The sequence below is a fragment of the Homarus americanus genome, unplaced genomic scaffold, assembly GCF_018991925.1.
Source record: "Homarus americanus isolate GMGI-L3 unplaced genomic scaffold, GMGI_Hamer_2.0 scaffold16430, whole genome shotgun sequence".
Lineage (NCBI taxonomy): Eukaryota > Metazoa > Arthropoda > Malacostraca > Decapoda > Nephropidae > Homarus > Homarus americanus.
Window position 1 is genome coordinate 1,957,211 of NW_024729259.1, and position 58,034 is coordinate 2,015,244.

At 38.2% G+C, this 58,034-nt stretch overlaps 2 protein-coding genes across 5 annotated transcripts; both read right to left on the reverse strand.

Annotated features, from left to right (window-relative positions):
• Nucleotides 1-5,027: 5,027 nt before the first annotated feature.
• Nucleotides 5,028-30,648, reverse strand: LOC121866381 (heat shock protein beta-1-like). Of its 3 annotated transcripts, XM_042366018.1 has the most exons (5): nucleotides 30,493-30,648; nucleotides 27,670-27,940; nucleotides 24,178-24,334; nucleotides 22,490-22,707; nucleotides 5,028-6,098 (listed from the first exon to the last, which is right to left on the reverse strand). In XM_042366018.1, the coding sequence occupies exons 2-4, from the start codon at nucleotides 27,910-27,912 to the stop codon at nucleotides 22,493-22,495; spliced, it is 615 nt and encodes a 204-aa protein (XP_042221952.1). In that variant the 5' UTR covers nucleotides 27,913-27,940; nucleotides 30,493-30,648; the 3' UTR covers nucleotides 5,028-6,098; nucleotides 22,490-22,492. The 3 variants fall into 3 exon arrangements, with proteins under 3 accessions (XP_042221952.1, XP_042221951.1, XP_042221954.1); XM_042366017.1 differs by lacking the exon at nucleotides 5,028-6,098 and having other exon boundaries at nucleotides 21,864-22,707; XM_042366020.1 differs by lacking the exons at nucleotides 5,028-6,098; nucleotides 30,493-30,648 and adding an exon at nucleotides 30,329-30,417 and having other exon boundaries at nucleotides 21,864-22,707.
• Nucleotides 30,649-42,326: 11,678 nt separating this feature from the next.
• Nucleotides 42,327-52,286, reverse strand: LOC121866382 (uncharacterized protein C3orf38 homolog). Of its 2 annotated transcripts, none has more exons than XM_042366022.1 (4): nucleotides 52,173-52,286; nucleotides 46,932-47,070; nucleotides 45,506-45,669; nucleotides 42,327-44,632 (listed from the first exon to the last, which is right to left on the reverse strand). In XM_042366022.1, exons 2-4 carry the CDS (start codon nucleotides 47,056-47,058, stop codon nucleotides 43,901-43,903), a joined length of 1,023 nt encoding a protein of 340 aa, XP_042221956.1. In that variant the 5' UTR covers nucleotides 47,059-47,070; nucleotides 52,173-52,286; the 3' UTR covers nucleotides 42,327-43,900. The 2 variants fall into 2 exon arrangements, with proteins under 2 accessions (XP_042221956.1, XP_042221955.1); XM_042366021.1 differs by having other exon boundaries at nucleotides 46,932-47,076; nucleotides 52,173-52,275.
• Between the last annotated feature and the right edge of the window lie 5,748 nt (nucleotides 52,287-58,034).

Here is a 58,034-nt window from a genome sequence, read left to right on the forward strand (position 1 = left end):
CCACCAGAAAGCAAGCTACATCACCACCACCAGATGACAGGAGGCACCACCATCACCACCACTACCACCAGATGACTGAGGCACCACCACCACCACCGGATGACTGAGGCTACATTGCCACCACCAGATGACTGAGGCACCACCACCACCACCAGATGACTGACCACCACCTCCAGATGACTGAGCACCACCACCACCACCAGATGACTGAAGCAACACCCCACCACCAGATGACTGAAGCATCCCGCCACCACCAGATGACTGAAGCACCACCACCACCACCACCTCAGATGACTGAGGCAACACCACCACCACCAGATGACTGAAGCAACACCACCACCTGCCAGATGACTGAAGCACCACCTACCACCACCTCCAGATGACTTGAGGCACCACCACCACACCAGATGACAGGAGGTACCATCACCACCACCACCAAATGACTGAGGCACCACCACCCAGATGACAGGAGGCACCACCACCACCAGATGACAGGAGGTACCACCACCACCAGATGACAGGAAGTACCATCACCACCACCACCAAATGACTGAGGCACCACCACCAGATGATAGGAGGCACCACCACCGCCACCCCCAACACCACCAGATGGCAGGAGGCTACATTACTACCACCAACACCAGATGTCTGAGGCTGCATCACCACTACCATTAGATGACAAGAGGCTACATTACCACGAACAGCACCAGATGTCTGAGGCTACTTTACCACCAACACCTGACTGAGGCTGCATTACTACCACCAACACCAGATGACTGAGGCCACATCACCACCACCACCAGATGACAAGAGGCTACATCACCATGAATGAAAAAATTACAAATAGATGCTTATGTTGTTATTTGGGAGCTACTATAGTATGTAGTCTACAGAGTTGGAGCTACTGTAGTATGAAGTCTACAGAGCTGGAGTTACTGTAGTATGTGGTCTACAAAACTGGAGTTGTGTCTACCAGGATATTTACACTGTAGCATCCATGAACCTAACATAACCTAGGTTATCTTATGTGTTAGGTTCATGGATGCTACAGTGTAAATATCCTGGTAGACACAACTCCAGCTCTGTAGACCACATACGACGCAGCACCAGTTCCATAGACCACATACTACAGTAGCTCCAGCTCTGTAAATCACGCCTGCCTGCCTGCCTCGGGGCCTACCTGTTTGCCTGACAGCCTGCCTGCCTACCGAACGCTCGGCCTGCCTACCTACTGGCCTACCTCCATGCCGAGAGCCCGGCCTACCTACCTGCCTAATGGTTGCCCCTCGTGTAAAGAGGATGGCCGGCCCAAGGTGGCCCTTGTTTAAGGTGTAGTAGCTGTCTCCAACACAACTACCACATCCTAAGTTAAACGAGCTGCATGACCCAGGGTCAAGGAATAGTCCGAGAAGACCGGACAAATCGCCAACTGCACTGACTATCCATTACCCAGGAACACGATCCGCATATCGATTAACATCCAGGTCCCCAATTACTGCTGGGTAGACAGAGGCAACTGTGGTAACATTATGAGATGTTCTTATTACTTCCATGCTAGTGTACTATTCCAGATGTTACTAAATGTTACATAATACTTCCTTGAGATATATGTATAGTATATATCAGATGCCTCAAAGAGAGCTCAGGTTCTCAACTGGCTCAGCCATGTTAATATTGTTATTATTATCCACTCTGTATCTGTGTTTTTCGGGCTAAATAAACTGTTTCATTTCAATTCAATTCAATTCACTACCTACCTATATACCTACCTAGCTATTAACCCACCCACCTACCTACCTAGCTATCTACCTACACACCCACCCACCCTAACTACCTACCTACCCATAAGTACATTATCTATTTTTCGATAAAGTAGATTATCGACTTTTCAGGGTAGATTTTCGACTTTTGGGGAAATATTACCTAATTTTCCGAAGTAGATTATCATAGAAAACGGGAAATTTGTATCACAAAAAATGGAAAATATCTACTTTCTGGGAAAGTTGGTTATCTACTCATCATAGAAAACGGGAAATTTGTGTCATAGAAAATGGGAAATATCTACTTTCCGGGAAAGTTGGTTATCTACTTTCCCGAAAAGTAGATTATCTACTTTTCGAGAAAGTAGATTATCGACTTTTTGGGGAGGTAGATTTTCGACTTTTGGGGAAATATTACCTAATTTTCCGAAGTAGATTATCATAGAAAACGGGAAATTTGTATCACAGAAAATGGGAAATATCTACTTTCCGGGAAAGTTGGTTATCTACTTTCCCGAAAAGTAGATTATCTACTTTTCGAGAAAGTAGATTATCGACTTTTTGGGGAGGTAGATTTTCGGCTTTTGGGGAAATATTACCTAATTTTCCGAAGTAGATTATCATAGAAAACGGGAAATTTGTGTCATAGAAAATGGGAAATATCTACTTTCCGGGAAAGTTGGTTATCTACTTTCCCGAAAAGTAGATTATCTACTTTTCGAGAAAGTAGATTATCGACTTTTTGGGGAGGTAGATTTTCGACTTTTGGGAAAATATTACCAAATTTTCTGAAGTAGATTATCATAGAAAACGGGAAATTTGTATCACAAAAAATGGAAAATATCTACTTTCTGGGAAAGTTGGTTATCTACTCATCATAGAAAACGGGAAATTTGTGTCATAGAAAATGGGAAATATCTACTTTCCGGGAAAGTTGGTTATCTACTTTCCCGAAAAGTAGATTATCTACTTTTCGAGAAAGTAGATTATCGACTTTTTGGGGAAGTAGATTATCGACTTTTTGGGGAAATATTACCTAATTTTCCGAAGTAGATTATCATAGAAAACGGGAAATTTGTATCATAGAAAATGGGAAATATCTACTTTCCGGGAAAGTTGGTTATCTACTTTCCCGAAAAGTAGATTATCTACTTTTCGAGAAAGTAGATTATCGACTTTTCGGGGAAGTAGATTATCGACTTTTGGGGGAAATATTACCTAATTTTCCGAAGTAGATTATCATAGAAAACGGGAAATTTGTATCACAGAAAATGGGAAATATCTACTTTCCGGGAAAGTTGGTTATCTACTTTCCCGAAAAGTAGATTATCTACTTTTCGAGAAAGTAGATTATCGACTTTTCGGGGAAGTAGATTTTCGACTTTTGGGGAAATATTACCAAATTTTCCGAAGTAGATTATCGCGAAAGCAGGAAATTTTATCACAGAAAATGAAATATCTACTTTCTGGGAAAGTTGGTTATCTACTTATCGCAAAGAAAACGGGAAATTTGTATCATAGAAAATGGGAAATATCTACTTTCCGGGAAAGTTGGTTATCTACTTTCCCGAAAAGTAGATTTTTCTACTTTTCGGTAAAATAGATTATCGACTTTTCGGGGAAGTAGAATATCGATTTTTTGTGAAATATTACCTAATTTTGAGAAGTAGATTATCATAGAAAACGGGAAATTTGTATCATAGAAAATGGGAAATATCTACTTTCCGGGAAAGTTGGTTATCTACTTTCCCGAAAAGTAGATTATCTACTTTTCGAGAAAGTAGATTATCGACTTTTTGGGGAAGTAGATTACCGAATTTTGGGTGAAATATTACCGAATTTTCCAAAGTAGATTATCATAGAAAACGGGAAATTTGCATCACAGAAAATGGGAAATATCTACTTTCTGGGAAAGTTGGTTATCTACTGATCATAGAAAACGGGAAATTTGTATCATAGAAAATGGGAAATATCTACTTTCCGGGAAAGTTGGTTATCTACTTTCCCGAAAAGTAGATTATCTACTTTTCGAGAAAGTAGATTATCGACTTTTCGGGGAAGTAGATTATCGACTTTTTGGTAAATATTACCTAATTTTCCAAAGTAGATTATCATAGAAAACGGGAAATTTGCATTACAGAAAATGGGAAATATCTACTTTCCGGGAAAGTTGGTTATCTACTTTCCCGAAAAGTAGATTATCTACTTTTCGAGAAAGTAGATTATCGACTTTTTGGGGAGGTAGATTTTCGACTTTTGGGGAAATATTACCAAATTTTCTGAAGTAGATTATCATAGAAAACGGGAAATTTGTATCACAAAAAATGGAAAATATCTACTTTCTGGGAAAGTTGGTTATCTACTCATCATAGAAAACGGGAAATTTGTGTCATAGAAAATGGGAAATATCTACTTTCCGGGAAAGTTGGTTATCTACTTTCCCGAAAAGTAGATTATCTACTTTTCGAGAAAGTAGATTATCGACTTTTTGGGGAGGTAGATTTTCGGCTTTTGGGGAAATATTACCAAATTTTCCGAAGTAGATTATCATAGAAAACGGGAAATTTGTGTCATAGAAAATGGGAAATATCTACTTTCCGGGAAAGTTGGTTATCTACTTTCCCGAAAAGTAGATTATCTACTTTTCGAGAAAGTAGATTATCGACTTTTTGGGGAGGTAGATTTTCGACTTTTGGGGGAAATATTACCTAATTTTCCGAAGTAGATTATCATAGAAAACGGGAAATTTGTGTCATAGAAAATGGGAAATATCTACTTTCCGGGAAAGTTGGTTATCTACTTTCCCGAAAAGTAGATTATCTACTTTTCGAGAAAGTAGATTATCGACTTTTTGGGGAGGTAGATTTTCGACTTTTGGGGAAATATTACCTAATTTTCCGAAGTAGATTATCATAGAAAACGGGAAATTTGTATCACAGAAAATAGGAAATGTCTACTTTCTGGGTAAGTTGGCTATCTACTTATCATATTTCCCCAAAAGTCGATAATCTACTTCCCCAAAAAGTCGATAATCTACTTTCCCGAAAAGTAGATAATCTACTTTCTCGAAAAATCGATAATCTACTTTCCCGAAAAGTAGATCATAGAAAAGTATATATATATATATATATATATATATATATATATATATATATATATATATATATATATATATATATATATATATATATATATATATATATATATATATATATATATATATATATATATTATGTAATGAAAGTGGTTAAGAAATGAAACACTGGGTTCATCTTATTGTACCAAGGTTATATTCACACAAATAAAATAGCCTATGGTGTTAGTAATTCCCTGATGTACTGTACAGAAAGTCATCACACTAACTTGGGACTCAATAACAAAGATTATTTACCATTGTTCAAGCTATGGTTACATATTTTTACTTATGTTTAAAAGAGTTTTCTTTGCTGAAGGCATCAAAGCAAATTACATTGGTAAGTGACTACAGATGACTGAAGAAAAACAATACAATACCATTATGTTCACAAACCATTAAAATACATATACAGAAAAATCGTCCATCTTTTTCTCCAATTTTCTTTCCATTTGTTCACGTTGGATTTCACAAAGTCGATTCCAGTTGATAGAGGAGGAGGGCAAAGATAAGAAAAAAATGGGGAGTCCCTGAACCTGGCTGATGCCAGGTCCGAGGGCCAGGGTTCTCCCCCAAGAGAATCCTGACTCATTTAACCACTGGACAATCAAGCATGCTGGTCCAAAAGCCATTTTCCTCTTGGAAGACGCCTCCTGACCCCAGCTCAAAAGGATAAAAAAAGGCTAACCAAGTTCAGGACCGGCTCTCCTTGTCCTAGGTTCGGCACATCCTGGATGAGGAATTCCAAACCCTTAAAAAAAAGGGGATCCTAAGCAGCCTAAGTTAACTCCAGGAAGCTCCTTATCCCAGATACAGAAATGTCCGAATCATGTAGAACAGAGATATAATGTTCCGAGAGTAAGGTACTTCCCAGAACAAACTTCTGACCCCCGTTCTAAGGGGGTAGGGGAAAGGGGGCAAATGCAGTGTTTGATTCTTCAAATTACATTGGTAAGTGACTATTGTATATATGACTAGTGAAGAGTGACAACAGAAACGTTACACCAATACAGTACAGTATTCTTAAAATAAGCCATTCAAATACATGTACGGAAAAGTCTTCCATCTTTTTCTACAATTTCATTTCCATTTGTTTACACTTGATATCACTAGGTTGATTCTAGTTGATAGATGAAGTTCCTTGGGTCGGATGGTGTCAAAAGATGACTCTTCTTGGTTGGGTCCAGACAAAGTGAAACCTGACCCTAGGATATGGAAGAAATGAAGGAAATAAATCCAATGCAGATTAAGTAGCACAAATCCTTCCCTCACTCATATAAAACTTCAGTCTAATCAAAGGTCCTCCCTCACTCTTCTGCTTCGGTACAATAAAGTTTCTCCCACTTATACATTACTTCAGTAGTTTTAATTCATATCACCAGTCTTCCCTCCTTCACTCCAATACTCATCAATCATATCTCCAGCAGTCTTCCCTATCCATTAACTTTAGTAGGATTAGCACATACTGTACAACTAGCCTTTCCTCTCAATAATCTCTGACCATAACATACAGCTCACAGGCAAGGAAAGTTGATAATCTCAGGGAGGTGATTGGGTCTTGATAAATACGAACTTTTTTTGAGCTGGGAGATTCAGGGACACACCTGGGAAGTTTGCACCATATTTAACTTAATTTCTCGCATTGTTACTCATATTGTGAGCGCCTAATAGTTAAAATACACAGTACCCCAAATCAAACATGTTTATTGCAGCAATATTTTTCATGCATATAGTATTAATTCCTTTACAAATTTTAGTTGTTACTAAACTTGAATTTTGTATAATATACAAACAAAATATTTAGTGTTCTCTCCCATGTAATATTCATTCATTTGGTTTTGTTTTATTCTTAGTTTTAACTTCGTCATTTAGTTTTATCAGGGAGAGTAAAGGCTTCTGCTTTTGTTGATGAAAGGCCTCTCTGCTCTTCCTTGATTTTTGAGCCATTTCCTTGCACAGTTTTCTTTGATTCTAACTGTTTCTTTAACAAAAATGTCCTCTTATTTTCTTCCTGCTACAACCTCTTCTGCTTTAACCTTCTTCTATACCTACTGCTGGAGAGTTTTATGGGGGACACACACACATGCCCTACAGTCCTGACCTCCTGGGGGACACACACATGCCCTACAGTCCTGACCTCCTGGAGGACACACACACATGCCCTACAACAATGACCTCCTGGGGGACACACACACATGCCCTACAACAATGACCTCCTGGGGACACACACACACACACATCCTGACCTCCTCACACATGCCCTACAGTCCCTCCTGGGGACACACACACACACACACACACACACACACATTCCCTACAGTCCTGACCTCCTGGGGACACACATGCCCTGGTCCTGGTCTCCTGGGGACACACACACATGCCCTACAACAATGACCTCCTGGAGGACACACACACATGCCCTACAGCCTGACCTGGGGACACACACACACATGCCCTCCCTGACCTCCTGGAGGACACACATGCCCACAACAATGACCTCCTGGGGACACACACACATGCCCTACAGTCCTGACCTCCTGGGGATACACACACATGCCCCAACATGACCTCCTGGGGAACACACACACACACACACACACACACACACACACACACACATGCCCTACAGTCCTGACCTCCTGGGGAGACACACACACACACACACACACATTCCCTACAGTCCTGACCTCCTGGGGACACACACACATGCCTACAGTCCTGGACCTCCTGGGAACACACACACACACACACACACACACACACACACATGCCCTACAGTCCTGACCTCCTGGGGCACACACACACACACACACACACACACACACATTCCCTACAGTCCTGACCTCCTGGGGACACACACATGCCCTACAGTCCTCCTGGGGACACACACACACACACACACACATGCCCTACAGTCCTGACCTCCTGGGAACACACACACACACACACATTCCTACAGTCCTGACCTCCTGGGGGACACACACACATGCCCTACAACAATGACCTCCTAGGTGACACACACACATGCCCTACAGTCCTGACCTCCTGGGGACACACACACACACACATGCCCTACAGTTCTGACCTCCTGGGCACACACATGCCCACACATGCCCGGACAACAATGACCTCCTGGGTGACACACACACATGCCCTACAGTCCTGACCTCCTGGGGACACACACACATGCCCTACAGTCCTGACCCTCACAGACACTGACCTCCACACACACACATGCCCTACAGTCCTGACCTCCTGGGGACACACACACATGCCCTATAACAATGACCTCCTAGGTGACACACACATGCCCAGTCCTGACCTCCTGGGGACACACACATGCCCTACAGTTCTGACCTCCTGGGGACACACACACATGCCCGACAACAATGACCTCCTGACACACACACATGCCCCAACAATGACCTCCTGGGGAGACACACACACATGCCCTACAACAATGACCTCCTGAGACACACACACATGCCCTACAGTCCCTGACCTCCTGGGTGACACACACACATGCCCTACAGTCCTGACCTCCTGGGTGACACACACACATGCCCTAGTCCTGACCTCCTGGTGACACACACATGCCCTACAGTCCTGACCTCCTGGGTGTTACACACACACATGCCCTACAACAATGACCTACTAGGGGACACACACACACACACACACACATGCCCCACAGTCAGTCCTGACCTCCTAGGTGACACACACACATGCCCTACAACAATGACCTCCTGGGTGACACACACACATGCCCCCACAGTCCTGACCTCCTGGGGACACACACACATGCCCTACAACAATGACCTCCTGGGTGACACACACACATGCCCTACAGTCCTGACCTCCTGGGTGACACACACACACATGCCCCACAGTCCTGACCTCCTGGGTGACACACACACATGCCCTACAGTCCTGACCTCCTGGGTGTTACACACACATGCCCTCAACAATGACCTACTCCACACACACACACACACACACACACACATGCCCCACAGTCCTGACCTCCCTATGGACCTCCTGACACACACACATGCCCTACAACAATGACCTCCTGGGGGACACACACACATGCCCTACAGCCTTGACCTCCTGGGGACATATACACACACATGCCCTACAGTCCTGACCTCCTAGGTGACACACACACACATGCCCTACAACAATGACCTCCTGGGTGACACACACACATGCCCTACAACAATGACCTCCTGGGGACACACACACATGCCCTACAGTTCTGACCTCCTGGGTAACACACACACATGCCCTACAACAATGACCTCCTGGGTGACACACTCACATGCCCTACACATGTTCTGGTGTCCTTATTATAGAATGGACATAGATTCTTTGGAGAGAGTACAAAGAAGAATGACAAAAATGATCCATAATATTAGAAACCTTCCATATGAAGAAAGACTGAAAAGCTTAGGCTTACATTCATTAGAGAGGCGTAGAGTTAGGGGAGATATGATAGAGGTGTACAAGTGGGTAAGTGGGATTAACAAGGGTAAAATGGAAGATGTTCTGAAGCTCAGTAATAACGAAATAACTAGAACAAATGGCTTTAAATTAGATAAATTCCGATTCAGAAAGGATATAGGCAAGCACTGGTTTGGTAATAGAGTTGTGGATATGTGGAATAGGCTACCGAGTGCTATAGTAGGATCGGGGACGCTAGGGAGCTTCAAGACGAAGTTGGATAGGCACATGGAAGTGCTGGGATGGGTGTGAAAGGGATCTGCCCTGTATGGGCCAGTCGGCCTCCTGCAGTATCCCACTTTCTTATGTTCTTATGTTCTTATGTAACAATGACCTCCTGGGTGACACACACACATGCCCTACAACAATGACCTCCTGGGGACACACACACATGCCCTACAGTCCTGACCTCCTGGGTGACACACACACATGCCCTACAACAATGACCTCCTGGGTGACACACACACATGCCCTACAACAATGACCTCCTGGGGACACACACACATGCCCTACAGTCCTGACCTCCTGGGTGACACACACACATGCCCTACAACAATGACCTCCTGGGTGAGACACACACATGCCACACAGCCCTGACCCCCTGGGGACACACGCGTACCATACAGCCCTGACCCCCTGGGGACACACATACTTGGTATGCGATATTTTTCTGGTGTATTTTGGTTAGGTTAGGGTAGTAGGTGCATGGTAATAGGTTAGCCTATTTTGGCATGATAAATAATTTTTCTGGTGAATTGGGGTGTTTTTTAGTCGATTCTGAACATCTTTTCTTACGGAAATGCGGCGTTTTTTTATATTTTTCCAATTTTTATGAGGAATCGAACCTCCCAAAAGCCTCATTTCCACAAGAAACAATATTCAGAATCGACTAAAAAACACCAAAATTCACCAGAAAAATTATTTAACATGCCAAATTAGACTAACCTCCTACTACCATGTACCTACTATCCAAACCAAACCAAACCAAGCCAAACCTAACATAACCTAACCTGACTTGACAAAAACTATGCATTTACCCAGGAAATTTCATAGAAGAAAATCGATTCCTGATTAAAAAAAATTAAAGTAATGGTGTAAAAAAGGGTGACCACCAGAAGCTGCTTGTTAATTTTCTTGATTGTTGCTATACTTATTGTTTTGGTGTTTTAAGTATATTAAAAGAAACGACAACTTTCTATTATAATTTTAAGTATTTTTTAGAAATTTTGTATTTACTCTATCCCGCTTCACAATTCTTCTCCCTAAATGATGGTGAACGCTTCCATGTATTCCTCCTCGCCATTGCTGATGTAAATCAACCTCAATATTAAGGTAAGTTGTTTAACACACAAATTAACACGATAATGCATAATACCTTTTAGAACCTGACCTAACAAACCCATAGGTTGGGTATGTTAGGCCAGGTTCTATTAGGTTCCATTTTTGTGTTTAATATTAGTGTGTAGAAAAATGTTCAACCAATTCGGACGATTCTTACTGGTGATCACCCTTTTCTGCACCTTTACCAAAAAATAATCCTATTGATATTAAAAAAATCTAGGTAATTATATAGGACTAACCCACGAGCGAGATTGATTGAAAACAATTATAAAAATGCTAGATTTTCATTCTTATATTATAGTGGACACTTGTAGTTTGTGGAAATATGTTAAAAAGTGGATATTTTCAAAATAAACGCTACTTAGCATTTGTGGGTATGAAGAAGACCTAACCAACAAACCAAACAAACCTTACCTAATTTCCTCGGTATATTAAATAGAAAGAACTTTCTATGATATGGTGAAATTTGAGGTATTTTCTAGACGTGAGATGATATGGCCTCATCAGCGCTACGCAGCCCTGGCGGGGTTAGTCCTATATATTAACCAACACGGTTTTATGCCGGGGCGCTCCTGCTTAACACAATTGCTCAACGTTTTGGATATTTGGACCCATATTCTGGAACGGGGTGGTAATATCAACAATATTTAACTAGATTTTACCAAGGCTTTCGACAGTGTACCCCACGAAAGGCTGAAAATCAAACTGGAAGGGTACGGAATTCGGGGAAATGTCCCAGCGTGGATAGAAGACTTTCTACATGACCGCAAGCAGTGTGTGGTGATTAATGACACGAAATCGTCATCTGTACCTGTCACAAGTGGGAGTACCACAGGGCAGTGTATTGGGCCTGCTGTTGTTTGTTTGTTTGTTTGTTTGTTTGTTTCATAAATGACATGCCTGACGTTGTACACTCCTCCATACAAATGTTTGCCGATGACGCCACGTTATTTTTGGAAATTAAGAACCAAGCGGACTTTGAAGAACTGCAGGACCTCTGTGGGCTCCAGGAATGGTCGAAGAAATGGCTGCTGAGATTCAATGTCACGAAGTGTAAGAGGATGTACCTGGGGAGTACCAACGGTAAGGAGGCGTATCATGTCCCAACGGAATGAAGAAACTGCACTAGTCGAGACTCTGTGTGAGAAGGACCTAGGTGTGTATGTTGACAATGAGCTAAAGTTTTCGGGCCATTGCGAGAAGAAGGTAAATCAGGCAAATAAATTATTGGGTCTTATAAGAAGGTCGTTCAGATATCTAGACGGTCCGTCCCTCGTAATGATCTTCAGGAGTGAAGTGCTTCCCCATCTGGTCCCCGAGATATGCTAGGGACTGTCAGTTGGTTGAAAATGTTCAAAGGAGGGCCACCAGACTGGTGCCTGCACTTCGGCACCTCAGCTACCCTGAGAGATTGGAGCGCCTGAACTTGCCTACAGTAGCTTATACTACAGACGGGCAAGGGGGGACCTAGTTGAGGTGTATAAGCATCTCAGGGGGCACTACTCAGTTGAGTGTCCTTACTTGGAGCTGGCGGACGCTAGCCCCACAAGGGATCACAGTTCAAGATTGAAGAAGCCGCAAGTCAGAAAACCGTAAGGGCAAACTTTTTCGGAGTGAGGGTTGTAAACTCTTGGAACAATCTACCAGAGAGTGTTGTGACGGCACCGAGTGTGAGCTCTTTCAAGACAAGACTTGACCAACACTGGAGCGGGTTCAGGTACATTCAGGAGCCGGTGCATGCCCAGTATTTGCCAACAGTGCGTGACAGAGACGTGACCGATCGCCCGGGCGGCTAGCGAGTCGATCTTTTGGTGAAGAAGATAAATGAAAAGAAAAAGTAATCAGAGACGTGACCGATCGCCCAAGCGGCTAACAAGCCGATCAGTGGCGAAGAGGATAAAAGTAAAATTTGAAATACTTATTGGGATAAAAACGAATATTAACCATATTAATTTTTGTCAATTCACCAAATCGTCGACGATAACGAATTTACTTCTTACTACCTGTACAGACACCAACATACACTGCAGTATACTAATACCAAGGCAGCATAATATTTAAAGTGGCGGAGTTTATCTTAGCAATTACCTTTTCATAAAATATCTTCACCTAAATTTCCATTTGACGACGGAATAAAATTCTCAGTAACTACTTGTTGGGTTGACAAACTACCATGACGGTGGTTAACCAACTATAACATCACATGTAACGTAATTATGAAAATAAAAATCCCAACAATTTACTCACCACAGAGGACAGCAGCGACATAAGCTTGTGCTTAAATAGCTTAATATAAAAATTCTAAAAATTTAACCACATAACAGCCAGACACAACACGTCCTTCCTTCACGGGTCACTCAGGCAAATGGCTTGCTAGTGATGTCACAATGGTTTGTTATACCAAGGCAGGAATATATAGAGAAACTTGAACTACATTCTATTAACGTTCAGCCCCTGACTGCTGCGCCATCTCTCGATTTAATTTTACCATAAATATTTAAGGTCATAGAAAACATGTTGTTGTCTTGAGAACGAGCTTGTCTTTAGCGTAGACTCCTGTCATAAGCCATATATATTTTTATTCTAGGCAGCCATTGCATAAATATACATGATTGTCTGCTTATACATGTATATATTTATTTATTCGCGAACAATGGTGTTTCTTAAATAGAAGAAGAGGCAATACCATGTTGTACAGTACATGAAATAACATAAATAAGGGACTTAGGTGGTAGATAAATATACGTTAAGAAAGCATCAACAGCAATTGGGCAGGTAGACCATGATATCCACAACAAGCAGAAACAGTAATAAAAAGACTAAGTTTCAGCTTTCAGTCTTGAACATAAATATAATTCAGGGTGGATAAGGCCGACATACATTACATGTTCGAATGTCCTGATAAGAACCACACACTATAATTTCTTTAATTTTTAAGACAGCATACAGCTTGCTAACACTTCCTACTACGATTGAGGAGATAAAATTTAAACTTTGTGGTAGTTGACAACTGCAATCAAGCTGGGTGGAAAAGTTAAGTGAAACCAGAGAGAAAAAAAAGGGAGAAATACATATTCTATTTGGTTTCTGTTGTAAATAAAGGGAGATACTGTATATCCATCCCATTTAGATTGTTGTGAAACATATGCAGTACAGCCCTAAGCAATAATACATTAGCATTCCAACTTGAAAAACAATGTAATCTAAACCTACAACCCAGAATGCAGCCACTGTACCACGGAGGTATAAGTGCAGGCAACTGTACATCAGTCATAAAATCAATTAAATTCCTACCTGGATGTGGTACACTTTTCATATTTTGGTTCCGCTTACCTGGGCTTTCATGTAATGAACTGTACTAAGCAATCCTACTGTACTTATCTCACTAGTGTCCTGTAATGTATTCTTTTCCTTCATATTTTCTCAGTACTGCATGTGGATAAACCTTAAGAGAATAGAACAATCGGATCATATGAAGATCCTCCCCCCCAAACCTACTTGGGGGGGAGGTATTTGACACGTGCTACCACATGTAGTGTGTGGTATTTAACATGTGCTACCTGCCACTCGTACCATTGTCACAGCTGAAGGTGTAGAAATACTTAAATTATTTACATTAATTACACTAATCTGAACAGACTCCATTTCTTAGCACATAGTTATTCTACTAATTAATGTGTGCAACATTTTTTAATAAACTACTGTATATTCAATTACAGTGAACCCTCACTTTACACAGTTAATTGAACCCACGGCGGCCTGCGTAAAGTGAACGACATAACATATGGGATTATTGAAATAGAGACCAGGCCGACCCCCAAACTCCACTTTTTCCCGACACAATACCTACGTTTTACTAAAAATAACATCTTAACTTTATGATGGTATTCACACACACATAATATAGAAGGGAACAATCAATAAGAGAATAATAAACTGAAGGTTAGGTTAGAAAAAAACAAGGTTGGGGTTAATACTTACGTTAGTAGAAGAGATGGGTCGGCGTAGGGGAATGGAGGCTGGTTCCGAGGCAGAGGGCAGGCTACTGGCCCTCAGGTGAGTCTTCATCGGTGTCATCCACACTTACTAGTGCATCCCTGACAAATCCCTCAAAGTCATCATCACTGTCTCTGCCTCTGTCACTATCACTGGCTTGGGCTGGCTGTGGTGGGTTGCGGGCAAAGAACTCTGTTGTGCTTTGCTGACGGCTGGTGTTTATGTTGCCGTGATAAACCTTGATGTAGGGCTCCATAGTCTGCAACAGCTGGGTAGTGAAGATTTCATACCTGTTAGCGTCAGGGTCATCGGAAAGGAGGAGCTTGACTTTATCAATACACTCGATGGCACCCCCTTACATTACTATGGGATAAGCGGCATTCTTCTTGGGATGACGCACCACCTGCCTCTTCACTGACGTCGTCATCATCATCTACCATCTCGTCGGTAGTCACATCAGGATCCCTTATCACCTCCAGGATGTCGTCGTTGGTGGTCTCAGAGTAGCCTGCAGTTGTAACACTCTGCGCAGCTTCTCTGGCAAGGTCCACTGCTACTGCAACTGTCTGAGCCTCACCAGTCACAGATTTACTCTGCCTAACACCCGGAATACCTTGCAACACGTCTCCATGCGTGACGAACAGTTGCTACAGACAGCTGATCCCATGCCTCCACCAAGAAATCCACAGCTTTCTTGATGTTGAATGTTCTCCAGAATTGTTTCAAAAGTACTTCTTGCTCTGCCAACTGTTGATCCTCGTCGTCTTCGCTCTTGCTATCGGTGTTGGTGTCACTCAGGTTACGCAACTCTTCCTTGGTGTTGGTGTAGTCGTTCAGGAGCTTGAATTTTTTAGCATAGAATGCAGCTTTTACATTACAGATCAATTCTTGGTCCATGGGCTGTATTATAGACGTAGTGTTGGGAGGAAGGAAGACCACTTTTACGTTGGGGTGACGATCTAACAGTAGGGGCAAGTGTCCTGGTGCGTTGTCAAGCAGCAACAAAATCTTGAATGGCACATTCTGTTGCTCACAGAATTTCATCACATCGGGAACGAAACAGTCATCAAACCAGGAGAGGGACAGAGTAGAGAACATCCACGCCTTACGTGCGGTCAGCCAATGGACATTTAGCTTGGTCATGTCCATGCTCTTGTAGGCGTGCGGCTTGCGTGCTGTGTGGATCACCGATAACTTGAGCTTACAGGTACCGGAGGCATTGGTGGTAAACAGGATGGTGATGCGCTCCTTCTGCAACTTCCGGCCCCGACACTTGCTGGCATTCTTCACAACGAAGGTCTTGGACGAATCTGGTCTTTTTTGGGAAAAGTTACCTTCCATGTTAAACACCTGGTCGTCGGTGTACTGTCCTTCCTCCATAATCTCACGTAAAAACGGAGGAAATTCCCTAGCCGCAACACAGTCAGCACTAGCTTCTTCACCACCAATGTTGATATTGGTGGTCTTGTTCCTCTTCTTAAACCTCTGTAACCACCCAGAGGAAGCATTAAAGGGTTTGGGCTCTGTAATTCCCATCTTTCGTGACACTGCAGCATACAGTTCACGTGCGTACTCCTTAACTGAGCGCGTGTCCACGCCATGTTCCGTCGCGCCTGACGCACCAAGTAGCTCACAAGTAATTTTTCCGTCTTGAGAAGCACCTGGTTGTGGAAATACTTGATCATAGAAGCACCTGTAGACTTTGTGATGTTCATGTGCTCCTTTATCTTGGCTGCATCCTTCTTAATTGTCCTGATAGTTGATTCGTTAACACCATGCTGGCGCGCGAGATCAACCTGTCTTGTTCCTTTCTCCAACTCTTGTATGATCTTATATTTGATTTCGTAGCTTAAGGAACGTCGTGTCTTCTTTGGCTTAGGGCAGCTGGGTCCAGGTAATGCAAGGTTTTTTTGTGGTGGTGGTGGTGGTGGTCCAGTGGAAGCCATTCTTATGGAACAATGGATACCGATATACACAGTGTAGCCAGGAGGGGCGTAACTGACGCGGTAGGTCAAGGGGATTGAACGCTCCCGCGGCGGGGCACGTCATTGTACATTAAACCAATCACAGCTAGCAGGGAGGGAGGTAAGGATGCTTTGCCCAATCACAGTCCGCTACGTCAAATGACGTCACCGATAACGCAACAAAGACATACACTGCCCAACCTACTCGCGCCGCTTACACAACATGGCAGATGGCGGGAGAGGGCGGGAGGTTTGGATCCAAAAATGGCGCAGCGCGAGAGGACCGCACCGCGGAAAGTGAGCATTCCGTGTTCGGCAGGGTACCGCGTAAACGTGGAAACGCGTAAAGTGGGACCGCGTAAAGCGAGGGTTGACTGTACAGTAAACTCAAATGTCAACAGACTCAGATTTATTTTAATGTGATTCAAAACAACTGAATATATACAGTAGTTACTATTGTTTTGTGTCACACAGTGAAGAGGTTCAAGAGAAACAAGATGTAAGCAGAGATTATTACTTTAGATATGACTTAATGTTTCTGTTTTCTCTCTAATGTTGTCATACACTTTTTTATGCGACTCATAGATTTAATTTTTTTTTTTTATTCTTTTTGGGTACGAGTTGACTGTTTGATTTTCTTGTCTATGGTAGAATATCTTTGGAAGCTCTTGAATGGATCATTACCAAAACCCCACAACAACTGTATATTTTGCTGACTGAGGTCGTAGCAGTTGTACATAAAGCACCATTGAGTTTACTGATTATGAACTGTAGTCACAAGAGCCATTTTCTATATTTAAAGCATTGTGGTCCATGCGAAATCTCTTCAAAACACTTTGGTCACGACATATCTCCGCACCTCTTGGTATATCAGAACAACACCAATGCTTCAGAAATTTGCTTAAGAATTTTTACAAATTGGGAAAACACACCATTACTTTATATTAACTTTTTTTTCAGAAACAGAATCGTGTATCAATTAATTTTAAAATAAAAATTATAATGTAAAATGTTATAAGACAATGGTTTAATAGTGCTGCTAATGTGTGTGCTGTATAAGTGTCTTGGCATGTCACCTCACCACCTGACTCCCGAACAAACTCTTCATCAACTTCTTCGAATCCTACAATGTGCTTGGCAAACTCAAAACACACACACACGGGAATTAAAACAACAAGCATCCAGTGAGGGTCTTGTTGTATGACTGCATGGAGCTGAATTAAAAGATCAGCTGTTGAGGAGCTTATCGCTTGGCAACACTGGTGTATGTTACCACTCCATCTCTCTAATCACCCACACCTTTCTGCTTTCTCACTCCATATTTTAAAATGATATATAATGTAATGTTGAAGGGATACAACTTTGCTCATTTATACTTATACTTATTACAATCCCTCTAAAAATACTCCAGATTTCGTGTTTATTCACGACATCTTCATGTCATGAGACCCACTAATCCCCTGGCCAAGAAAGGGTGACCTGACATTCCATTAGGTCAGTAATATGCGACCACTAATCCCCCACCCTACCTCAACCTGACATTGCGTCAGGTCAGGTACATGAGACCCACTAAATTCCCACAGCTCCCTGCGAGTGGAAAATACCAGTCTTTGCTGTAACACACAACTTCATTCACGCCCGTATCATAAAGATTTTTTATTTTCAAATACCGTATATTTATTTTACTAAACTTTTAGATAAACTATTCTGGATTATTATAGTAAAGAAATGGAGTTTCTAACTAAATTTGAACTGCATTTACGGATTCCGGTAGTTTTGACTTGAGGAAAACATCCCCAGCACCCAGAAACATTCTGGGGTAGTGGGCTAGTTTCTGTGTGTGCAAGATGTCTAGTTTAGACACTCGGAAACTATTCACAGTAACCGGAAAAGATTCCAGGGATAAGGAATTTTTCTGGATTTGAGAAAGTCGTCTGGTTAGCTGGAAATCTCTCATCCCCGGAAGCGCTCTGCACCAATTGTTCCGGCTAACATGACTGCAAACACCTTCAAATTTTTTCCACCTCTGCTAAGGTCGTGTAATATTTTAATGTGATTCTGATATTCTAAATGTTAGTTTTTGCATAACGTAGTATTACTGACACGTAATTTGTCTTGGTATGCCTTATTATGGGTAAAAATAAGTATATACAGTATATTAAATGCATCCTCCAAAAGTGTGAACTTGCTACCTAAGTTCAACAGTTAATTCATGTATAATTCTTGATAAACTTCCTACATACTTATGTTTGAAATAATGAATGCAAGTATTTTTTTATAATTGAACTTAATATCTTTCTCGTCAGAAACTGACATCCCAACGATTATGGATAAATTCATTTAGAAATATATCGTTGCTTCTGGACGAAATCTGACAGGTTTGCAACAGCCAATCAGCTGTAACTCTTGAGGAGGGGGCAGGGCATCTCTTCTGAGCTGAGAAAAAATGCACTATAGTGTTGGTCAAGTCAGGTCTTAAATAGAGCAACATGTACAGTATGGTGATTCTAAAAATTTACACAAAGGAGAGAATAATGTACAGTACAGCACAATCATCAATCATTTAAATAATTTGTAAAGCGAGTTGAATTGTGTCAAGTGATTTGGTTAATGTGTATAATGATTTTTATAACATTGTATAGTATACATTACATTTAAGGTAATACTGTATATACAGTACAGTAATACAGTACAGTGACCCCTCCGTTAACGAACTCAATCCGTTCCAGAAGGTCGTTCGTTAACCGAAAAGTTCGTTTACCGAAACCATTGTTTCAATGGGTTTTTGGGTAATTGGTTCCAGCTCACCGAAAATTTCCTAAATTCAACAAAAATGGTAGAAAAGTTCACTTACTTTGAGGTGTGTATGTAGAAGGCTCCTGGATGATGATGATGATGGGATTTAGAATGGGGGTGGAGGAGAAGGAAGAAGAGAAGGCATTGGGGTGGAAGAGAAGTCACCCCATGGCGCCATTTCACCCATAAATTTTAGCTCTCTTGGTGTAATTCAAGATTATTTTCTTTAAATCAACACTGCACTGCATTATATATTGTCAATATGTAAAATATATTTCAAAATGACCAATAATTTGCTTGGAAACACAGAAAAAAAGCGTTTAGTTGAAGAGTCTCTCAAGCAAGATGTTATCTCCAGTGAAAACAGAGAGACTAACTCCTGTTTGCTGTGTTAAGAGGCTGGATGCCACGCATTAAACTAGTCACTTTACCTTCAATTATGTTCAGTAATTGTTAAAATGACTAAAAAATTGAATATTAAACTTTTAAAATTATTGAATAGTATAAACTTCTTGATATTTACTAAAATAGTAAGGAATTTAAGCCCTAGAACCGATTATTGTATTGGCGGACTGATACTAAAGCTGGTTGCCCGGTCAGTGCAAGCGAAAACATGTTGAGGTCGGTTCGAAGAACTTTCGTTAACCGAATTGAAGATCCTTATGGAAGGCAGTTCGTTAATCGAAATTACGTTAACCGAGGTGTTCGTTAAACGAGGGGTCACTGTACATGAATTTGTGATAAATGAAGACTACACATACAGTGCTTGATAATTACTGACCTAGTTGACTTTCTTCATTTATTTCCAACTTTTTTTATTTTTTAATCATAATAACTGTCTTGAATAACTATGTCTTGACATATCCACAATTCACTTTCTAGTGACTGAACAGAAATGAACAAATTCTCAGAATAAGTCCGTCCAGGAAAATATTTATAAAAACAATCACAATCTTTTTAACATTTATAAAAAATAAATATTAATGCACCAAGCTTGCCTCCATTTAAGACAAAACATTAATGGAACAAACATGACACTAAATCATCATAAGGATTTTGAGTATGGACTCACTGTGCTTGACTTTCATACCACAATATTTAAAATATACTGCATTGCATTTTGCAAATATAACACCAATGGAAGAACTATACAGTAATTAATTTCTTGCATTTTTATTGTGCTGAGACTTATAATAAGTTGCAACAAATTTACTTGATTTCAGTTAAAAGTAGAATTTAAAAATGCAGTACACCTGTACATGTACAAGTACACTTATAAACCTTATCAAACTATTTTTTGCAGTACAACTGTTTAAATGAGCATCTCAAATATGAATTAGTTTTAAGGCATTGAAAAAGATAAACCTACAGTAGGCTCTCACCAATAACGTTTAATAGGTGCCTGAAAAACACCGTTATTAGCGAAAACGTTATTTGTGTGACATTAAAATACATGTAAAAAGGGTTTATTGGTGCCGCCGCCACAAGAATTTCATCCATTTTTTTCCCTTGAAGCCCTGCCTAACACTTTTTGTTCACTGAAATAAAAAGAATTGCTATTCAATCATCAAAATAAAGAGGTTGAGTAATATAACACTTAGCTTGGGGGAGTTTTTGAGGTGCTTGGTGTGATGATTGTTCTGTATCTGAGGGCCGCTAACACTTGCACTGTCTTTCATTCTACAAGCTAACCATTTCACAAGAAAATGCTCTGTTATCACTAACAACCTGTTTCTATTGCCTTTATCATTCATAGCTCGCCTCGCATTTCCATCACTACCGAAATATTTTTAGCCAGCGCAATACTCTTCTTGGTCTCCTCTAAGTTCCTCTTAATATTTCGCACTGTAGACTCAGGACAGTTCAATTTCCTCACTTTAAAAGTTCCCAGTCATTCAGGTGGCAAATCACTCCCTCCACCACCTCCCCTAGCCCCTACAGGCAAAAATGCGGAAGCTATTATTGATCGCCGACCCTAACAATTTCACACGTGGGCGCAGCGCTGTATTCCACTGAGCGTGTGTGAGAGCGGACAACTACGTCATCAACATGGCGGCAAACAAACGCTATCATTGATGTGCTCGGACGCTTCCCGCGAAATTTCCGTTATTCAAGAGAATCCAGACGTTATTATTGAAAATGGGTATCTATTGTAACTTACCGTTATTGTGGAAGTCGTTATTGGTGAGAGCCTACTGTATTTGAATTTACTTGACTGGTCCTTATTAGTAGCTGCTGATGTATTCTCTCTTATATCACAAACCTTAAGTTATACACTAAATTTGTATAACTACTTGTAAGGTAGCATGTTATATGACTGGTGTTATAGTGATAATTTGACCTCTACCTACCGTACCCACCGTAATTTTGTTTTACTTGTCTGCAGCCATGTTTTTTCTTCAGACCCAAGGACAAGGCAAATACTAAATCAAATACTGTATTGTACTCTTCAATTAAACTGTAGCCTCACCTTATAGCCTGGAATTTTTAGAATCCTTTCATCCTCTCATTTTCTCTATGTACAATATTGTCTACTACAATCCCTTGCTTAGACACTAATTAACTTTAGGTATAACATATATCTTGTTAAAAATCTTCCTCCCAACAATACATACTCGTACAGTACAGTATCACACCTACTGCTTTATATCACATTCAAGTTTAGCCCCCATACTGTACTTTCTGATTCCTCTAATCAGTCCCATGAGATAACATGATGTATGATTAAGTAGCACAAGACCAGAATGGGATAAGCGCCAAGAACAGCCAAACACGTTTTCTTGGTGAAATGCATAATACATTCTTCCCCCTATTGGGTACAAGTGGTGAATATCTCTTTAGGACACTACAAACATGTTTGAGATTTCATTATAAATATTACTGTATGTCAAAGTGACCTTGCTTTGGATGGAACTTTCTCATTTTTAAAAACAGCACTAATCCCATTCTGTATGTGATTACACCCTAATCCCAGACCTGCAGGAACTCTGTTATACTTTCTATTCCCTGTTGATATCAATTGGCTGAGGTGTCTGAGGTTCTTCAGGTGTAATCTGTGGTGCCTCTATTGTCAGGATCCCATCATGGGAGAGAGAAGACTCCAGAGCATCAACATCCACCCCATCGGGAAGCTGGTACTCTATGGATGTCTCGTAAGAAGACCTGGATGTCTCAGTGGATGTCTTAGCTTGTCCTGTGACAGTCAGGGTTCGATCTAAAATAGAGTAAATAAAAGAAATGATTCAATTTAACAAAATTATATAAACTTTCTGCAATAACCTAAGTACAGTAAATGAATTTTGATAATATATATTGTGAAAAATCATAGTATAGTATTGTAATTATCAAGTTGGTAAAAAAAAAAAGGAAAGAGAGAGAGAGAGAGACTGTATCACTAACTATTTTGATGGCCAACAACACCTTTTAAACTTAGCGTACATGAGGGAGAAGTGTAACTATGGATAAACGGATGGTAATAAAGTACTTGATAATAGTCATGTGTACCCGTGACAAGCAGGGTACCACAGGGCAGTGTACTGGCCCCGTTGTTGTTCGTTTATTTCATAAATGACATGCCAGAAGCTATACACTCCTCCATACAAATGTTTGCAGAGAATACTAAGTTATTCCGGAAATTAAGAACCAAAGTGACTGAAAAGCTACAGAAAGATCACCGTCAGCTTCAAGAGTGGTAGAAGAAATGGCTACTAAGATTCACCTAGGCCATACCAACAGTAAGGAGGTGCATCACATGTCCCAATGGGACAAAGAAACTTCATTAATAGACACCGAGTGTGAAAAGGACCTGGGTGTACGGTATATGTTGACAACGAACTGAAGTTCTCGGGCCATGGTAAGAAGATGAATCAAGCAACTAAATTTGTAGGTCATTCAGATATCTAGACGGTCTATCCCTTGTAATGATCTTCAGGTGCTTCCACGTCTAGTCTCCGAGAAATGTTATTGAAAATGTCCAAAGGAGGGCCACCAGACTGGTGCCTGTACTATGGCACCTCAATTACCCAGAGAGATTTGAACACTTGCAATTGCCTAGCTTGTACTACAGGTGGGCAAGGAGAGACCTAATTGAAGTTTATAAATATCTCAGAAGGCACTACTCAGTCGAGTGTCCATACCTGGACCTGGCGGAAGCCTGTCCCACGGAAGGTCACAGCTCAAGGTTGAAGGAGTCACAAGTCCAGAAAACTATGAAGGCAAACTTTTTTGGAGTGAGAATTATTTGTAAAATCCTGGATCAAACTGCCAAAGTGTGTTGTGACGGCATCGAGTGTGAGCTCTTTCAAGACCAGACCTGACCAACACTGGAGCAGGGACAGATACATTCAGGAGCCAATGCAAGCCCAATACTTCCCAACAGTGTGTAACAGAGACGTGACCGACCGTCCAAGCGGCTAAAGAGGATAAAAAGTAAAAGAATTAACTTACTGAATGAATTAAGTAGATCATCTTGTGAGCCCAGTTTTTCAAGAGCTAACTACTGTGTAAATCAAGGACCTACTGTATAGACTGATTGTTACTTTGAGTTCCTGATTATTAAAAAATAAAAATTAAAAAATCATAAGGTAAATATGTTTTCTTTAGGCCTTTAATATGTTGTATAATTTTTGTGAGAGAGAAGGAGAAGTCAAACCTTTTTAATAAAATCCTTATTGCAAAACCTTACCTTTAAGTTTAACTTTGATGTCTTCGGGCTTGGCACTGGAAAAGTTAAATGCTAGCTTGTACTTTTCTTCTGTTGACAGATTTTCCACATGCCCAAAACCTGGCCTTGTGACTGCAGATGATATAGGTTGCGATAAGGTCTCACCTACACGGGGAAACTGTAATAAAACATTTCACACTTAGATTAGGGTCAATGAGGTGTTTATCCAAATACGTACCTGTACCACCAAACTTAAAATATGGGAAAATCCTCCACCCTTGTGCAATGATGTTTTTCTAAACCAGTTTTGGAAAAATGGAACTGTATTGTATTATAAATACTGTACAACAGAAAAACCATATATGGCGAGTAATTAGTGTTAGAGAAGTAATTAAAATTTTTGAGATGTCATTTGGACAAGTGTAATTATACAGATATAAAAATGCAGACAACAGATCCTTAATCAGCATATCAAAAAATACATATACAGTATTGAGATTTTAAACAAAAGTGGCGAGATCAAGATTATGGCCTTTACCCCTTATAGGATTTTAGGCTGAAAATGCCCTTTCTTTTAGAATTTAAATTTAACAAGTCTAACTACTTAAGTACAACCAGAATAACAAACACCTGAAAGTGACTTTCAAAAAGTAGGCTTGAAAAAAAAACACTAGTACAAAAAGGGGGCAGGGTTGTTTTTGTGGTTTTAATGCTGTTATGTTAGTTTTAATAAGTTGCAAGTATTTTTTAGCACGTTTTATAACTTTTTAATATGATATTAATTATAAACATTACATTCAGGATGATTTAGCAATCATTAAACTGAATACAGTACTCTTTTTCATCTCAAAAACTAAGTTGTGCAAAGGCCAAATTTGAAAAACACAAGCTTTAATCAGTCATCCAGACTCATCCTACATGCTTAAAGGCAATAACTTAAGTTTAAGTTCATCTTAATTCATGGAAAAATTATTCTACTTTTACAGTTGAAAGTTTTAAAGAATTCATTTAAGTACTGGAGAGAGAGTGATGGACAGTGGCAACCTGGCTCCCCTGGACCCATATAAGACATGATCTGAACACAATAGAATCAGAAGCTCAGATTAGAGTCCAACCATAAACAGAAGCAGTCACCGGTTATATTGAACAGCCCTGTAACAGGGTGTCTACTGGCCAGACAAAACAAAATTCCTTGGTTTTTCCAGGTGTAAATTTGAAAAATTCCAGGTACATTAATTTGGTATTTATTATGACAGAATAACAAAATTAGAGGTTTTCAATAATATGTATATACTATTGGGAAATTTAAAGATGATATAAATGTTATTAATCAAGAAATTGAAGACCCTTTTGCGACCCACCCCAAGCCTAGTGATGAACATCGGCAAAGACCGTGACACCTCCACCCCCTCCATATTTTTCTCCTCGGATTTGTGCGATTCACGTGGGTCAACCAAGGCATACCAAAAAAAACGGAAATATGGAAAAATCCGAAAAATCACACTCCTGATCCACCTATATGACTCATGATTAATATGTGGAATAATCCACTTAAATAAAGTCACTTACCGGTAATAATGAGAACAATTCATCTCTGACAATACTCTTTGCAGTATTAGTAGGTATAACCTGTAATATTTGGTTATTTGATCGCTAACCAGGGCTGTGGAGTCGGAGTCGAGGAGTCGGAGGAAATTTCGGCTTGTGGAGTCGGTAAAATTGTCCAGACTCCGACTCCGACTGAAGCTATTCTGTTCCTAAGAACAAATATATGAACTCAGGCATATTCATTGCAGTGATTCCACTGATCCCACTAATTTTCTTAAATTATTAAAAGAATTTATTTCCATTTTATAAGCATTATTATGAATTTATTGTAGCAGGCACAGTATAGCACTATAATTTTGGACGATAGTCTCTTCTTTACCATTTGAAATTTTGAATTATATCAAATTTTGTTTCGTTGAAAACTGCACAGAGGCTCTCAGCTACAAAACAATTAGCTACAACCTGTTTTTGGTGAGATTAAGGCAAATTTAATTTAATAACTTAATCATGTAAGGTTTATCCATTTTCCTTAATAAGGTATTCATTTCTTTAATGTACATAAATATATAACTTTACTTTAAAAGGAATTGTAGGATCATCATTTAGATCCACATCAGATTATGAGCTTAAACAAAATTCATATGCTGAGATCGAACTTTTAGATATACATGTAAATGGTGTTTTCTAGTTAATATCTTGAATTCTTAATAAATTATTTTTCTTTTGATTGAAACTTTGAAAGTCAAGCCTATCATCTTTTTGTAGTTCTTAAATATCGTCCAGATCATTAATAAAGCTGTAGCAGTATAGCCACGGTGTTTTACTTTTTACCTATGCAGGTTACAACATACAAATTACAAGGATGGTAGAAATAGTTGTTACAAATAGGCCAAGGAGTCGGAGTCGGAAGCATAAAATTTGAGGAGTCGGAGTCAAGGTTTTGTCTTCGACTCCACAGCCCTGTCGCTAACATGCAATATGATAGGTGCACAAACAATTCAGTTATTGGAGTGAACTATTTACTGAATTGTTCCTAAAAGTTTAATTATTTACCTATTATAGCAACATAATTTGAGTAAGATAGATGTCAAAATAACAATACAGTACAGTACTGTATTTTGAAGTTGAACTGAATTCACATAAATTCCAGGTTTATTTGTAAACTACCCTGGCTTTTCCAGGTTTTCCATTTCTAAACATAATTCCCTGCCTTTACAGACCTGCTAGACACCCTGTGTAAGAAAAGTTTATTATCAATCTGTAAACACCAGTTTACAATAGTTCACAGCCATGTCTATACTGAACAACCACAAAAACATAATGCTCCTGCCTAACACCCACCTTAGTTTAAATATTTCTACTTTCTTCCCATTTACTCTACTGTTGCCCTGCTGTTTCTAGAATGCTTTTACTGCATTTAATAGCCTTCCTGCACCCATACACTTGTAATGCCTTTTTCCAAAGTACCATAAATCATTAAAATCATCAAAAAAATAAATAAAATAAATCCATGAAAAAGGCATAGATTAAAAAAAAAACACTGGGGTGTTAAACCAAATGGTTTAAATCGGCAAACCTTGCTGTACATAAAATACAATCACCAAGTAAACATTTACATCTTGCTAAAATTGTATACCAATGATTGCTTAATGTACCTAAATACAACCAATGGAAAAACAATCAAAATCACATTAAAATAGCAAAAGCCACTGAGCTAAACATAAAGCCATTAGGTGATAAACACTTTGGCTGTAGAGAAAAATGGTCTGGCCAGGGACTGTAACTTTTAATAAAAGATATGCAGGAAAATTTATCTGTTTCCATCATTGCCATACAATGATGAGACTTGAATCACAGAGATAGGAATATTAATCTTGCAAAAGATCAGCTGAATCATATGCAATCATGTGAGATTGTTTTTCCACTAATTTCTGCTTTTATAAAACCATAATGTACTTTACTTACTTCTCTGAAAAATGAACTCAAACTACTATCAATGTCCCTCTTAAATTTCCTCTCCATGTCCCTCATGAACTCTTCCATCTGAGAGAAGGGATCACGCCTCCAAGGTGGTCCACGATTGAAGCAGCGAGAACAAGCTGGAGCCATGGTGCTGGAAATTTTGGCTGGACTCCCAGGGACACACACAGCTTTGAATATACTGCGCTGCATCCCTGAAGCAACTCGCTTCGCTCGGATCAGTGTCATGTCTACTTATTTCCAAGGTCCTGACAACCTGCAGATATATTAAATACTGTTTTTGCTGATATATAAGATGCACATGATTTTAAAAGGAGATACAGTATTTAGAAAGAAAAAATGGTAAATATACAGAAGTGTAATATAATAGTCACACTATTATAAAATAAACAGTCAACAAAGAAGAATAAAAGAAAAAAAATAGTTGTGTGAATACCAGTACAGTATATGGTCGCCACCTATCATAAATATTCACGCTTGCCATTATAAAATAAAACATCAACATTCCATGAAATAAAAATGTTCTTTTGAGTGTAGGTATCCAGTATGTGTCTTCTGCTATCAGTATAGAAAAGAATGCAGCATAAAGGTTTTACTCCCTTTTAAATTACCAGAAATAAATATTCACATGCACCTTAAAGAAACAAAACATCAATGCTCCATAAATATATAAGGGACAGTGAGAATATCCTCTTAATTGTGTGAGCGGGCGGAGCATAAACACTGTTTATAACCTTCACCAGACAACAAAAGAGCAAATAAATTACTCTTTGTGGTTAAAGTCCAGTATTGATAAATTTATCGATGAAATACTGATAGTACTAGATAATTCTACATAATTCTGGGTAATTACAGTGGTCCCTCGGTTAATGAACGGTTCGGTTAACGAAATTTTGGTTAACGAATTACCTTCCATAAGAATCTTCAATTCCGTTAACGAGCAAAAATTTGATTAACGAAATCCTTACGAAAATCAAGTTTTGTTGCAAGCATCAGCTGGTCAGCAGATGGGCTACTCTGCCAATTCAGTAATCTGTTCTATGTTTACATTCGTTTCCAATGGAGTACTGTACATTGAAAGTTGTTGTTTTTCGCAAAATATAAGTCTCTTCAGTATTTCGAACATTTGCAAGTGTTCTTAATTAACCCATGGTCACAAATGAAAGATATCAAGCGAGATTCATCAAGAACTAGGTTTGATAAATTACGAAATGAATAATCACAACCTTAGCAATTCGCCATGATGTTCAAGATACGCAGTTTCACGTGATGTACACCCCCTGTACACCCTCCTTGAGGGATACGTATAAATGTGAGGAGAGACAGTTAATAGAGAATTGTGACGACTGTTAACGGTATTCAAAACAATTAAAAGAGAATGGAATCAGTCTACAAGATCCTGTAAAAGTAAAAATATGACACACTTACATCTTTTATTGGTTCTATATAGATGATGTGAAAAGAAGGCTGAATGCATTTGATAACTAGACAAAAGAACAATTGACCGGTATTAACGTAATGTAAAATTAATAAAGATTAGTATATATTTTATTTAAAAGATTCGGATTAATGGTACAGAATTTATATAGGTTCACAACAATGATCAATGGCGGAGGCAGGGAAATCGTGCTATCGGATTCTTTAAAGGTAAGAAAATAATTTGTGGCATCACAAATGCACCTAGAGACTTAATTTTAATTCCATAATATCAGTGTTTGCTGTTTTTTTACCCCCATAATTTCCCTCATCCTTCATGCCCTACCCACTAACAAGGAATTTATGATTATAGGATAGACAACATAAAAAAAATCCTAAAAAAGTTAAAATCATTGAAAGCTGAAGTTTCTTTTAAAATACTTGGTGAAATTTCAGTCATGCACCGGTCTTTCTGTACGATATTTCCGCCGGAAATTAAGGATAACCGAGATATTAATTTTTCAATATTATTAGATTTGGTCAGTCACAAGTGTCGCCATTTGTTGTTTACGGCTCACAGAGAAGGTCTGACCTCCCATCACACAGTGCTCCCTACCTCCGTGTTGGCTTCTTAAGCATCTACAGCTCATGTGTGTGGGGGGGGGGGGTTTCTTATTGGCTATAGCGATAGGGGACTTATAATTGGGCAAGAGTTTTTTGTCTTAGCCAATGAACAATGTGTGGATGCGGAGATTTGATTTTTCAGTACCAGAATAACCAGATATGACTGAACAGGTGGAAAGATTAATTATTTTATGTTAATTGCAGAGTTTCATCAGAAAAATAGTGCTAGGTTAGGTCAGGTTAGGTTTGGTTTTGTTGGTATATTATTTATGTGATTTACGTTAGGATTGATGGGTGAGGATCTCAAACTATTGATTTCCGGCTGAAATTAATATCAAATTCTTTCGAAATTCATCAAATAACACTGGAAAAACATATTTTAATATCAAACAAAAGGTCGTGCATAAGTGAGGTGGCCAAATACTTAAAAACATCAAAACAATAAGTAAAAGGTGCTGTATAAGAAACTGTGATTTTTAGGGGGAATATTCTAGAACTCCTTCTGGTGATAGCGGTGTTCTCATACATTACCGATTTGTCTTAACTATTGATTGCAACCATAAAATACTCAACATTCTTTGGGTGGCAACAAGTGTAATAATACCGTCATCAGATGATGGTGAGAAGAGAAGTTACAGCTCACTTTTATCCTCTTCAGTAATCGGCTCCTTAGCCATGGCAGTGAATAGAGACTTCTAAATTCATTATAGCTTTATGACAACCCTATAGGTAGTAACACGAACTGTACAAAAAGTTTACAGTACTTACCAACACGAATTAATGTTGAAATTACGTAAATTAGCTGTGTATAATAGATAAATACGTGAACTGTCGTCTGTTTCTATCAGGTTGGGAGTACCGTCGCCGCCTCCACTCCCCGGCTGTGGCTCTGACTTCAGTTTTATCCTCTTCGCCACTGATCGGCTTGTTAGCCGCTTGGGCTAATATAAAAGTGAATTTACCGAATAAAATGAGTTTCTTATCAAAATTGGCCGGTTAAAAGAAATAAGGTTTATGTAAAAATATGACAAGGCTATAATGTGCTACCAGAAAGTCATAATAAGATCAGAACAAATTTAAGGAATAAGAGAAAACGGGAAGAAGTAGAGCTGATGCAACTCAGAATTAAGGTGATGATATGATGTTGTTTTTATTGCTTGATTGACAACATCGGACTGATAAAGTATATCACTCCGATGATAAGAGGAGACTGACGTAACACTGAATAATAATGTTGAAATTGGGGTCACTAAGTCTAAGGGGATAACTTGACTCTAATCTTAATTTCTAAGGGTCGCTGCCACCAGACCCCCTCTGGACAGCATGTAGCTCGTTAGGTAGCGGGCAGAGTGGACTAGGCATTGGGTTAGGTTTTCCATTGACCAGATCGCTCTGTTGGCATTGGTAAGTACTGGGCTGAAAGCTCAGAATATATCGGACCTGCTCGGTCAGACCTTAGAAGTACTCAGTGCCGGATTAACATGAGGCACTTGAGGCACGGTCTCAGGCCCCCCGACTCTAAGGGGCCCCCCAAGTCCAAACATTCTCGAAGTTGAAGCATATAAAACATGAACTTCGTTCAACGATGTTGTAGTGAATTTCTCCCCTACAAACGCTGTTTGTCGCTGAGTAGCCGACCCCACCAATTCCCCAGGGTATGCCTCGTAGTCTAGGTCAACCAGCGCCGCCATACATCACGGAGCGGGGGTCAACTACTAAGCCACGCCTAACCCCGCTATTTAAGACCTGACCTCGTGACCTGTCTCTTTCTACCCACACCAACCATCCAGTAACACCTCCTCCTCAGCCGCTGCCTGGCGGCCCTCGCTCCTCCTCCGCCTGCCTGGCGGTCCTCGCTCCCGCCGGAGAGCATGGCGACCCACAAGCTGGTCCTCCTCTGAGCATCCTCACCAATCAGCTCTCTCTACATCACGCTTATACCCATGCTGGCTTCCCAGCACCAAGCTGCATTGTACATCCAATACAACATGTATATAGAGAGCACATTGTTAGTTTCCTTTCTCCATTCCATCCTGAGTGTGAACACAAACATCCCATTAAAAACCCCACAATGTCCTAGCAACGTCTCAATTTTCTGTTTCTTATGAACATTGAATGTGTTATTTTACAGAAGCTTAATATTGATGAAATCATTGATAAAATTTGGTATATTTTGTTTTCTTGATATATATATATATATATATATATATATATATATATATATATATATATATATATATATATATATATATATATATATATATATATATATATATATATATATATATATATACCTTGAGGGGTAGAGGGCCCCAAGTTGATCTGTGCCTCAGGCCCCTATTAAGCTTAATCCGGCCCTGGAAGGACTAACCAAAGACTATCTTATTATAGTTTTTGGTACTAACTAGCTGACTTGTCAACAGTACGTCAAGAGACGTGTCCAAGCGGCAAACGAACCGATCAGTGGCGAAGAAGATAAAAGTATAAGTAACATGCAAAAATAAAATTTTAACTGACGCCTTTTTTAATGGCAATCAATAAGCATTTACTGCGGTTATTGCTAGTTCTTGAAAGCAGTTATCATTAAGCAACAAGTAGTACAACGTTGTTTCGAAACACCGCTTCTTGTCCGATCAGCGAAGTTAAGCAATGCCGGGAGATGTATACCTAAGAATACCAGATGCTGCTGGCAAAAGGAATCTACTGGAATCAATTAGGCTCCCATGGCTTTATCAGCTGTCCTTGGTTAAAGTGACTGAATTATTATTATTATTATTATCATTATTGTACAGGTCTGTATATGACGTGACAGCCTACACCAACAGTAACTTCTTGGGTTAAATGAGATATTCGGGAAGAGACAGTTCTAGGAAACAGCTGACTCCGGTCATTATAAACTCGAAATTTTTAGGGCGAATGTAAGTGTACTCTGGTAATATTCACTCATCAGCGGCCATGTGATCTACTGAGTACTTGGAAAAATGGCACAGGAAAAATGGCACTGGAAAAATGGCACAGGAAAAATGGCAAAATTTTCATACAAGGAAAACATGGCATATCAAATTTCACTTCGAGCTCACGAACCACAAACGAGCTAATGAGCTTGTATTGGAAATTCCCCCTACAACTACAACTGCCATTTGTCGCTGACTAGCCAACCCCTTTTTGAATTCCCCAGCCAACGCCTCGTGGTCTAAGGTCAGCTACTAGCGCCGCCTAACATAGCGGAGGTCAACTATCAAGCCACGCCTACCTCCGCTATATAAGACCTCACCTCGCCATGACCTGCCCCTTCTTCTACCTACAGCCACGCAACACGCAACACCTCCTCTGAGCAAGCTCCTCACCAACCAGCTCTCTCTACTCCACGCTGCCAACCACACAGCAACTTCCCAGCACCAAGCTGCCCTGTACATCCAAGACAATATATATACAGAGAGCGCATTGCGAGTTTCCTTTCTCCAACCCATCCCGAGTGTGAACCAACATCACAAAACCCCACACTATGTCTTCTATGCAAGTATATATATTACAACTTCTATATCACTTTCTTTTCTATATTATTTGTCATATAACCTTTGATTTTCTTAGTTATACTGTAATATCTTTGATTTTCTGATTTACTTGCCAATTCTTTTCCGAATTATTTTCTACGTATTCTTTCAATGTTTTTGTCTTTATTTATGTATTTCAATATTCTTTATCTTTTTTTCTATATCTCATATATTTCTTTCAGTATATATCAGTGCTTAGTTATATTGTATTCAATGGATTAACCTGGAAAAAACATATTCTTTAACATCTCTTGGTATAAGTTTACTTATACGGTAGACTGCCACCACCCAGGCTTTCATTAGAATACAGGGTATAACTGATATCATTAAAAATGTTAGGTAGCGTGACATCAAGCTTAGGCACATGGGCTACAGTGTTTATTTTCTTAGGAGCAATTGTTAGAAGGAAAGGAGCGGTGATACTCAAACCCTGACTGTCACAGAACAAGCTAAGACATCCACCGAGACATCCAAGTGCTCATATGAGACATCCATGGAGTACCAGATTCCAGATACTGTGGATGTTGATGCTCTGGAGTCTTCTCTCTCCTATGATGGGATCCTGACAGTAAAGGCACCACAGATTCCACCAGAAGGACCCCAGCCAATTGAAATTAAGAGAGAATAAAATGTATCACATGGAGTTCCTGCAGGTCTGGGATTAGGGTGTAATCACACACACACACCATAAAGCCAAAAGTTTTATTAGTTTTCATGATACATCAGATTGTTTCATGGGACTGATTAAAGGAAACAAAGGAGAAAGCACAGTGTGGGGGCTAAACTTGTACAGGTATATGTGGTATAAAGCAGTACAGTATGTGGTGATACTGTATGTACTGTTGGGAACAAGATTTTTGAACAAGATTTTTATGTACTGTATGTTTAAAGTAAATTAGTTTGTCTACCGGTAAGCAATAAATACAAATAAGAATCAAATGATGAGAATTACTGAAGTAGACAATTTTGTACCAAAGAGGAAATGAGATGTTGAAAGAATTCTAAAGGGTCCAGGCTGTGAGGTGAGGACACAATTAAACTGAAATGTACAATATTTGATACAGTATTTCTGTCTTGTCCTTGGATCTGAAGAAAAAACAAACAAACATGGATAACAGACAATAAAAGAGATTAGGGCAAGTTCGGTAAATAAAGGCGCAATTTATTTTCTTACCATAACCTCAGCCATACAATGTGCCACCTTATAAGCAGTTACGTAAATATATTGAACAACTTGTGGTTTAAGGTTTGAGAGAGAATACCTCGGTACAGTACTCATTAGGATGGGTTAAGTAAGCTCAAACAGGCTTTTTATTTTCAATGCCTTAAACCCCTTTTTTATGACATTCTCATTTAGAAAGTTGTATTACAATAAACAGTTTAAAATTTACAAGTGTATTACTAAAATTAACCTTATTTATGAGTCTCGGCACAATGAAAAAATGGAAGATTATAATTACGTACTGTACTGTATAATTCTTCCATTGATGTTCCAGTACTGTACAGTATTTGCAAAATGGACCCACACAAAAAATCCTTATGATGATTTTGTAAATTAATATAGTGTAGTGCCATGTCTGCTTCAATACTGTTTTTTTTTTTTTTTTTAAGGCAAACATTGGTGCATTAATATTTGTAATAAATGTTAAAAATATTGTTAGTTATAATTTTTTCTTAGACTGACTTATTCAGAGTATTTTGTTCATTTCTATCTATTTGATAGAAAGTTAATTGGGATTATGTCAATACACACTTGTTCAAGGCAGTTTTATGATTAACAAGAATCATAAAAGTTGGGATTAAATGAAGAATTCAAATAGGTAAATTAATTATCAAGTGTGGGCAGTCCTTGTTATCACCTATGGGAATGCAAGTAATAAAACAAATACAGTACTGTAGAATGGAAGTCTCAGTACTCATGCATATGGCACCAAGCATGTGCAAATACTGTACTGAAAACTTAAATCCATATGTTATACTGTACTTGACTTCTTTTTATAAATACTATCATTTTAGGGCCAGGACACAACAATATTATGCACACACACACATATTACAGACTTACAAACTAAGACAATAATTTCCTTGGTTTTAATGTGAACCAACAATATTTAATCATGTTATCATCACATATAAAAATAGACTTCTTTGGCAAATTGTATGATAATTTTACACACATCAGGTAGCACTAACAGCAACCATTTCTAAATTTTGACTCGCAAAAGTACCCACTAAAATAGGGTTAAATAGGCAACAATTTTATAGTTAATGTCATGGCCTACATGCCAGGGCCAGGTACAGTAACATTATTCAAGGCTTCCATAATACTGGTTCAGACATGCATAACCTTGATCAAGGGCCATAATGCTGTACATTTATAAAAGCTTGTACAACTACAAGGGCCACATGTAACAGATTCAGCCCTAAATATCCTTTGGCAAGGGACAATTGATATCAAGCCCTGTATAGCACTGATCAAGGCCTGGATAACACTGATTAAATCATGTTTAACACTGATCAAGGCCTGGATACAGTAACAATAATCAAGGTCAATGCCTGTATAACACTGATCAAGACCTGTATAACGTTGATCAAGTCATGTATAACACTGATCAATGCCTGTATAACACTGATCAATGCCTGTATAACACTGATCAATGCCTGTATAACACTGATCAAGTCCTGTATAACACTGATCAAGACCTGTATAACGTTGATCAAGTCATGTATAACACTGATCAATGCCTGTATAACACTGATCAATGCCTGTATAACACTGATCAATGCCTGTATAACACTGATCAAGTCATGTATAACACTGATCAAGACCTGTATAATGCTGATCAAGTCATGTATAACACTGATCAATGCCTGTATAACACTGATCAATGCCTGTATAACACTGATCAAGTCATTTATAACACTGATCAAGGCCTGTATAATGCTGATCAAGTCATGTATAACACTGATCAATGCCTGTATAACACTGATCAAGTCATGTATAACACTGATCAAGGCCTGTATAATGCTGATCAAGTCATGTATAACACTGATCAATGCCTATATAACACTGATCAAGTCATGTATAACAACTTACAAACATACAGACATCAAAACATACAAAATATGGGTCATAAATGGCCATATATTCATTGCAATACTCAAACTTTTCCTTCATATAGTACTAAACCCATCAACCATTTTTCTTCCATCCTCACCCAAACAGTGATGTTGCCAACTACATTGGGCTGTCATTCTCAATAAAATGTTAAATAATGCCTCCAATACTTAAAGAGTGACATGAAAAGCATAACAATCTCATTAAATCATCACCATAAACCAATGCTGTACCCCTTATCATGAAGGTTAGCCAACGATGGTGCTCACAAATGAACAAATTCAACAATACAATGAATGTGCCAACAGTAAAACGACTGAGACAAACATTCACTCCCAAAATTCTATCACACAAGTATCTAAACTATATAAAATCCTCATCACCTAAGCTTTTTTTAATATATAAACAGACATGGCCAGGACTTTGACCAATATAAATTGACTCCCCCCACGTCATGCAGACAAGAGAAGCACAAGTGCAGACTGTCTTGATTCATTAGCTTGGATATTTCATTTGGATACCAACAATAAATATTGGACATTGACTTAATTGCTAAAACTTTTTTTTAAGTGGCACAAAAAATTGCATGCAGCATTTCGAATTCTATACACAATAAAATACAGTATCCACAATTACACAATAAAAAAAACATTGGATTATAGTACTTGTAGAAAATATTTTATTATTTCAAAAGTGAATGATATTACCTGTACTACCAATATGATACGATTAAAAACCATATTTTTTACCAAGTGATACATGAAAAATTCTCAATGTCTTACTATACTCATCACATATTAAAAAGTTCCTAAGATGTGGTGTGTTTGGAAGATCACACTTGTGGGCAAATACAGATACCCTGTATAGCCACAGTGCAGCAACAAGTGGTTCACAGGTTAAAGCTCATCAATTTGTCATGCAGTACAAATATAAGGAAGCACTTCTTCACACAGAAGGTGATAGACCAATGGAACTGTTTATCTGCTAAAGCCTTAAAAGTAAGAGCAGTACTAGGCCTGGACAAGAGTACCAAGAACAATTGGGGGATCTTCCAACACTGGATATCCACCTCCTTCCCACCAAGGCCACCTCTAGGTGTAGTGGCTGCTAGGTAAAAGATCTCTATCATTTAACTGCCCGTGTATCAACACTTTTTGTTACTGTTCCACAAATCTTTAACTCTAACACATTAGATTCACTATCAATTTCTAATTGCCTCATAATGATAATATCCTCATAATGATGCTTAAGTATTACACAGTACTAGTCACACAATTGACAATGGTTCCCCCACGACCGCCCTCTCCAATAACATTGTAGGGAAACTATAGGACTTGAATACAGTATGGCATCTCTTACTCCTATCTTATCATCTATGCTGCTGGTTGGCTTGCTAACCATTTCACCTGTCAGTCATTTCTCCGTCATGTACTGTTGGCAAGTACAGTATAGTACAGTACTGTACTGGGCATTCAGTTGCTGATGGGAAGCTCTTTCTATACTCATTCAAAGCAATGATGACTGGTAACTGATGCCTGAGCAGTAGACACTCCAAATGCATTTCAGAAAAGTTCAATATCTGACCCTGTATGATCAATACTATGTAGTACAGTATTTAAAAAAAAAATCACCTGTCCACATGACGTGGGCTAATAACTTGGCTGAAACTCATCACCTACCTCTATGATATTTGGTAAGCAGTACAGTACTATTTCTTCACACAGCAACACCACAAACATAAATCATTATATACATATGTACAGTAGCTAAAACAACTATCTGTGCAGGTGGGGGTCAATATGGTCCAAAATTTTGCATATGACTAGTGACAGCCCTCATGTAAAAAAATTTATCGTCCAAGGTCTCGTATTGTTTCCCGCAAAGTATGCACAGATAGTTGTTTTGCTACTGTACATTTTATAAATCATCTTATTCATTAAGAAAATCATCATACATATGTATACAGTATACAATAGTACAGTATTAGTGCGGACAGTAAGTACGTCATTGGACATTTGTAAATCAAATACATCGTACTGTACACATAATCTACTGTACACATAATCTAAATCATCCACATTACAGTACAGTGATCCCTCGGTTAACGAACTCCTCGGTTAACGAAATTTCGGTTAACGAATTACCTTCCATAAGATTCTTCACTTCGGTTAACGAAAAAATTTTGGTTAATGAATTCCTCACGAATTTTTCCCAACATGTTTTCGCCTGCTCACCAGCTGTAGTATTAGTCCGCCAATACAGTAATCGGTTTTAGGGCTTAAATTCGTTGCCATTTGAGTAAATATCAAGAAGGTTGTACTATTCAATAATTTTCCAAGTCTTATATTAAAGTTTTTAGTCATTTTAACAATTATTTAACATAATTCAAGTACATGGAACTAGTTTTTAGCGCGCCAAACAGCCACTCAACACACCCAAAATGGCGTCAGTGTGTGTCCCTGCTCAGAGGAGGAAGCATCTTGCTTCAGACTCTCTTGAACATAAACTGTTTTTACAGTACAATTACATGTATTGGTCATTCTGAAGTTTATTTTACATATTGACAATATATAATGCAATGCAGTGTTGATTTAAAGAAAATAATCTTGAATTACACCAAGTGAACTAAAATTTTATGGGTGAAATGGCGGCATGGGGTGACTTCTCTTCTCCTCCACCCCCATTCTAATTCCCATCATCATCATCATCTTCATCAACCAGGAGCCTTCTACATGCACACCTCAAAGTAAGTGTATTTTACTGCATTTATTTGTAGTTTGTACGTAATTTTCGGTGAGCTGGAACCAATTACCCAAAATCCCATTGAAACAATGGTTTCGGTTAACGAACGACCTTCTGGAACGAATTGTGTTCGTTAACAGAGGGACCACTGTATATAAGTAGTCATCTTATACATTATTTGAATCACTGTACACTTTTTAATTATCATATGCATTACAGTAAATGAACCATCATATACGTTATATTAAACATCGTGCACTTAAATCATACATTATATAAAGCATTGTACACAATTCAAATAACTTTGCAAATTATTTAAATCATAGTAGTACATCATTCTAGGCATTGTGCAAATTATTAAACTCACTGTACTAATATACCCTGTATATTATTTAAACCATCGTAAACATTATTTTAATTATTAATAGATTTTTTCATCATAATACAGGCCTAAAACATTATACCATTTTTGAGTCATTGTACACATTAAATAAATAAAAGTAATGTACACAGCCTCATGCCATGTAAAGCACCATGAAAAAAATAAATAAAAAGCCAATTTCAGCAGCAGACAATGTGGGAAATTAAAACAAGACAGCAATAACAAGGTGAATTCCCTGTACATTTGTAAGGATTCCTCTAATTTAATGGATGAATTAATCAAAGATAAATTTATCCTTTTAAAAACAATCAACAGCATCCAGGTTTCCTTCATAAAGTAACACTTGATTCAGTGAAAGGCATATTATTTATCCCCAATGTGAATACTTCATATTGTATTGTCTGCAGCTCATATCTGTTTTGCTGGGATTGTTAGATGTTGAATCATGGAGAATTTCAGAAATAATTTATGTGTCTAGCAATAAGCTATCACCTTTCTGCTGATTTACAGCATATGATCATATAAATGGTCTCTCCTCACTTTACAATAGTTGAGCAGGAAATGAAACTTCATTCAAAACTGGGGTTCATTCTGGCGTAAGTGTTCACACCACCGCCTGATGCCGTGAGTTTTACAGTCACCAGACCAAAGCAGCCGAGAGAAGGATGAGCTGACTGTAGAGGCACACAAACTTCTATGAGTGACTGTACATTACTGTACCTTATTGGAGGGTTGTCAGGGCTCACCACAGGGGGTGAGGAGAGGTGTGCTGATTTGAATTGGAATTTTTTTGAAATTTGGATCTGACCATCTTTCAAATAAGTGAAGATTGCTTTTAAAGTGAAAAATTGGTGTAAGAATAAAATACCCTTTTGTAATATAAAAAAATTGATAAGATAAAATCCTGGTCACTTTCATTACAAGCATCCCCCGGGTTACAGAAGGGTTCTGTTCCGGAAAATCTTTCCGTAACGTGAAACCATTTTCCCATTTACTTCCATTATAAAAGTTGAGATGTGTTCCTAAGGAAATATTTGAGGCTCAAAAACATGACACAGGCACATATATGTATGAAATCAGATGGTTCTAACCACATACAATGAGTCATTCATGATGTAACTTGATAATAAATGAACAAAACACTCGAATTTTACTTATCAGAAACGATGTTGAGTGCTGCAGGAGGTGGTGAGGTGAGGTTGTGGGATCAGAGTTACTGGGAGTTACCTCTTTAAAACATCAAGTTTAATGTCCAATGCAATTCCTGTTTGGAATCTTTTATCACCACTGCTAGCACCACCACTTGAAGGCCTCTTTCCACTCATCTTGAATATGAATAATACCTGTAATACAGTCCAGAAAACTGAGGGAAAGCAAAACACTGGCTGGAGATTCAGCAGACTGAAACTGTTGTTGTTGTTGTTCTTGTGGGACTGTTGGTGCCTTTTTGCTACCGCAGATACATCCACCCCAAAAAAATTCTAAAATTTTTCTGAAATTTTGATTTACCATGTCCACATTTAAAAAAAAATATTTTTACATTTTTCAAAATTCCGTAAGGGCAATTTTTTTCCATAACTAGAAATTCTGTAACCCAAGAGATGCCCGTACTTATAATGGCAACTTAAATCTTGAATACTTCCTTACACAGAATGATACATTACATCTTGAACACTTTTATTACTTACACAGAAAGGTAACATACAGTATATGCTAAAACAGTTTCCTTAATTACAATACCTATATATGCATGACAGGGTAACTATGAAAGCAGTAAAAAAAAATCTTATTTACATAGGATGAAAATAAATATTTAAAGATCCATTTAACTGAAATAAGAATGATAACTGATAACCTACTGACATACAGTGCAGTATAATCTCGATTTACGCGGTCAATTGAACCCGTGGAGGTCCGCGTAAACCGAGAAACGCGTAAACGAAATAATGGAACATATGGGATTAAATGAAATAGAGACTGGGCTGACCCCCAAACTACACTTTTTCCAACACAATACGTACGTTGTAGTAAAAATAACATCTTAATTTTATGATGGTATGCACACAATTAATATTTAAGAGAAATACAGTCGCCGGTTAATGTCCGTTCATATAATGGACTCAACTCCCGCTCCCCCCTCTTCCCACGCTTGCTGGCTCCCTCCCTCCCCCCCACCTTCCTGAGAAATGTTTGGGGAAAAGGACTAGGCTTACAGGTTTAGTAATAAATAATACCTCAGACTAAAGTTAGGAGAATATAATTTACATTGCTGGATTCCTTGCAAGACAGCGAATAATTTGAATATAAACATCATATATTTTGCACAAAAGATAAAATTTTTGCTCTCTCTAATAAAATTCTTAAATTAGATCTAAAATTTTTATGTCTAATGCAAATTTTAGCTTGTTTATATTCAAATTAATCACTATCTTATAAGAATTCCAGCAATGTAAATTATATTCTGGCCGGGTAATTTCTATGAATTTTATTAAAACAAAAATTTCAAGTAAATAAACAAATTATACTTCACCAGACACAATACGTACGTTGTAGTAAAAATAACATCTTAATTTTATGATGGTATGCACACACAATTAATATTTAAGAGAAATATCACTAATATTAGGTTTTTTAACACCTACGTTAGTAGAAGAGATGGCTGGGTACACGGGGATGGGGGGGTTGGTTCTGAGGCAGAGGGCAGATTATTGGCCCTCACCTGTATCACCTGTATCACTATCCACCACAGAGGCTTGCAGGACCTCTTTGTCAAACCCCTCAAAGTCCATATCCTTACTATCACTGACTTGGGCTGGCTGTGGTGGGTGGCGGGTGAAGAACTCGGTAATGTTTTGTTGACTGGGCGACATTGTGCACACCCTGCCCGTGCCGCTTCCCGCGTAAATAAAAATTGTCGGTCTGGCAAGGTGCTGCGTAAATGACCACACGAGTAAACAAAATCCACGTAAATCGAGACTATACGGCATTAATATCTATCTCTAAATGAAGACTTATCTGTTGATGACATATTTATTTTTTCTGACTATACACAGAATGATAACGTGATAACTTTTGAACATTTTCTCATCATACATTGGATCATGTGAAGATTAAGCACCCCAGCTTATTTCTCCTCAATGCAACCTAACACTAAGCTAGCAAAACAAAGAAACCTAATCTAGCATAACAAAACCAATTCTAACATAATATAACTTGTAAGCCATTGGTTTACATGTCATTATCTATACGATCATTAGTAATCTTAATGATGTTGTTATGCATGCTTGGACATCATATTTCAGGCACCACTCTAGCTCATCTTGCTGTAACCAAGGAAACCTAACCACTTTACCAATCCCAACTAGTTCATATCCATGTTTCAGCACTTTAAACCACACCCTTGTTCGCCCAAGTCGTGGTGCGGAGTCAGTCTAGAGGGTCTTGCTGTCAACACATCTCAAGCCATAATCTGGACAGTGTCAATCCCCTCTAGCAATATAGGGGTTTCACTCAACATCCTCAAGTGGTGTAAACAAACTGTGAGTGTGTACTTCATGGTGAACTTACTGGAGCATGTCAGTCAATGCCGTCGGGAACTGCTCGACCGGCCCCTGCCAGTGGATTGCTCTGTTTAGTCCACATTAACTCTTCACCCAGTTATCTGCTTTGTGTGTGTATTCCTCCACTGACAGGCCCATACAACATAGGGTTATAAACCTACCCTATCATTATATATCCATACTTAACCTAGCATAACCAATCTAACATAACAATAAATCAGGTGAAATAAGGTGGGATGCCTAATCTTCACGTGATCTACAAACTATTTTAATATTTATTTCCTTGGATGATAATACAAAAGATGATAACTTATTATTCAGACACTTGTCACATTAGCACACACAAACCACAGTACTGTACATCTGAATTTAACCCTTTACTAAGAGCATTAGTACTGCCTTCTTCACTGCTTTTTCTTTCTCCAATCAACCATTATCTTTACCAGCCAATCTGATTCAACCAATACCATTTTCTCACACACACACACACACACACAAAGAAAGCTTCACTTTCATGTAATTATGAGTTAATGAATAACACAGATGATTTACGAATATTATATACAAAATGGAAATACTGCACAGCACATCAAACCACAATACTTCCAGGTGACTTTTGTAACTAAAGAGAATAGTCTCCCAAGGTAGCAGAAATTCAGTATATAATGTACTGAATATTGTTATGCCTCGGTGCCTGTCTTATAATGAAGAATGTGACATACTTATCAAATGTAAGAAATAGGTACAGAAATCACAGCCACTAATTCTTGATACATATTCAGGGCTAAAAGAGTTACTTCGAAAAAGTAATTCTGATAATTCAGGTTTCTATTTCAAACACTTGACAGGGGGGAAGACTTGGAGGTACTGTTTGACCGCTCATCTGCCTCAAGTTGATTTTGATGTACATTATTTTCCAAGTACGGTCCACTGGACTGCATATCAAGCCATTCTCTTGCTCAAATATACCCACAAATGAATTTGCATGATGTAATGTGCCACAACAACATATCCTAACCATTCCATGATTTGACTTAAAAGCTTGTGTTCCATTCTCTAAATTTGGACTAAATAGGAGTCCAAATTTGTTAAAGGTGTCTCTTAAGAGTGCAAAAGTGTTAGCACCACCCTGAGCATGTAACTCCTCACTTGTCTGGCCAATAAGGTAAATATCTGTGGTGCTGTTGTGGTAAAAGATTTCTTCTCGAAACATGTCACCAATAAGGTGGGCACACTCTGGCTGTAGGCGGTTCACCATAGTAAAATACCATTCACAAAAGTCTCGGGTAAACTCGTCACTTCTCACGACAGTCGCTCTTGACTGGGTGGGTGTCACGACACAAGTAGGCAGCACTTGTACGCCACTAACCTCATATTGTTTCACACAAATATTTGTAATACTTACGTCTCCGCCAACAAAATTTCCTAATGCACCTGTACTGTTTGATCTAACCTCTCTTCTACCCTTCCGACATTTACTTTCAGGCGATGAAGTTGCTCTACGCTTCACAGTCACATGTTCTGACACAACATCCTTGTTACTCTGTTTGGCCTTGGAGGGAAAATACATTAAGTAAGTAAGATGTACTGAAAATTTAAAAAAAAAATCTATAATATTGAAAAGTTGCAGTGAATATAACTCACTTTATATCATTCATTATACTGTATGTAAAAAATAAAATAAAAATAAAAAACCTAACCAAGAAGTACGAAAGTTAGTCTTCACAGTGTGATCCCACATGGACGATTGTTTATTTGGTAAAACTTTGTTCATCCCGCTTACATGATTATGTTCGGTTTGGTTGGGTTAGGTAAAAATCATCTATATGAGAAAAAATTGTCTACAGTATTGGAAAACATCTAAGAAGCATGAAATGATCTTCACACAGTTGCTGACATTCCTGTAGCTTTAGCCCCTCTAAAGCTACATATATACACGGTCACCAAAAAAATACACCTAGATTCCATTACAGTACATAAGCATTTAAAACCCGGGCATTCTTTTTTTAATACCCTGTATTCTCTAACTTTGTTCTGGCACTTTCCTTCCTGGCTGGTCTCCTCTCTCCTTCAACACTTCCTCTGATTTTGGTATGAAGGTGAATCCAACACTTCTTCGTTCAGGGAGATGTATTGTATTAGTGTTTCTAGTCTTACCCAAACCAAACAAGAGATCACACTACATACCATCCCACACCACTACTACCAAAACCACCAACACCAACACACTCCCACACCACTACCAACACCACCACACTCTCCTACACCACCACTCTCTCACACACCACTACCAACACCACCACTCTCTCCCACACCACTACCAACACCACCACTCTCTCCCACACTTCTACCAACACCACCACCACTCTCTCCCACAACACTACGAACACCACCACCACACTCAACTAAACTTCCTGTAACTCACCCATAAGTCCTGTATAGCTAACATCAGTTGGTTCTTGTTGGAAAAACCTGCAGATGACACCTTCTTGTCGTGCAGGTAAGTGAACAGGACTTGTGAGGTTATCCGTCGGTAGGAAAACAGCCGTCCAAGGTCAGGAGTGTGGAGGAGAATGATTTCAATGGCCTCTGTAATGTACATAAGTATTAGTGCAAGAGAGACATTACACTACACTACATTAATACTGTACTGTATTATGCTTGAAATACAACAACTAATTCAACTACCGAGACTAACAGTAGAATTTCGTTATAAAAGACAGAACTTAAAATTAATATATGTAATTTTTAGACACTAACAAAATAATTTATTACTGTCTGTCATGTGCTGTACTGTATGCTGAACACACTGTAACTCACAAGAAGCAGGAGGCGCTCTTTTAATAAAGTAAGAGAACACAATTCCAGATATTGTACTGTACTGTACAGTCCCTGTATCTGAATTTGGTGCCTTTTATATTGATAATGTGCTAAGCCAGTGGTCCCCAACCTTTTGAGGCTCTGGGCCACATTTATCATTGTAAATATTGTATAGTGGAGGGCACCAAAACTTTGGATCTACATTCAAGAAAAAAATCTCTTACATACTGTACAGTTACATGTCTAACTGTTACCAGTTACATACTTTTTACATTTAGTCTTGGACAGGAGGTGTGCATTTACCCCAGTGTGAAGGTTGGCTCTCTCTTTGGGCCCGGTCTGGGGTAAATACACACGTCCAGTGCACAACAGACTCGGGACAAATGCGCAGTTCCTCTCTCTCTCTCTTAAAACTATAAGGTTGCATCAAGTTAATACATATTTTCATTAATTTCACTCTTACCAAGAATCCCAAATAATATGGTTCTGCGGCGAACTACAGGCTGGGGACCACTGTGCTAAAGTGTCGATATTTTGAATATATCCTGTAATGTGTCAACACAGGATGTAAATAATTGACTGTTGTGTGCTACAACGGTTGTGAGGACGGTGGCTGAGAATCTTTTTGAAAATAAAAAAGAATGTTTGTTGAGGTTTGGTTACAGTAGGTGAGGTACAGTTTGGTTTGCTGAGATTAAGTTAGGTTTGGTTAAGTGATAATTAGGTTAGGTTAAGTTTGGTTAAGTGATAATTAGGTTAGGTTAAGTTTGGTTAAGTGATAATTAGGTTAGGTTAAGTTTGGTTAAGTGATAATTATGTTAGGTTTGGTTAACTGAGATAAGGTTTGGTTAAGTGAAGTTAGATTAGATTAGGTTTGGTTAACTGACATTAAGTATGGTTAAGCTTTGGTTTGCTGGGATTTAGTTAGGTTGGGTGAGGTGAGTTGAGATGATTAGGTGAGGTTAAATTAGGTTATGACTACATTAACAACTTTGAAGATAGTATAAATGTCAAAACTCACATCAGCTTACCTTTAGCATTGAGAGGTAAAATACGGTTGTTAGTGGCCGTCCTAGCCAGAGCCAGGAGGGCCTCGGCATCAAGCAACTGGAGCAATTCCTTGATCTGGACCACAAATGGGGATTTTGCGAGGCTCATGATAGCTTAAGACTGTACCTGAAACACACAGAGATGTTAAAAATAAAATATTATAATGTTACAGGGAGTGGATAGAATTTTATATTTATTCTCACATAACATTATCTTACAAGGATCAACATGACAATAGTTACTCATGTTAGTTATAAGGGAATACTTCATCATTCCTGAATCACAATACATAAGACTACAAATTGATGGATATGGGCCACTCTCTAGGTAAAGAACATCCTTTCTTCTCTACAAGACTCTAAACTAGCTCATTCAGGTGCACGAGCATGATAAAGTCTGATCATGTTTTATCACTGTAGTCTCCCAAAATAGGTTTTGATAATGATTCGGTAGAGTACATATGTAATCGGACATCACAAACAAAAATAAGGTTTTGTTGCATTTTTATGGTGATTTAATATAATATTTATCTTTTATTTTTGGTGCCAATCAATATTTATCAAGATATGAATCACTACCACTATTAAGGACAATGGATTTACAAAGTAGGCAGGGCTTTGAAGATGAGGGAAATTGTAGGATAAAAAAACAAAAGCAATTATAACTTTTGACAACCTGACCTAACACAAAATAAATCCTAAATTTACAAAAGCTTAACTTATTTAACCAAAAGAGAAGGATAAAGTGAAGCCACATGTAACAGTCTTGTGGTTGTTCTCAAGGTGACCAAAACAAGTGGAAAAGTGATAGATTCACAAAAAAGTGCAAAATTTTACATTCAGAAGGATTTGTTTTATTTATAAATTATTTTTGAGTAGAATCCCTGGTAACCATGCAACCAGCAGATTCAACTAACTGTCACCAAAATGAAATACCAATAAAAAATATAAAAAATCACCCAAAATCAGCTAGGCTCTTAACCCTCTTGCGCATGAGATAAGTTTTAAGTTTTCAAGTTCCAAGATCACATCTCTGAGGCCCCTAGGGCAGGCAAGGCAGTTCACGGTGAATATACTTTTTTACTTATCAATTTCCCTCAAAAAATTTTTTTTTCATTGGCATAAACCATATATCTTCGGTTTCATAATTGATTACTCTGCAACTTGAGCAAAAAACTAAAAAATAATACAAAAGGTATATACTGTAGCTATTTTTCATCACTTCTAATAAACATGACAAAAAATACACACCAATCTGTTCACAACCTCCAAGCTCAAAATTGTCTAAGCCAACTTTTTAAGTACAGGTACTATACACTGCAAGAAGAGGAGTTTTATGAGCTTTCCAACACAGTCATCAGATTTCTGATATAATCAATATTTTTGAGAAAATAGCAAAAAAAATTATTCTCAAATGGTAAAAAAAAAATTATATTATTCTTGTGCCTATGTTTTATATCGATATAAATTATATTGCATCTTGTAGCAAACACTATAACAAAGAGAATGGCACTGATAACATTCATGTAAATCCAGAAAATCATCCTCTTTCAGAGATTTTTTCGAGACATTGTCACTAAGTATAACGAGGTTGTATAGCCTGATACAGTAACGGCTTTTGAAAACCAAACACTTCCCTGTAAATATGAAAAAAATATTACATTACACAACCATCACTTCACTTCTCTAACACTAAAAAGAAATTATTTCAGAGAGTAGGGTAAGCACTGTAATCCAGGAGTTGAGGCAGCCCGCCGAGATAATACTGCGCATTTATCATTCTGGTCTTCCCTTCCTATGCGCCTCGAGAGTTGCCAATTAGTTTAATTGATAGAACTTACTTGCTAATATGATGAATCAAAATTTTACGCAATTCCGTTGAAAACTTAATTTTTGGCGATTTTTTTTAACTTTGGTGACTCTATTTGCATCACCGTGAAGTTGGTCTTATCATGAATATGATCATGCGTGAAAGGTTTAAGTTTGAGTACTGTGCACAATGGGAATGAGCTGCCATATTTAATGCTATGATAAACAATAAAATGGATACACAGTACATGTATACAGTACTGTATCATAAAATACAATAACACATATTTTATGTAAAAAAAAATAGCTCCTTCCACATTCAAACCACCCTCTGGACACCACAACACAGTTCACCCAGGCAGTCACCCGGATAACTCACAGACGTGTGGCTGTCACACTGGCTGTGTGTATGCCGTGATTTCACTTGAGGAAGGACCGCGGCCACGCAACTACAGCCCAGTAGCCCACTGCCTCCACACACGTTCACTTGCCACACATACAATACACACCCATGCTCTTAATTTGTCTTATTTTACAGTTTTATATTATATTTTCTTTATCTCTAAGCCATATCATTCATATAGAATGGAATAAGTGTTAAAGAAGTCCATTTTTTCTGAGACACAAATTTGTAAGGTCAACCTGTAGCACTGTGCATCGTAGGATTAAATGGGGGGTCCTAAGTGTGAGGTTCAACTAACCGGAAAATCTCTTTATCCGGTACCTCTCAATCCTTATAGGTACCGGATCATTATACTGTATATACATATACATAGGTATATCTTTCTACTTTGTTTTGCTGTTATTGTACCTGTTTTGTTTCATTGCGTTGATGTCTATTTATCTGCTTATGTTAATATTTGTTCCATTTGTTTTTGTTGCAGGATGCTTGAATTCTTGTAGAATAAAGCCCAAGTTGAATTTTGTTTCTTTTATGAGCCTACTACAATAAACAATTGCCTACTACACAGATAACTGGGATTCTACTGCATAATGAATTCTCCAGTTATTCTTCTTTTATTTTCTGACCTGTGCTTACCTTCATGGCAACATCAAAGGTGCTAAATTTAGCATGAAAATGCTGAATGTGGTCATCCTGAGCATTGTCATGAAAAGATAAAATTAATATGCCTGGTTTTGAACAAAAACACACACCAAAAAATAACAAAAGGAGAATCACTTAATTCTCCTCCATCGGCTGAAAAAGGTAAGCTTTCTTATAATTTGGACGTATTTTACGGTAATATAAGATAGGTTATCAAAGGTCTTACTGGCGCTTTTTTATTTTGTTTTTTACCCCACAATTTCCCTCGTCTTCACAGCCCTGCCCACTTTGTGCATCCATTATCGTTGCTAGTGGGTTATATCTCCATAAATATTCATTGGCACCAAAAATAACGGACAAATATTCTTTTAAATCACCACAAAACATAAGAAAAACCTATTTTTGTTTCTCAAGTCCGATTATGTACTCCTCTGAATCTTTACCCAGGTTTTGTTGAAAGCACCAGAATACTTTAAATGGGAATCAAAAGATTAACTTTATGTGTTCAATAATATTTTTTCTCCATTGGATTCACACTCAATACATTAAAATAAGGCAAGGGTTATTTAACTGGTATCCAGCTGAATAACCACTGGTTATTTGACAAGAATCTATAATAAAACTGAGTAACTAATTCTGGCCACAGAAAATTCTACATTCGTACTTGTATTATTTTATTTATAATTTCAAATTACTGTATGGTAAAAAATCGATAAAATAGAAATAATACAGTAGCTACATGAAAAGTTAAGGATACAAGGAAGATAAAATCAGGTTAAAATCTAAATCAATTTGTTAAGAAAACCAACACCCAAATGTTTGTTATCGGGTACGGGTATAGACCTAAAAAAAAGTTGACCTAACTTAACCTAACCTTCATTATATATGTACATGAGACAAATGGGAAATCTCGGAGTATCAGAAGACGATTAAGGAAGATATAGATAAAGCATTCAACATTTAAATAAGTGTAATAACTAGTGTAATGCCCATAGCCATCCTGACCAAATCCCATTAAAATCATAGTAAAATCATACACAATCTCCGTAGGTCCCGGGCAAATAGTCGATGGTTATTTGACCAGGAATCCCGATCAAATAACCACTTCGCTAAAATAAACATCTGAGGAAAACCAATGACAAATAAAGTATTGATCCTCTTCATAACCTTTATACAATAGTACCCTTAATGTCTTCTTTCAGTATTGACACTTTAAAGCAGCGGTCCCCAACCTGTAGTCCGGTGCCAGCGGAACCATATTGTGGAGCCCACAAGGGTTTATTAGATTACTGTATTGCGAATTATTTGAGATTCTTGGTAAGAGTGAAATTAATGAAAATACATAATAACTTGATGCAACTTCATAATTTGAGAGATAGAGGGAGAGGAACAGTAAAATTATCATTTCGGTCATCCACCTAAATTTGAAAGTAGGTCAGAATCGTTCAAAACACATAAAAAAAAATCATTGGAAAAACATAATTTCAACCTAACCTAACCTGAACTTAAATTCTTAAAATTCTCTGGATGACCGAAATTATAATAATGCTAGAGGAACTGCGCATATGTCCCGAGTCTGTCGTGTACAGGTCGTGTGTATTTACACCAGACCGGGCCCAGAGAGAGAGCCAACCTTCACACTGGGGTAAATGCACACCTCCTGTCCAAGAGTAAATGTAAAAAGTATGTAACTGGTAATAGTTAGACATGTAACTTTACAATATATATGAGATTTTTTTTTACTGAATATAGATCCAAAGTTTTGATGCCCTGCACTATATATTTACAATGATAAATATAACCCAAAACTTACAAAAGGTTGGGAACCACTGCTCTAAAGTATTCAACACCATGCTAGTTCCCTAAATATTTCCAAGACTGAAGCATTTTATGAAGTCACACAAAATACAGTCAACCAGGAGGAGTGCCAAATTCGTCACAAAGCTCACTGCTGATGAATCCTGTCTGACAACTGTGACCTGGTCTACAGGAGTCAGTAGGTGATGTCGCCTGCCTCACCTTTGGCTAGAGACCTTTAGTGGTTACCAAAGATATTGTACTGCCCGTCTGCCACACCCCTTAAGTTCCTGAATCCTTTACGGAAATAACCGAGTCACGTTAGTTTTTAGAAGTGATGAAACCTGAATATTCTGATGTTTTACGATAACCAAAGCTGTGACCTTAACTTGTTTCCGCAAAGGGCTCGGTAAAGGTGGTCATGAAGAATACCATAACAGGTTTCCCCTGGTAACGACGTTCTGGAGTGTGGCAGGAAACATTTTACACATTCTTAACTCATATTCCTCAACAGGGGACCAATGGCAATACTTGACAGCTCTAATAAAAGCTTGTAGAGTGATACAACTTACCCAAGACACACATATAAAGGTGGATTACTCCTTCACCAACAATTTACTCAACAGATTATATCTTATCAATCTTGGGGAGGAAATATAACGTAGCCTTCGGAACTTAGCCACTGTTATAATTATGCCACGAACATGAACACTAAACCACAACTTTTGTTTGCATATAATTTAAATTTTATTTAATTTAACAATCCAAATTAACTTTGATTAGATTTATTTAAAGTGGGTTAGGTTGACTTAGCTTATGTCATCTGAAAAATGAATGATGTCAGCATTTCTTTGTGGCAATATTTTAACATTAATTATTTTGCTGTTGCAGGGATATTTGTAAGGGATTAGAAATATAAATATTTATTATGTTTCTTTTAAGAAGTTTCTCTTTCTGTGGCTTGTAGATTTATATATCAATGCATTTATTTATAATAAACGCTGGATACATTTATATCATATATATTTATTTATTTTTTAACCATCTTTATATGTGGTCTATGAGCTTATTTAGAAATATCACGAAATTCATGAACCTTAACATATAAAAGAATATTATTTTACGGTACCTTCTTTTTATCTGCGAGTTATAAATAAATAATGTTATACAATGCAGTATATGGAAAGGGAGAGAGAGTGTGTGTGTGATACCAGTCAGTTACTCTTCCCATTCCAAAAGAGTGCTGTATCTTTATATCCAGAAAACGTAACACAATTCCTAACAAGTTATGCAACATTTGGTGAAGGTGAAAGCGTGACTGTGCACACATAAAGGCTTAAGGCGGCCTACCAGTACCTGTATTTGCTGAGCGCTGAGCTTCTTCCGCCCATTGACAATTTCTCACTATTACCCCTTTACAAAATTTAAGAATTCTATGGAAGGATCACCTGAACACTGGACACACTAGCAGATCTAAGCGGGTGATTAAACACCTTAATGATAACCTAACTTAATATAACCTAATTTAATACCCCCAGAAAATGTTATGGTGTTTGGTAATGATGTAATCCCTATTGACTAAGTACTTTTTACCCCAAAACAAATGTTGCTTAGAGACACACACACACACACACACACCTGTTTGTTCTAGGCATTGTCATTTATCCAGGTACAGTGACATACACCAAGTACAGTGCCACACATCCAAGTACAGTGCCATAAATCCAGGTATAATGCCATACACCAGGTACAGTGCCACGCATCCAGGTACAGTGCCACACACACACACAGGTCATGACACTTTCTGTAGAACTGAGTATATCCTTTATCTTAATAACCAACGACCTTGCCTGGTACACTTAAGCATACGAACAGGAATTAATTACTAGCATAGAGATAAGCTGCGAAACAAAGCAAAAACAAGTTGAACAACGTTATTTCCTAAACTTATTACTCATTAACTGTGACCAATAATTATCTCATTAGAGGACTAGTATTGCAGAGAGCGAAAACAAAGTGAAGACAGTTGATGACTTGTGACATTAATAACAAGTGACATTAACTATCTGTGCTACCAAACAAGGTGTTATTAATTAATCTATAAAAAGTTTCACTTGTTAAACTTTTACTTGATGAATGATTGACTACTGACTCCTTCAACTGCTGGGCGTCTCTCTCGGACGTCTTAGTAAGTTTGTGGGCCATGAGGTGAATAATGTACACAAAGATTCTATGAGTTCATTTTGTCGGGTCACCTGAAGATTAGACACCCTCAGCTTGTTTCACCAAACCTAAGCTAATACAATTTAAAAGCTAAAACCTAATCTGGTTTGAACCACCCAAAGCCCTTGTCACCTTCGTTTATCTATCTAGATCATTGACAGTATTATTGATCTGTTTTGTCACAAATAACCTTTACTTTAGCCTGTTAATTACCCCAGGAGCATATTATATATATATATATATATATATATATATATATATATATATATATATATATATATATATATATACAAGTAAATCACTGTAGTTGCGCGTGATCAGGTATATGCTGATAACCTTGCGGTTATCAGCATATATATATATATATATATATATATATATATATATATATATATATATATATATATATATATATATATATAAATCCACAATAAAAACGTGGATAAGATAAATCTTGATAAAATCACACGGGAAAATGGAAACAACGGAGTACCTTAGCTTTCGTCTTTATTCAAGACATCTTCAGAGGCAACTGAAGATGTCTTGAACAAGATATATATATATATATATATATATATATATATATATATATATATATATATATATATATATATATATATACTGATAACCACAAGGAAAAAAGAAAACACGAAGTTCCCAAGCTCATTAAAATCTCTATAAAAGTCTAATTAATTAGATGAATGTAGTTTGGATATGTTTATTGATATAAAATAAAAAAATAAAGAATAATGAAGCCAGGTCAAGAGAATCAGACAGGTCTGTGGGAAGGTTAAAGAGTTTCGAACGTTGTATAAGTGAAGGTTCAAAATTCAAAATTCAAACCTCGCCGATTGCGCCCAAAAGGCGGCAGAAGCACCGCCATTGAGATGCCGGTAGTCAAGCTGGTGGGATGTGTAGCTAGAGTTGTGACCTTTTGATAGTTTACGAAGAAATCTTTACTCCAGTACATTCGGTGATCAAATGGTAAGTAATTACTTTAATGTCGAATAAGTGTGACATGTTTGCAAGCATTTGTATATTAAGTTATGGGGGGGGGAACTAGTATGACCAACCGGCTTTGGACCACAGCTCAAGGTATTATCATGGCGCAGGCAGCAGCCTTGACTGTCTTCATATTGGTCATACCCGGTTGACACTCGGGTACCTTATTGACGGTGGCGCGGCTACCCACTGTGACGACTGCTGGTCCTTTTGACGAAGTGGAGTGTCTAGTGCCCAGTCTGGGTGACGGCCGACAGCGAAGGAACCTCTTGTGTAGGGGGGTATTTTTTCTCGCGAGGTTGGCCTCCCCATATGTTATTTGTTTCTTCTCGTTTTCTTTTGGCTATTGTTTCTTTCGGTTTTATTTACCGTTATTGAGTTTAGTTTAACTTCCCATTAATTATGGTTAATATTTCGGGTAAAGATTCGTTTGGCAGTACTTCAATCGACGACCGCAGCCGCGAAAGAGTCCGGTTGTATAGGTATTGATTTAGATATTGAAACAATTTATTGAGCCATAGAAATACAGATAGTGGATAAACAACGATGTTGCCATGGCTGAGCCAATTGGGAGCCTGACCTCTTAATGGCACCTGATATATACTGTACATTTATCTAAAGTATTAAGGAACATTTAGCATCATCTGGAATAGTACACATAACTTGGTGTTGAATACATATGAGAATGTTACCACACTATTTATTTTTTTTGTATCAGTATATACATATTTTATACAGTGGAGTTGTTATACAGTAATCTGAAGTGGTGGAAGCAGTGCAACTTGGGTTTACATTTATTGTAGGTGAAACAAGGTGACACTTGGGATCATGTCTTGACGGCAAATACATAACTATTGCAATGTTAATTTTTATCTACGTGACAATATACGATATAATGGTTTTGATGGTACAATAAAAGCAAAAGTATAGTTTTGCCAAAAAAATATTAATACTTAGACAATAGATATTTTTTTTTTTAAGAAATTAATAATTTAAAGGGAGTTAGTCTGCTTGGATGGGGGGGGGGGAGGGAGAGAGTTTGTTTCGGTCTTCCGGGGAATCTCGGATCTAACCATTGGAATCGGTAGTTTAAAAAAATCAGACTGCTTCTATGACGTTTCCCTCGCAAATGACTTGACCTTACCTAACGGGGCTACCTACCTCTCCGGCACAGTAAGTTGTTTGCGAGGGAAAGTCATAAAAGAAAGATGTCTTGGAATTGCCTAAACTACCGATTCCGTAAGTTTGAATTCCGAAGGTATAGGTAAGGTTGGGTTAGACAAGATATTTGTAGACTGCACACTTGTTAGGTGATCAGCAGGGTAAGTGGAACATTGCAAGTTGTCCAGTTAAGCCAAATTGCATTTATTTTATTTAGGGTGATCCAGATTCTTCTTGGGTAATAGTGAAGATGGCCAATACCGGTTTTCCTATTAGTTCATTTTTTCACTAATGTTTGGTGATAATAAAAATGTTGCACAGAACCAGACCAGACCTAACCAACCACACTTATCTAACCTAACTTCTGTTATTATTGATGACATACCCATTGCCGACTTTTTAATTGAAAACGAATTTAAAAATGGTACAATTTCACTATTTTGCAGTGGACACTGTCGTAGTTAGAGCAAATGTGTTAAAATGGGGTCATTTCTAAATTAATCATAACCTAACCTTCATCGATAAGAAACACAAGCGGCCGATGCGTTGTTAGAAGACTGCACCAACCTAGCCAAATAAACCTACTTAACCTTACCTAATGTCCGAACCTCCCGGCATAACCAGAAAGAACTTTATATGATTTGGTGTAATTTCTTGTGTGGATGTGGGAGATGCCGCACGGACCGAGCTGCATGTCCACAAACACTGGGTGGAGGAAAAATTTGGGCGTGGATTGGACCACCTTAATGCTTTATTGCTGCGAAAGACGAAGTAGTGCAAAGCAAGGGACCTACAGTAATTATCTACCAAACGGAGTATTTGTCCAAAAAAATGAACAGCATATCTGAACTCGGCGATGAAAAGATTGTAATATCCATCTGAACGAATTACGCAGTACAGGGTAATGGGTTTGTCGTCAATATTTACCTATTTTTTCTGGGCAGCTTTTGGTCCTATTGTGCATAAAAAGGTTGAGATTCATACTGTATAGTTGGATTAGAATTCCATTTGGGTTTGGATACATTTTCCATTTCTTCAGTGGCATTGGATTCTAAGTGAACTGTTTTCATAAACGCATTGTTATTTTCTAATGGGAGACTGACAAGCTCATCTAGTATTTTAACATATCTTAAGCGTGTTGTTCTTTGTCTTAGCACAAGCTATGTGCTTGTAGAGGATAAAGACTGTCACCAAGAGAGAAGTTAGCATGAACTAGTTTGCAGGACATGCAAATACTGTATGTGTTCAAGATGCGACAGAGAACTGACAGTGAAGAGTAAATGTTTCCGTGCAACAACTTATAAATGTAAAATTACACAACTACGCTTCAAGAAAGTTGCTTTCATTGGTGCAAGATACCAAAGTTCTTTCAGCGTAATATGCCTGGAGGTAGACCCCCTCCCCCCTAGTTAGGAAAGGTTTGGTTGGTTATGGTTAGGTTCTGTGCCTAGTACATATTTTTATTACTATCATCCAAACATCGCAAAAATGAACAAATTCGAACTGCTTCTGGTCGACACGTAATAAAACTGAGACAATTGAAAAATTAACCTGATTTTGGTTTGAATGTCATTTTAATGAATATAAGGTCATGTTTTTTAGTAGCATGCTTCTCCCTTTGACAAGTTCAAAAGAGATCCACCACTTTGTACTTAACCTGAATACCGTACCTTTTTTAGCAGGCTCCTGTCATAATGCAAAAAAAAAAAAAAAAGGATCTAGGATCTTTGGATGTTTGAATGCACCAACTGGAAATCCAGAAAAGGAGCATGAAAAACCAGTTTGGAAATCACTCGAGAAACAACAAACTTGGCAAACTATTGTACGAGACCTTAAGATAGCTAGGTTCTTCTTCATAACTGCAATATTTTCCCCACCACTGGATGTGTGTTTAGAAGATGGAAGTGATGTTAAAGATAAAAAGTCAAATACTGTTTACTGATGTACTATACTGGTTAAGCTATCTTAAACTGCTTACATATTATGCCAATTTATGATAAAAGGTTTAATGGAAAATACAGTTCTTTAATTGTTTTTGGCATTACAGG

Excerpts from the sequence above, each read along its gene's own strand:
- LOC121866382 (XM_042366022.1), bottom strand. The coding sequence starts at position 47,058 with ATGAGCCTCGCAAAATCCCCATTTGTGGTCCAGATCAAGGAATTGCTC. Across the intron at positions 45,670-46,931 it reads TTTACCTCTCAATGCTAAAG|AGGCCATTGAAATCATTCTC; the intron begins GTAAGCTGATGT and ends TGTACATTACAG. Across the intron at positions 44,633-45,505 it reads TAGCTATACAGGACTTATGG|GCCAAACAGAGTAACAAGGA; the intron begins GTGAGTTACAGG and ends TTTCCCTCCAAG.
- LOC121866381 (XM_042366018.1), bottom strand. The coding sequence starts at position 27,912 with ATGACACTGATCCGAGCGAAGCGAGTTGCTTCAGGGATGCAGCGCAGT. Across the intron at positions 24,335-27,669 it reads TGAGTTCATTTTTCAGAGAA|TTTCCCCGTGTAGGTGAGAC; the intron begins GTAAGTAAAGTA and ends GTTTTATTACAG. Across the intron at positions 22,708-24,177 it reads CATCAAAGTTAAACTTAAAG|ATCGAACCCTGACTGTCACA; the intron begins GTAAGGTTTTGC and ends ACTCTATTTTAG.